At 45.1% G+C, this 72,089-nt stretch overlaps 1 protein-coding gene and 1 non-coding gene across 8 annotated transcripts; both read right to left on the bottom strand.

Annotated features, from left to right (window-relative positions):
- Window positions 1-12,302: 12,302 nt before the first annotated feature.
- On the bottom strand, window positions 12,303-58,592 carry LOC139376689 (myocardin related transcription factor Ab). 7 transcript variants are annotated; one of them, XM_071119545.1, is made up of 18 exons: window positions 58,506-58,592; window positions 56,665-56,731; window positions 50,599-50,784; window positions 25,980-26,045; window positions 24,138-24,193; window positions 23,844-23,919; window positions 23,460-23,627; window positions 21,661-21,818; window positions 21,398-21,526; window positions 21,002-21,252; window positions 20,626-20,794; window positions 18,713-19,996; window positions 18,229-18,441; window positions 15,236-15,352; window positions 14,960-15,115; window positions 14,702-14,791; window positions 14,415-14,475; window positions 12,303-13,732 (listed from the first exon to the last, which is right to left on the bottom strand). In XM_071119545.1, the coding sequence occupies exons 3-18, from the start codon at window positions 50,720-50,722 to the stop codon at window positions 13,215-13,217; spliced, it is 3,636 nt and encodes a 1,211-aa protein (XP_070975646.1). In that variant the 5' UTR covers window positions 50,723-50,784; window positions 56,665-56,731; window positions 58,506-58,592; the 3' UTR covers window positions 12,303-13,214. The 7 variants fall into 7 exon arrangements, with proteins under 7 accessions (XP_070975646.1, XP_070975647.1, XP_070975649.1 ...); XM_071119546.1 differs by lacking the exon at window positions 58,506-58,592 and adding an exon at window positions 58,010-58,348; XM_071119548.1 differs by lacking the exon at window positions 14,702-14,791 and having other exon boundaries at window positions 58,506-58,583.
- An 8,524-nt stretch (window positions 58,593-67,116) lies between these two features.
- trnal-uag (transfer RNA leucine (anticodon UAG)) lies at window positions 67,117-67,198 on the bottom strand. The gene has a single exon. It is a non-coding gene; the product is annotated as a tRNA-Leu (tRNA).
- Window positions 67,199-72,089: the final 4,891 nt, after the last annotated feature.

Here is a 72,089-nt window from a genome sequence, read left to right as displayed (position 1 = left end):
GTCCTCGTTCAGCCATGACTCTGAGGATACTACAGTTTTTCAGGTCCCGTTGATAGGATAGTCTTGAACTGAGCTCTTCCAGTTTGTTCTCCAGTGATGACACGTTCGCCAATAGAACAGAGGGCAATGGCGGTCTATTTGCTCGTGTCACGTCTGCTCCCGCTCTTCCCTTCCCCTGGCGCTTGAGGGTGCCAGATTACCCTGCATCAAGCACTCCTGCCATCCGTCACGCACACCTGCCTTCCCCCATCACTCGCATCAGCGTTATTGGACTCACCTGGACTCACTTATCACATGTTATTTTCCTCCCCTATATTTGTCTGTTCCCTTGCTCTGTTCCCTGCTGCTGCACTGATTGTTTTTTGTCTTAGTTTCTGTTTGCTGACGCTGTACTTGTCTCGTCTATGTCAGTTGTTTATTAAATGTTTACTCCCCGTACCTGCTTCGTCCCTCCAGCATCATTCCGCGTGACAGCTCGCCGACGTAGTCTTGTGAGGCTGCTGGCTCGCATGCCTATTTTTCACAGTGGCTTCCTCTTTCAAATCCCAGGGATAAGGGCCTGGTCCGGAGTAAGCAGAATCATGTGCTGGCAACTCGTTGAAGTAGACATTTTTGTCCAAATTCGGGATTAGTGATCGCTGTTCTGATGTTCAGAGGCTGTTTTCTGTCATAGGAAATGATGGAGGAGACATTATACACAAAAAAAAGTTAAGATAAGCTTAAAAAAAATAGCAGAATTGGTCAGGAGCCCAGAAGACGTCTGCTATCCACTGCAGTGGAGTTTTATGGGTTCAAATAGCACTTTGAATAATGCGATTTTTTAAAATTTTTATTTGCATTACTTATCTGAATTGAGAAAGACTTTAAAATGGAAAATAATAATAAAATAAACATTGCAAGGTATAAAATCTATTTTAAAGTTCAATATGTCCGTGTCCAGGACTTCTTTAAACCAACCAATCATATCTCTTCCTGGCTCCGGTACCAACACATCATACAGTATAACTGTGTGTATCACCTCTCTGCACCAAGGGACATCGAGCCATGTGAAACCAGACTGTTGGGGGAATGGTGAGGTGGACATTGAGGCTCATTTTCCCTTAATTTAAAACTATGTTTTTGTCTGTTTCTAAATGAAGAGTGTATTTTCACGATATATTTCTTATTTTTTTCTTTCCGCTGCTCTTTGTCTTACTCTCCTTAACGTCTTTTCTACTTTCCTTTCCCCCTCCCCCTTTTTCTCTTTCACACCAATGTTTGGAATGAAGTGTGACATTATTTTGTTGTTTGCGTCTAACTTTGTAACGATGAGAACTTGTTGGTAGTCTTTTTGACATTTGCCTAATGTGTGTGTGTGTCTGTCGCAGTCTCTCTGGTTCAAGCGACTTCACACTACCACAGTTTGTGTGTGTGTGTGTGTGTGTGTGTGTGTGTGTGTGTGTGTGTGTGTGTGTGTGTAGCCTACTTATGTGTCTGTTTACTTGTCAGGTTCTTCCATCCTCTTCTCAGTTTCCTCACCGCTACTTAACCCATCTCTAAATAACCGGAATAAGCCTAAATCAAATCTTCCGTCCCTCTTCCTTCCCCCAAAATGAAATCCCTCCTTCCCCATCTAAAAATAATAAAGCCAGGCTTTTGTCTCAGTTGGTTTGATGTCCTAAGAATAATCCGAATAACAAGCATGAGATAGATAACTCAGCATGCAATACCACTTCAAATGTGGGCTGGGAGTAGATAGGAAATGGGAGTCATACTGCAATGAGAACACACAGAAAATCAGTGGTTGCGAACACTGGCGAACACACACGCTCACTCTCACTCTCTCTCTCTCTCTCTCTCTCTCTCTCTCTCTCTCTCGCTCTCTCTCTCTGTCTCTCTCTCTCTCTCTCTCCTCATTCCTCTTTTCTGCATCTGTTGCTTTAATACGCTTAGGTATAAAATTACACATCTACCACAACATGACATGCATAAGGTACCATTTCTATGAACTTCTCGAACTGTACCTCTAACTCACAAAATCAGTGTAGAAGATTTATACAGTTAAGTCATTGATGTCAAGCTTAACACTAATATGCACGCATACGCACGCACGCACCGCACCACACACACACACACACACACACACACACAAACACACACACACACACACACACACACACACACACACACACACACACACACACACACACACACACACACACACACACACACACACACACACACACACACACACACACACACACACACACACACACACACACACACACACACACACACACACACGCGCCTGCTGTGACAATCACAAGTAGAGATTTGGAGTGCCTCCCAGCAACATCAACTCTTGTGAACAGGAAGTTGAACGAGAACTAGTGAACAAGATAAAAATGGGGTAGAGAGAAGAGGGATGGGGAGTGGAGCGGGGGGGGGGGGGGGGGTGTGATAACACAGCAAATGGGTAAAAAAAAGTGAATGGGAGGCAGAACAACAAGTGAGATGTTGAAAGGAGGAGATCATTCAGATACAGTATGAAGTCATTGACCACTAATGATTTGTGTGGGGTATTGACTCCTGCCTAAGCTGTACTGTTTAAGAGCTGTGGCATCATCAGAGAGGCTTTGTGTATTCAGGAGGTTTTACTCTAGAGGTAGAGAGAGGCTTTGTGTATTCAGGAGGTTTTACTCTAGAGGTAGAGAGAGGCTTTGTTTATTCAGGAGGTTTTACTCTAGAGATAGAGAGAGGCTTTGTGTATTCAGGAGGTTTTACTCTAGAGGTAGAGAGAAGCAAGAGGAGGGCACTGAGAGTGGTGATTGTGTTCGGTAGGAGGCATTGTAGAAGACTGGATGTCATAGTGAATTAGGAAGCTCTGTCTCTAGCTCTCTATGTCTTTAAAACACACAAACAAATATGTTTAGTGTGTGTGTGTGTGTGTGCGCGTGTAAAGGTCAGTTGGTCTCTGGCAGTGTGCAGGCTTAATGTGATATGTTTGGGTTGCTGTTTATCTTAGTTTGTGGCACTACTTAGTTTAGGGCACTACTTTTGACCAAAGATACATTGTCTCCTGAATCTGCAATGGTAATCAGAAGTAGTAGACTGACAGCTGGACTGGTTGTTATTACTAGGGAGCATCTCTTTCTGTCAGTCCTGAAGCAATCCTGTTTCCACAGATATAATCACTGTAAAGAGTAGATTCCCACTGTCCTCTACTCAGACTTCTCTAGGACCCCTTCTTCCTTTTCTTCATTTTCGCTCATCTTCTATTTCCTTCTCTTTCTTCTGTCAATGATCTTCCATCTCTGAGGAACGCTGTTTGAATGTCATTAGCTGCTATTTTATGGTAATGCCCAATATCCATTTTCCAAACCTCTCTCTCTAAAATGCTTACACGGTAACCATCTCTTTGTCTCTCTCAGGCTTTTGACGAGTGATGGTTAATGCGCAGTCTATAAAACACACATGCAGGCACAGAGACCTACACACACATACACACACCAGTCTATAAAACACGCATGCAGGCACGGAGACCTACACACACATACACACACCGGGGTGACCGAGAGGCAAGGGATGGTAGTCTGTGTCAGCAGGATGCCCTGTCAGCACACACACACACACGCATGCACACACTCCTCTCTCCTCCCTCCCAGTTTAACATTGCGCTGGAGTACGTGTGCCAGAATGAGCACTGAGCATTAGAACCCTTTTGAGAGGAGTAGGAGGAGAAGAGGAGTAGGAGGGGAAGAGGAGAAGGGGAAGTGGAGTAGGAAGGGAAGAGGAGAAGGAGGGGAAGATGAGTAGGAGGGGAAGAGGAGAAGGGGAAGAGGAGTAGGAGGAGAAGAGGAGTAGGACGGGAAGAGAAGGAGGGGAAAAGGAAGTGGAGTAGGAAGGGAAGGGAAGAGGAGTAGGAGGGGAAATGAGAAGGAGGGGAAGAGGAGTAGGAAGTGAAGAGTAGGAGGGGAAGAGGAGTAGGAGGAGAAGAAGAGTAGGAGAGGAAGAGGAGTAGGAGGTGGAGAGTAGGATGGGGGAGGGGAGGAGCATTAGAACCCGTTTGTCTCTCTCTCTCTCTCTCTCTCTCTCTCTCTCTCTCTCTCTCTCTCTCTCTCTCTCTCTCTCTCTCTCTCTCTCTCACACACTCACACACACACACACACACACACACACACACACACACACACACACACACACACACACACACACACACACACACACACACACACACACACACACACGGGGAAAGTTAGTTTAATACCAGACAGCCACAGTGAGAGAGAAGGCAAACTCCGCTGAGATGGGGATGAAGGGGCAGAGTGAGAGAGAGACAGACAGAAATAGACAAGAGGAGAGATTGAACCCCTGCAGGAACAGTAAGGACAGATGAAACCAGCAGGAGGACCTGGAGAAGAACACATCTATACTCATCTAAAGAGGACAGGAAGAGGAGCAGGAGGAGAAGAGGACTAGGACGGGAAGAGGAGGAGGGGAAGAAGAGTAGGAGGGGAAGAGGAGTAGGAGGGGAGGAGGGGAAGAGGAGGAGGAGGAGGATTAGGAGGAGAAGAAGAGTAGGACAGGAAGAGGAGTAGGAGGGGAAGAGGAGGAGGAGGAGAAGGAGGGGAAGAGTAGTATGTAGGGAAGGGGTGGGAGGGGAAGAGGAGAAGGGGAAGAGGACTAGGAAGGGAAGTGAAGTAGTAGGGAAAGATGAGAATGAAGGGAAGAGGAGTAGGAGGGAAAGTAGAGAATGAAGAGGAGTAGGAGGGGAAAAGGAGAAGGGGAAGTGGAGTAGGAAGGGAAGAGGAGAAGGAAGGGAAGAGTAGGAGGGGAAGAGGAGAAGGAGTGGAAGAGGAGTAGGAAGGGAAGAGTAGGAGGGGAAGAGGAGTAGGAGAGGAAGAGGAGTAGGAGGAGAAGATGAGTAGGAGGGGAAGAAGAGTAGGAGAGGGAGAGGAGTAGGAGGTGGAGAGTAGGATGGGAAGAGGAGGAGGAGGGGAGGAGGAGGAGGAGGTGAAGAGGAGTAGGAGGAGAAGAGGAGTAGGAGGGGAAGACTAGGAGGGAAAGAGGAGTAGGAGGAGAAGAGGAGTAGCAGGGTAAGAGGAGTAGGAGGGGAAGAGCAGTAGGAGGGGAAGACTAGGAGGGGAATAGGAGTAGGAGGGGAAGAGGAGTAGGAGTAGAAGAGGAGAGGAGTAGGAGGAGAAGAGGAGTAGAGGGGAAAGGAGAAGGGGAAGTGGAGAGTGAGGGGAAGATGAGGAGTAGGAGGGGAAGACTAGGAGGGGAGTAGGAGGGGAAGAGGAGTAGGAGGAGGAGAGGAGTAGGAGGAGAAGAGGAGTAGGAGGGGAAGAGGAGAAGGGGAAGTGGAGTAGGAAGGGAAGAGGAGAAGGAGGGGAAGAGGAGTAGGAAGGGAAGAGTAGGAGGAGTAGGAGGGGAAGAGGAGAAGGGAAAGTGGAGTAGGAAGGGAAGAGGATAAGGAGGGGAAATGAGTAGGGGGGGAAGAGGAGAAGGGGAAGAGGAGTAGGAGGAGAAGAGGAGTAGGACGGGAAGAGAAGGAGGGGAAAAGGAAGTGGAGTAGGAAGGGAAGAGGATTAGGAGGGGAAAGGAGAAGGAGGGGAAGAGGAGTAGGAAGTGAAGAGTAGGAGGGGAAGAGGAGTAGGAGGAGAAGAAGAGTAGGAGAGGAAGAGGAGTAGGAGGTGGAGAGTAGGGTGGGGAGGGGAGGAGGAGGAGGAGGTGAAGAGGAGTAGGAGGGGAAGACGAGGAGGGAAAGGAGTAGGATGAGACGAGAAGTAGGAGGAGAAGAGGAATAGGAGGGGAAGAGGAGTAGGAGCAGAAGAGTAGGAGGGGAAGAGGAGTAGGAGGGGAAGATGAATAGGAGGAGAAGGGGAGTAGGAGGGGAAGAGGAGTAGGAGGGGAAGACTAGGAGGGGAATATGAGTAAGAGGAGTAGGAGGGGAAGACTAGGAGGGGAAGAGGAGTAGCAGGATAAGTGGAGTAGGAGCGGAAGACTAGGAGGAGAAGAAGAGTAGGAGGAGAAGAGGAGTAGGAGGGGAAGAGGAGTAGGAGGGGAAGACTAGGAGGGGAATGGGAGTAGGAGGAGAAGAGGAGTAGGAGGGGAAGACTAGGAGAGGAAGAGGAGTAGGAGGGGGAAGAGGAGTAGCAGGATAAGTGGAGTAGGAGGGGAAGAGGAGTAGGAGGAGAAGAGGAGGAGGAGGGGAAGAGGAGAAGGGGAAGTAGAGTAGGAAGGGAAGAGGAGTAGGAGGAGAAGAGGAATAGCCCTGTAAGTACATCACCTTAAGTGTGCATTTGGGAGTGGAGAGAGGAGCAAAGAAATATCCCCAAATATGACCAAGAACATCATCTTAAGCTTCTCCCATCCAATCACCAACTCCCTCAGCCCCACCAGACCTTAACATGCTTTGATAATGAGGACAATAACGAACGATCGCAGCTTTGAGAAAAACGTCAAAACCAGAGTCAAAGCAAAGAAGAGACTCAGGGTTCGTGTTGTCTGTGCTGAAGTGGTGGTGATGGAGTTAGTAGTTGTTAGTGGAGGATGGGAATTACTGTAACTATAGAGGAAAATACATTCCCATTTTCAGGTGTTGGAGATCAATGAATATGACCAGCAAAATGTAAAGACTCAGCCTCCTGCAGTCTTTACCACCATGTGTGCTTTTTTGGCAGCAGTTCAACCCTACATATTGTTTAACCACAGATGATTTCTCTCCTGGTTCAAGCCCATGGACATCGTTGTGATCCTGTAGGATCCCAATCAATTAATAGTTAGTAATTCCCATAATTGATTCACAAAATCTTCCCAATTACATCTCCACCTTGTCCCATTGTGTTAGGGTTGGAGCCCAGGAGCGTTATGCCAATGACACAAGAGTCAATTAACTGATATTAAAATCATGACACCTTCCTTCTTAACCCAAATCTCACCATGGCCTTTCTAAATGAAGGTTCCAAATGATGCATTGATTCTAGATTAATTACCATGAGAGTGAATTACAATAATGAGAATTCACCGTAAGGGTGATGCAATAATTTTGGGTTGTGGGTAGGGATGTGTTTTGAATTGTGATTATGTAATTCGGTAATGAACGGATACTGCTTTTTAACCCTAGCCTCGGCTTCCAGACGTTCTCGTTTGTTCTGAACCCTAACGCTAACTTCATGTCCACACCCCGGTTTAACCCTAACCCTAGTCATAACCCTAACTTTAACCCTAACCCTAGTCATAACCCTAACCCTAGTCATAACCCTAACTTTAACCCTAACCCTGGTCATAACCCTAACCCTAGTCATAACCCTAACCCTAGTCATAACCCTAACTTTAACCCTAACCCTGGTCATAACCCTAACTTTAACCCTAACCCTAGTCATAACCCTAACTTTAACCCTAACCCTAGTCAAACCCTAACCCTAGTCATAACCCTACCTTTAACCCTAATCCTAGTCATAACCCTAACCCTATCATAACCCTAACTTTAACCCTAACCCTAGTCATAACCCTAACTTTAACCCTAACCCTAGTCATAACCCTAACCCTAGTCATAACCCTAACTTTAACCCTAACCCTAGTCATAACCCTAACTTTAACCCTAACCCTAGTCATAACCCTAACCCTATCATAACCCTAACTTTAACCCTAACCCTAGTCATAACCCTAACTTTAACCCTAACCCTAGTCATAACCCTAACCCTAGTCATAACCCTAACTTTAACCCTAACCCTAGTCATAACCCTAACCCTAGTCATAACCCTAACTTTAACCCTAACCCTGGTCATAACCCTAACTTTAACCTTAACCCTAGTCATAACCCTAACTTTAACCCTAACCCTAGTCATAACCCTAACCCTAGTCATAACCCTAACTTTAACCCTAACCCTAGTCATAACCCTAACTTTAACCCTAACCCTAGTCATAACCCTAACTCAGGTGACAGAGCAGCATACAGATAGATGTACACCAACAATGTGCAAACAGACAAAAACAGACAATTAACTGTGCAAGGGTGCCTATCTACCCTCTACATGTCTATACAGTATCGTAGACTATACCTAGCTGTCAGTCTACCTGCCGGTTAGTTTACTATCGTTCTCCCATATGCTCATGGATATTCATAGATGTACCATGGTGACGCTACAGTAGTGTAACTCTGCAGTCATTGTCAGCAGAATGCAACACACTACTCCCCTCTCATTCCATCACAGCAGCCCAGAATTACAATTTACCTCTGTGCGTATGTATGCGCAAGTGTCTCGTCACCCCCCTCACTCCCTCCCCACCCCCCTCACTCCCTCCACACCCCCTCACTCCCTCCCCACCCCCTCCTCACCCCCCTCACTCCCTCCCCACCCCCCTCACTCCCTCCCCACCCCCCTCACTCCCTCCCCACCCCCCTCACTCCCTCCCCACCCCCCTCACTCCCTCCCCACATTCTCTTCTCTCTCTCACACACACACAGAGAACTAAATGAAAATAATCTAAATCTGGCTTAAGTCAGAGCATTGCGTAACTCATACAGTTTAGCTGTCCAGAGGTCACATTGATAAAGACATACTTGCTTAACTGGTCATTTCTTGGCAGAGCCAACTCACTAAATTGACGACCGGGTTGGAGTACTTTTTGAACCTTTACAAACTCTGGTTTTAAGCTACACCATCCAAAACCTCAGTCAACACAGTGGAGGTGTTTGACTGATTAATCCTTTGAGGAAATGGATATCGTTTTTGTCATTACTAATCCATTCGATATGACATTAAAAGTACACCAATGCAGTATGTCCAAAATTCATAGCATTATTTTAACTGCTGTGAATATGCAACTATCATACTGAATAAGATCATGAGAAAAATGTCAAGATTGGGCAGCCTGTGGGGCAGCCCCTGTCTATCTCCCTCCCCTTATTGTCAATTTCCAGCACATCCCAGGACTCAGGTGATTCAGACCAGACTCCCTGAGGCTTTATGAGCTAAAAAGCCCCAGGATCAAAACACAGCGAGTGTGAACTCAGAGGGAGGGGTGGTGTGTGTTTTCAGGACTCAAAGCTGTCCCCTGAAACAGGGTTTCCCTAAGAGAGCGGACAGCGTAAGTATGTGCAGAGGGAGAAATTGGGAGTATTAGTTGAAATTCAGCAATGTGGATAATACAGTATCTGCATGAAGTAATAGGGGGGTGGGGAAAATGTGTGTTTGTGTGTTGGGGAGGTCCAAAAATGTCCTATGCTTAGACGTTGCTGACGCCTGACAGGCCTTACATAGGCTGGATAGGCATTTTAAGTATCAGCTAACCCCGTTGGTCAGTCGATGACACACAACGCAACCATTGGTTGTTGTGTCACCTCGCCTTAGCTATGGAACCCACCCTTCATGTTTTAGCTACCGGACCAATTACATCCTGACCTGCTGATTCTGTTGCGGAGTAAAAGAAGTCTCTCTCTCAAGTGCTTTAATATTTCTGGTAATTTGTCGCGAAAAAAATGCACATACAAAACAGATGGCTGATGGAATGTATTAGCAATGTCTGCACCATGTGTGTGTGTGTAGAAGAGGGTCTAGAATGCACGCCGGAACCCCATGATAAGCCCTGTAAAGGAGAAGAAAAAGGTTCAATGACAAAATGGTATGAGGTGCCCCCAAACTAACCGTCTGAAGAGATTAGAGGGAGATGTATTTAATTAGAAGCGAGTGAAGGACCCTGGGTGTGACCTGGGCTACATCTCAAATGGCACGAGGGTAGACAAATCCCGAGAATAAATCATTTTCCTCCCGGGTAACCCGGTATTCCCCGCCAAAGCCGTTAGTGTCATTCAAAAGCATTATACAGTATATCAATAGGCCTATGTATGGATTTGATTAAAGCTTTGATATGTACATATACAATGCATTAGCAAAGTATTCAGACCCCTTCCCTTTTTCCACTTTATGTTTCAGCTTTATTCTAAAATGGATGAAAATGTATTTAATACTAAAAACTGAAATATCACATTTACATAAGTATTCAGACCCTTTACTCAGTACTTTGTTGAAGCACCTTTGATAGCGTTTACAGCCTTGAATTTTCATCCAAACTGACATTACAAGCTTGGCACACCTGTATTAGGGGAGTTTCTCCAATTCTTCTCAAGCTCTGTCAGGTTGGATAGGGAGCGTTGCTGCACAGCTATTTTAGGTTTCTCTAAAGATGTTCAATCGGGTTCAAGTCCGGGCTCTGGCTGGGACACTCAAGGACATTCAGACTTGTCCCGAAGCCACTCCTGCGTTATCTTGGCTGTGTGCTTAGGGTCATTGTACTGTTGGAAGGTGAACCTTCGCCCCAGTCTGAGCAGGTATTCATCAAGGATCTCTCTGTACTTTGCTTAATCTTTCCCTTGATCCTGACTAGTCTCCCAGTCCCTGCTGCTGAAAAACATCCCCACAGCATGATGCTGCCGCCACCATGCTTCACCGTAGGGATGGTGTCAGGTTTCCTCCAGACTTGACGCTTGGCATTCCGGCCAAAGAGTTCAATCAAACCAAGGCCCTTCTCCACCAATTGCTCAGTTTGGCCTGGCGGCCAGCTCTAGGAAGAGTCTTGGTAGTTCCAAACTTCTTCCATTTAAGAATGATGGAGGCCACGGTCACGATCTGTGCCTCGACACATAACTGTCTCGGAGCTCTATGGTTATTCCTTCGACCTCATGGCTTGGTTTTTGCTCTGACATGCACTGTCAACTGCGGGACCGTTATGTAGACAGGTGTGTGCCTTTCCAAATCATGTCCAATCAATTTACCTTACCACAGTTGGACCCCAATCAAGTTGTAGAAACAACTCAAGGATGATCAATTGAAATAAGGATGCAGCTGAGCTCAATTTCATGTCTCGTAGAAAAAGGTCTGAATACTTATGTAAATAAGGTATTTCTGTTTTTTAAATTTGCTAACATTTCTAAAAACATGTTCGCTTTGTCATTATGGGGTATTGTATGTATATTGATGAGGGGAGGGAAATTCTATAATCCATTTTAGAATAAGGCTGTAATGTAACAAAATGTGGAAAAGGGGAAGGGGTCTGAATACTTTCCGAATGCACTGTATAGGGCTATATATATATCAAACTAGAACAGTATTATCTATTTTGGATGCAGAGAGAAAGGCTGCAAGAGTGCTTGTGCATGCACTGCTGTAAAGTAACGATATTAACGTTACAGGCTGTTTTAAAACTCTGTAGCTGAAATTTAAAAAAAGTAAAATCTTTACAACTAAAAGATACCAGGTGCAAATTATATTACTGTAGCATAGACTATGCTGCAGCAAATGCAGGCCTACCTGTCACAAGAAAACAAATGATTAGATTAGTCTACATTGTGTATTGTGAACTGCGCTCCATACTGAGATGGGCTGTCTGTCCCCACCGTGAGCATTGATTTGATTAGATTAGTCTACATTGTGCATTGTGAACTGCGCTCCATACTGAGATGGGCTGTCTGTCCCCACCCTGAGCATTGATTTATCATGCAGAGAAGACAGATTTAGGCATTGTATATAATTTAAGTTCCCATTTCACATCTTGCTGTTCTTAGAAATAATTGACTGTTTTTTCTGTTTATCCAGGGAAAAGGGAATGGTTTTGGGTGGTAAATCCTCATACATCTCAGTAACCAGGTTCCCACCATTTAACCCTAAAGGCACCCTATTCCCTATATAGTGCATGACTTCTGACCTGGGCCTATTCGACTCTGGTCAAAAGTAGTGCACTGTATAGTGTTATGGAATATGTTAGACTGCAGACTACCACTTCCACTCAATTCCCCCAGGGGGCAGCAGCAACCGTGTCCAAGTGCTGAGCCTGATTGATAAGCACACAAGAGCTGCCAATTAATGTGATGTTCAGTCAGTGTCCCAGTTGATAAGCCGTGAGGCTGCTGGGTTAGTTTAGGCCTGTTTGTAGTTTTCCTTTTTTTAATCAGTTTTTTTCTGTCACCATCTGAACATAATAATCAACTTGGGCTTGCCGACCCAATGTAATCAAGACAATGCTGGACCTAAGATAAGGTTGCCATCTCTCTGGGCACATCTGCATCCAAAGCAGTCCTCAAATGCTGATTTCTCACATAAATGTACACATTAATTTAGGTTAAAGACCAGTTAACTTGGCCTAAAAACAAAAAGTGCAGTTGATCTGTGATGGGTACTCTCAAGCAGTATTTTGTCAATGATAATGTCGCCCTCCAGTGGCTATGTCCAGTGCCACAAAAACTGTACCAAGGTATAGACAGTCACCAAATCAGTGTGCATTTACAAAAGGTTATGTATGGTATAATAAAAACAACACACATATTTTCAAGTTTATTGAATTTTTTTATATATATATTTTTCATATAAAATGACAAGGTCCAAGTTGTTTGGAAACCAAGCCATGACCACTTTATTCCCCACCTGCTATTCTATGCAACTGGGAAGAAAAATATGGACAATCAATAATACACCCCCCACATACAGAAATGCATAGTGGTCTAGCAAACACCTCCAGTAACTGCCTCCTCCAATGAGGTTCATTTCACCAATTGGGGTGCGTTCAATTCAATACAACGTTTGCTACGTTGCGTGGCGGACACGCTTCCCCAAAATGGCGTGTACCGTTCAACAGCCTTTGCCGTACATTTGCTTCTGTTTGGATAGTGCAGCGAGGTGTGGTTGGTGTGACCATTTGAAAATCGTATTAACTCGTGCAGCACACACAACCTCCCTCTGGGCCACCATAATCAACCCGCTTTTCCACTGGTCGTTCAGTGCAGTTTCCGTTGAGCTAAACATTAAATACCATTGTAAACGCTCCTCTGGTTTGCACCAATGAGGTTCGATTCATTCTTTTTCCACCAATGAGGTTTGTTCATTACAGCTTTCCACCAATCAGTGCAGGCACCACTGACACTTTGGGTCTGCCCTCCACGTGTATTACCCTTTGTCACCATAAGGGTGTGTCATAGACCAAGCTCCACTAATGCAGTACCACCTCTCACCCACTGCCTCTGATCTAAAGTCAGTTTTGCTCTTCAGCCTGTCCAACTAGAGTGAATGCAGGGCAAGGCCCCCGGTCTCAGTGAATGTGGCTGGGCCAGGTAACCTCCAGAGTGGTGGACCTGCTTATCGAGTAAGAGTGTTTGCGTGAGAGAGATAAGAGCCTGTACGCAGTATGCGTGAGCGTGTGTCTTTGTGTGTGAGTCTTTACCACTCCTCACTCCGTAGAAGCTACAAACAGGAGTCCCAGTGCAGAGTGAGGTCCGAGCTGTCCAGAAAGTCTACTGAGAACACACTAGGGAGCGTGTGGGGGCCCAGAGGGGCAAGACTCGTTCCCCCTCCACCTCCCATGGAGATGTCTAGCCAGTCCATGCTGTCCAGGGCTGGGTCCCCGAAGTCAAGCCCTGCTGGGTGGGGGGAGAAGCCCAGGTCACTGGTGTCCATGTCCATCGGGGAGGGGGGATGGTCCAGGATGCTGGAGGTGCTCAGCATTTGGCTGTGGAGGTCGTCAATTAAAGTCAGGCCACCGTCAGGCTCCACTCCCAGGAGGGGCGTGCCGGTGGTGCTCTCCAGGAAATCCTCCAGACGACTACTTCCTGGGCAGGGCAATGGCTGCTGGGAGGGCAGGGCGGGTAGGGAGGGCTCCGGAGGGGGTGTGGGGGGCGACAGGTGGAGAGGGGACGAGGGAGGGGTGGGGGGGTTGGAGTGGAGGAGGGCCAGGGAAGGGTCTGCTCGGAATCCAGAGATTTCTGGGTGGGGAAGAGAAAGAAAAAGCATAAATATTAACAATTATCAAACAAATGGGTTGGCGCTCATGTATTGGCAGTAACACCGTACCCAAACCGGCCACACGCATCGGCCATCGTACGCAAATTGATTTTGTCCCCCCACACCAAACGCGATCATGACAAGCAGGTTGAAATATATTTATTTGGGTACAGGTTGAAAATCATTAAACATTTATGAAAATTTAGCTAGCTAGCCTGCTGTTGCTAGCTAATTTGTCCTGGGATATAAACCTTGAGTTGTTATCTTACCTGAAATGCACAAGGTCCTCTACTCTGACAATTAATCCACACATAAAACGGTCAACCGAATTGTTTCAAGTCATCTCTCCTCCTTCCAGGCCTTTTCTTGTTTGGACTTTATATGGCGATTGGCATCTAACTTTCATAGTTACCATGACAACCGACCAAACTCAGTTAATCTTTCAATCACCCACGCGGGTATCTGCTTCTATAAACCAAATGAGGAGATGGGAGAAGCAGGACTTGCACCTTGTTCAGCGTCACAAAGAGAACCGACCTCTATTTTAGGGCTTGGCAACGCAGTCTCTCATTGGCACACACGACGCGAGCGGTGTGGTCAGCATGTAAGACATTATGAAGATATTTGTGTGAGTGCTGTGTGTACACTGCTCTGTTCGATTACCTCCACTCTTCAAAAGGATGTCAAACAGGTCGTCCATCTGTTGACTGCTCAGGCCGTTCTCCTGGGGGCAGAGAAGACATTTAGTACAGTTTACAGTACTCATGGCTGTTTAACAAAACCGGCAATGATGTACAGTACTATAAAATCAACAACATACTGAGCAAATTTGAGATAAGACCAATGCTAACAGATGGACAGAGAAAATGAAAGATGGAAGAGAAAAATAATGAACAGGAAAGACATGGATAGACATGTGCAGAGGGACATGGCAGGAGTGAAGGACATACTTTGAGGCGTTGAGTGGAGGAGAAAGAGGTCTGTTTAGGAGAGGGAGGGGTGAACAATGTGTGCCGGTCAAAGGTCGGACACACTTCTCTCTGACAGGGTGGAAGGAAAGAATAAAGAAAGGTTGAGGGAAGGGGAAAGGAAATAGGCTACAAAGAAAGAATAACTGCAAGTAAAAAATATAGATGCAGATGAATGAAAAGCCAAATATGAGATGATAGTGGACATGCCATGAATGATCATTGCAGAATTGGTCTTACCTTGAGGAAGGGGGAAGCTGTGCTTGGGCTTTCAGACGAGTTGGACACCTCGTCAAAGAAAGGATGGAGATTGGGCGGAGCGGAGCCAGACTGACTTGGCTCTGTTACTCCATTGGTCATGCCATTGGTCTCCAGATGTAGAACCGCCTTCTGTTCCTGAAGGAGAGAAAAAAGACAATGATGATTTTAAGAGTATTGCCAGACAGTGACAGCTAAAATTGTGTGTGTGTGAGAGCAGACTTTTGTATTTGCCTTGATTAGTTGTAATTCTCATACCTTTTTGATAGGCTGGTTGACAGGGCCTGGTTGTAACTGTTGTTTTGATTGAGTGTCAGAGCTGAGTATCTCAGCTGGGGATTGGCTGGGGAGTTTGCCTGGAGTTGACTGCAATCGCTAGAGGACAAAATAGGGAGATGGAATTCACCATTAAACATGGATGGATTTTGATTAAGCTGGCCCGGGTGAAAAAGGATTGCATTTGTTTTGGACCGGGCTGCATCCCTGGTGTGAGTCCCGCTCTGGCCGACGTTGAAATGGGCAGAAAAAAACTAAAGTGACGTAGGTTAAGCATGTGGAGTAATGAGTAGGATTTCACATGCAAAAGTGATGGCTTTTGATAAAAACGCTTTATGTGCCTTCCCAATGAAAACTAACATATTTTATGGAAAAGGGAAATGGTACGTTTTTGAACGATACATAAGGCTGCCTTGTTGACAACATGACTGGGAGAGTCAAAATCACTGAGTCAAAATGCAAGCAGAGATCTCCCGCTCAGACAAAAAAAGAAAAAGAATACATGACTTGAAAAACATAAGCCTACGCAACATTAACCAATTAAAAATACTTCTGTAGTAATGAGGTTTGTGCAGTAGGCTATAGGCCCAATACATTATCACTGCACATTGGCAATGCTTGAATTGCCTTTCCAAATGTTGTTCTTCTCAGACCACTTTGAACCTCCCTGTACATGGCTGGAAGACAAAACTTGATGGAAGATTGGTGCAGGAAGCTCATCCATGGCTATAGGAAGCACTTAATTGCAGTTATTTTGACCAAAGTCTAGGGTGTCAATTTTGTCAATGCCATTTCTGTTAATTTTCTGATTGAAATTACTATATTGAGTTCTGAATCAAAAACAAAAGGTTCTGTATTTGTTGAGTCTCTCTCTAGCCATGGTTTTCAAAGTTTTGAAATCTCACATGATCAACATTGCTGTGCGTACATAGCTTCTTTATACAGTTTATGTTGCGAGGAAACTGCAGACACTGATCTGAGCTATCTGATTGGCCAGCAGTAGGCCTATAGATGCACTTGATTTGCTCTCTGGACCTGGTGGGTAGGAAGAGTTCTACCTTCAGACATGAAATGGTTCAAAATTGAAACACTTTGCATTCCCGGCGCTAGGGCTGTTGAATCAAGGGCACCTGCTTTCAACAGTGTGAAACGAATAACAAAAAATAGGCTTTATCGTTGTTTTTTTTTACAGAAATGTTTGGTGATCGACTACGAATGGCTTGGAGATTGACCAGTCAATCGAGTTGGTGACCACTGTACTAAGCTATATGGAATTGTTTTAAGAAGGTCATTTAGCTATTTGATTTACTGCTATTAGCCCATACAAAAGCATCGAATAACGGATTCTGATGCAAAAAAAACATTTCTCTAGCTTAAACAGACAGAGTTTATTGTGGATTTTTGTATTATGCTAACTAGATTTCCACGAGGCCACGGACATACCATATTTCACAATAATTTTATCTCTTAAACTTCTTTGGGATAGGGGGCAGTATTTATCACGTCCGGATGAAAAGCGTGCCCAGAGTAAACTGCCTGCTACTCAGGCCCAGAAGCTAGGGTATGCATATTATTATTAGATTTGGATAGAAAACACTCTGAAGTTAACTGTTTGAATGATGTCTGTGAGTATAACATAACTCATATGGCAGGCGAAAACCTGAGAAAAATCCAACCAGGAAGTGGGAAATCTGAGGTTTGCAGTTTTTCAAGTGATTGCCTATCCAATATACAGTGTAAATGGGGTCAGACTGCACTTCCTAAGGCTTCCACTAGATGTCAACAGTCTTTAGAAAGTTGTTTCAGGCTTCTATTGTGAAAGGGGAGCGAATAAGACCACTCACAGTAGATGGCTCAGCTGAAAGCTATGAGTTGTTTATCGCGCGCGGCCGTGAGCACAAGCTCCGTTCCCTTTCCTTTTTAATGACAAAGGAATTGTCCGGTTGGAATATTATTGAAGATTTATGATAAAAACATCCTAAAGATTGATTATATACATCGTTTGACATGTTTCTACGAACTGTAATGGAACTTTTTTTAACTTTTCGTCTGGACTTCGTGCCCGCGCCTTGTGCATTTGGATTGGTGAACTAAGCGCGCGAACAAAAAGGAGGTATTTGGACATAAATATGGACTTTATCGAACAAAACAAACATTTATTGTGGAACTGGGATTCCTGGGAGTGCATCCCGATGAAGATCAAAGGTAAGTGAATATTTATAACGCTATTTCTGACTTCTGTTGACTCCACAACTTGGCGGGTATCTGTATGGCTTATTTGTGGGGCTCAGCACTGTCCTCAGATAATCGCATGGTGTGCTTTCACCGTAAAGCTTTTTTGAAATCTGAAACAGCGGTTGCATTAAGGAGAAGTTTCTCTCGAAACCTATGTATAACACTTGTATCTTTCATCAACGTTTATGATGAGTATTTCTGTAAATTGATGTGGCTCTCTGCAAAATCACCGGATGTTTTGGAAGCAAAACATTACTGAACATAACGCGCCAATGTAAACTGAGATTTTTGGATATAAATATGAACTTTATCGAACAACACACACATGTAATTGTGTAAAATAAAGTCCTATGAGTGCCATCTGATGAAGATCAAAGGTTAGTGATTCATTCTCTCTCTATTTCTGCTTTTTGTGACTCCTCTCATTGGCTGGAAAATGGCTGTATGTTTTTTGTGACTAGGTGCTGTCCTCAGATAATTGCATGGTATGCTTTCAACGTGAAGCCTTTTTGAAATCACACTGTGGTTGGATTAACAAGAAGTTGGTGTATAACAAAAAATGGTGTATAATAATTGTATGTTCGAGGAATTTTAACTATGAGATTTCTGTTGTTTGAATTTGGCGCCCTGCACTTTCACTGAATGTTGGTCAGGTGGGACGGTAGCGTTACACCTAGCCTAGAGAGGTTTTAACATAGAAACCTGTAACACTTATTAGCAGATTTCCAGCGTAACTGTACCTGTAGTGTGATGCGTTGTGATCCACTAGTTTTGCCCAATGAAGTCATGCCGTTCTGGACCTCTGCATTGTGATTGGTCAGTGCTATCAGGTAGTGGTTGCCGTTGCCGTCGGTGACAAGGGTGGGTGTGGTGCCCGACTTGAGGAGGTCCAATGAGAAGGTCTGGGCGGGGACCTGGGTGCCATTCTGTTGGCCGATGAAGACTGGAGTGACCTGGAGAGAATAGAGTAGAGTAGAGAACAGACATATTCAAACCAACAGCCCAACAGAGATGGGGAAGAGACAGACCCAGGTCTTTGCCCGCTGAGGTCAAGAATGGTCTTCGGGTTTCAGACAAATTTATTCCATTAAAAATGCATGTATGGTTTCAGACAAGGTTATTCTGTTAAATATGTACCTGATGTGCGGTGACCGTCTGCAGTGTGTATACCTATACCGTAGATCTATAGACTGTACGATATAGATCTGTAATGACTGAATGTACCTGTTGTGTGGTGACGGTTTGACTCAGTTGTTTGTTCTGCTGCTGTCTCTGGGCCTGTCGCTGCTGCTTCCTGTGCTGGGCCTGCAGCTGTTTGTGCTGCAGCTGGAGCTGTTTCTGCTGGGTCTGCTGGATGATCAGCTGCTGCAGCTGCTGCTGTTGCTGGAGTAGCATCTGGGCTGATGTCTTCTGCTGCTGCATCTGCTGTGTCTGTTGTTGCTGTTTTTGTTGCTGGAGCTGTTGGGACTGCTGTTGTTGTGTCTGCTGTTGTTGTTGTGTCTGAAGTAGTTGTTGTGTCTGTTGTTGAACCTGTATCCGGTGGATCTGCTGCAGTTTGAGCAGAGTCTGCTGGGAGCACTGTGTCGGCTGAGGCTGTCCCTTAGGCTGAGCTTCGTCCAACCCCTCCATCTCTTCTTGCGTCTCTACCTCCTTCTTGACCCTCACCATCTCTCCGTTGGTGAGAGTGGGATAGAGAATGGTTGAGGCTCTGATGGAGGTGGTTTTGGTTTGGGCCTCCTGGGCATAACCGTTTATCACCACACCCTGCATCTCTTTCAATCCTGTCTGTTTCCCGTGCTCCAGTTGCGAGCGCAGGGTCTCCACCAGCCTCTGTTTCTGCCTCAGCATGCGTGTCAGCTCCTCGATCTGCTTGTCCTTCTCCTGGAGCAACTGGTCCTTGTCCAAGGGGGAGGCCTCCATGGCTGCCCCAGGGGCTCCTGAGGGCTCCTGAGGTGGGGTGGCAGGCTGAGGCGCAGTGGGTGAAAGCCGAGACTGGGAGAGGCTGCAGGTGGGTAAGTGACCCTGGTTCTCCTCTTTGATGGAGGCTGGGGAAGGGTGCAGGCTGAGCTGGGTCAGGGGAGAGCTCACCATCTCCCCAAATAAGTCTCCATTACAGCTGGTCTCATCGGGGCTCATTACCGCCAGAGACCGTTCTGACGGGGTGGGAGACACAGGAGGGGAGGAGTTTGTACTCCCAAACCTCATAATACGGGCTGGAGCAGCACTCTGAGCCAATGAGAAAGCGGGTATCTTCCCGCCTGCCTCTCCTGATTGGTGGGTGAGGGTATTGGTCCCGGCATGGGGGGGGGCAGAGATGGTGAAGCCAGCAGGTTGGGTTGAGGCGTGCTGTGGGGTTGGTAGGCTGGGTTTAGGGGTTACAGTCGCAGTGACACCAGCTCCACCTCCACCATTCTGCTCCTGGTAGTTTCTCAGCCTCTCGATAAGGTCCATCTTAGTGCCAGATACGGTCAAACTCCGCAGTTTCAGCTCCTGTTTCAGCTCAGCAACCTGGAGGGGAGAAGAAGAGTTATGATTCTGATCCTTACCCCCTTGTTAAGTCCACTATATATATATATACAAAAGTATGTGCACACTCCATTCAAATTAGTGGACTCGGCTATTTCAGCAACACCCGTTAGTGACAGGTGTATGAAATCGAGCACACAGCCATACAATCTCCATAGACAAACATTGACAGTAGAATGGCCTTACTGAAGAGCTCAGTGACTTTCAACGCGGCACCGTCATAAGATGCCACCTTTCCAAAAAGTCAGTTCGTCAAATTTCTGCCCTGCTAGAGCTGCCCTGGTCAACTGTAAGTGCTGTTATTGTGAAGTGGAAACGTCTAGGAGAGACAACGGCTCAGCTGCGAAGTGGTAGGTCACACAAGCTCACAGAACAGCACCGCTGAGTGCTGACTTCGTTTGCATCACTCACTACCAAGTTCCAAACTGCCTCTGGAAGCAAGGTCAGCACTAGAACTGCTCATCGGCAGCCACACGCAAGCCTAAGATCACAATGCGCAATGCCAAGTGTCCGTTTGAGTGGTGTAAAGCTTGCCGCCATTGGACTCTGGAGCAGTGGAAATGCATTCTCTCGAGTGATGAATCACGCTTCACCATCTGGCATCTACTCACTTTGAAGTCATCCAGGTTGGCTGGTAGCGTCAAAGGTTTGGCCCCTCCCACAGGGGTTTGGCTCTGACGACTTGGCCCATGCTGATTGGAAGGGGCCGGGGTCGTCGGGGGAACACTGCGTGAAGGGGAGGGGCCAGGGTTTGTTGAAGTTGGCTGCTCTGCAGGTGGTCTGAGGAGAAACAAGAAACAGAGAAGTGAGTCCACAAGCACACAACCATGCACACAGGGTGGCACAGTCGCTTTAACACACAAAACCACATGCCATTAAACAGCATGAGTGAATTTTGTGATGCCTCTTATTTTCAAACACACATTGCCAATTCCAATCCCAACACACACACACACACACACACACACCTTTCCCTCACACACTCACTTGGGTGGTGCTGGGAGGATGGTGTGGTAGTTGTAGTGCTGCTGCTGCTGTTGGTTGAGGATCTGCAGCTGGAGGAAGAGTTGCTGCTGGTGGAGGATCTTGGCGTAGGTGGAGTCCAACTGAGGGGGAGGCTCCCGGTCAGCCTTCTGGTCCGGAGGGATGTACTGGTGGTACTTCAGCTTCTTCACCTTGGGCTTCACGTCTTTTGACTTCTTAGGCCTCTGGGAGAGGCGCTCCAAGCTGGGCTTGGACTGGAACAGAGTTACAGGGAGAGAGGGAGGGATCGATAGAGTGAGCGAGCGAGATCAAGGGAGGGAGGGTAAGAGTAAGTAAGATATGATTGTATACAGAAAGTATTACATTCCAATCTTCATAGCAAGATATTCAGACTATCACCTTGGTTTGACCACTGACAGGGCGGGAAGCAACTGGCGTCACTGTCCCATTGGTCAGCTTCTGTCGTTGCAAGGAGTCATGGTCATTCAGCAACAGCGGAGGAGGGGGAGGAGGGACCTGGGTAAGGAACTAAGAAAACATCTGATTGGTCAGTTGAAGCGCCAATAATGGGACAACTCACGCGATTACTCGTCTATGTAATCTCCATTCTGTGGCTATAAGTACTGTACAAAAATAAAACATATTTTTAGAATGATCTGTACCTGTGAGGGGGACATGTCCCCGTTCTGAGTGAGCATGTCAGAGGGTGACAGCTGGGAGACAGCACCCAGTGGAGAGTCGTGATTGGCTAGAGTGTCCGGAGAAAATGCATCACTGCTGTCCTCGTCCAATGAAGACTCTCCTGCACCCTTTGGAGAATCTGTGTGTGGTAGAGAGTAGAGGTCGACCGATTAATCAGAATTGCCAATTTCAAGTTTTCATAACAATCGGAAATCGGTATTTTTGGGTGCAGAGTTGCCGATTTTTTAAAATATATATTTTTTTATATCTTTATTTAACTAGGCAAGTCGGTTAAGAACACATTGTTATTTTCAATGACGGCCTAGGAACGGTGGGTTAACTGCCTTATTCAGGGGCAGAACGACAGATTTTCACCTTGTCAATCTTGCAACCTTACAGTTAACTAGTCCAACCCAATAACGACCTGCCTCTCTCTCGCAGGAGACTGCTTGTTACGCAAATGCAGTAAACCAAGGTAAACTGCTAGCTAGCATTAAACTTATCTTATAAAAAACAATCAATCAATCATAATCACTAGTTAACCACACATGGTTGATGATATTACTAGATTTTATCTAGCGTGTCCTGCGTTGCATATAATATGACTAAGCATACAAGTATCTAAGTATCTGACTGAGTGGTGGATGGCAGAAGCAGGCGCGTAAACATTCATTCAAACAGCACTTTTGTGCGTTTTGCCAGCAGCTCTTCGTTGTGCGTCAAGCATTGCGCTGTTTATGACTTCAAACCTATCAACTCCCGAGATGAGGCTGGTGTAACCGAAGTGAAATGGCTGGCTAGTTAGAGCGCGCTAATAGCGTTTCAAACGTCACTTGCTCTGAGTCTTCTAGTAGTTGTTCCCCTTGCTCTGCATGGGCAACGCTGCTTCAATGGTGGCTGTTGTCGTTGTGTTGCTGGTTCGAGCCCAGGGAGGAGCGAGGAGAGGGACGGAAGCTATACTGTTACACTGGCAATACTAAAGTGCCTATAAGAACATCCAATAGTCAAAGGTTAATGAAATACAAATGGTATAGAGGGAAATAGTCCTATAATTCCTATAATAACTACAACCTAAAACTTCTTACCTGGGAATATTGAAGACTCATGTTAAAAGGAACCACCAGCTTTCACATGTTCTCATGGTCTGAGCAAGGAACTGAAACGTTAGCTTTCTGACAGAGCACATATTGCACTTTTACTTTCATCTCCAACACTTTGTTTTTGCATTATTTAAACCAAATTGAACATGTTTCATTATTTATTTGAGGCTAAATTGATTTGATTGATGTACTATATTAAGTTAAAATAAGTGTTCATTCAGTATTGTTGTAATTGTCATTATTACAAATTAATTAATTTATTTTAAAAAAAATCGGCCGATTAATCGGCATCAGCGGTTTTGATCCCCCAATAATCTTTATCGGCGTTGAAAAATCATAATCGGTCGACCTCTAGTAGAGAGATTAATTAAACCTATATTTCACCGTTCTTCTCACCAAACAAATGATCTTCTACAAAAACTAGTTGGTAAGTTGTGAGGTTCAGTATCACTACAACAAACATCTGTATTTCAAACTGTGAGATTAGTAATTGGCAATACACCAAGAGGAGATTGCCAAACCAGAATGACTAATGATGGTCTCAGTCTCCACCATGAGGATTTTGCAATAACAATGTCCTGACACCAGTTCAGTACTGTGACATTGTGATATTGCAATGATAACATTTTGAGGAACATTTGAACTGTATGTGTATTGCAGTAGACAGTGCGTGTCCATACCCAGTAGTGAGTGTTGCAGAGGACAGTCCAGGTCTACAGGCAGGATGTTCTTGTGGATAAGCTCTATAGGACCAGGTCTGTGGGAGATCTTATCATTGAGGTCATCAGCCAGCCTGGCCCTCTTCAGCTGCAGCTGCTTGGCCTGCAGAGACGGCTCTGCTGACGTCTCTGTGTGAAGAGAAAAACACACACGGTTTCACAAGGATGTACAGACACCACTCAATTAGGTACACAAAGTCCACAAACAAGTGCATAACTAAACATACTTATGTATATAGAGCAGCACAAACAGACGTGGTATAGTTGGCTCAATGTAACCACGTCGAGAAGTAGCGTGTGACGGTGTAGTTCTGTGGTGATCAGAGAGGGGGCGCTGTGACTCACCCTCCAGTATGTGCATCCTGACCAGCTCTGAGCGCTCAGGACGACTCCTGATCTTCCTCTTCAGATAGTCCTCAGTCTGCAAGGGAGGAGAGGGGGGTGGGAGAAGAGATAGTGCGAAGGGAGAGATGAAATAAGTATGGGAGAGGAGAAGGGTGGAAAAGGAGAGAGAGAGAGAGAGAGAGAGAGAGAGAAAGAGAGAGAGAGAGATGAGTGTTGTCTCAGAGAGAGGACGCAGTTCAACAAAGAGTGCACATATTGAACTACAGAAAGAAAGGCCGACGTGGAGAGACTCACCCTGGCTCTCTCCAGACTCCTCCGCTGCTCGTGGAAGGCTGCCGGACTCTTCAGTGCTGTGGACAGTGAGGGAAAGAGGGAGAAACGACGAAGGAAGAGAGAATGAACGAAGGAGTACAGACTGCTGTGAGCTCTTCACCACCACTGGAGGTTGACAGTGTGAGAACACACTCAAAGCACAACTCTATATGAACAGGTCAAAGGAGATATAACCACCAAACAGTAAGAGAAAATAGGAGTGTGTTTTTGTATTGACTGGTGCCTGACCCGTTTCAGCAGAACAGTGAAGGAGGAACAGCCTGCTATAGTATGAGAGAGGTGTACGTCTGAGAACAATCAATAAAGATCTGAATAACAGACAGACAGGATCTTTAAGGAGGGGTGGACAGATGAGAGAGAGGAGTGATGGAACGACTTTCTGAGAGGGGGACTTTCTACATTCATCACTCTTCAACTGTATTGGTCCTCAGCATGTCCCTGTCTGTGTGTGTGTGTGTGTGTGTGTGTGTGTGTGTCACTAAGCATCTCACCCCAGCAGCCCCCATCAAAACACAAATGTAGACATACACGTAAGCACACAAACATACACACCAAAACAAGTACAAGACACACACAGTGGAAAGTTGAAGAGGATGATGAGGGACACTGGAGATTTCATCATCACATCACCTGTGTGTGTGTGTGTGTGTATGTGTGTGTGTCCGTCCATTGTGGGACGTAATGCTGGCTTACAGGAAGGGGTCAAGCCAGAGGTTAGGGGTTCAACCTGGGGGATGGGGTCACAGACTAGCAGGCCTAAATATTGGCCTAACCACTCATATCAAGTCAACATTTGTCTCCAAATACATGCAAATGGATCATGGAGGATCCTGTCTACTCTGTAATTCACTCTTATTTATATATCCAACTCTACCTTGACTGTAAATCCATGACATGAGCACTACCGTCAACAGACAACGGTTTTACCGTCAAGGCCCTGTATTCTGCTATAGCCTTGGGCCTTAGTCATAACAAGTGACTTATAAAGGTTGGGTTGTAATGCCTCCCCCACAGGAAGACAACCTGATCCTCAGTAATCTGGACTAATCTGGAATAAAGTCCTGTATGTATGTCTGTCTGTGCAGGGTAACTGTATAGATACACAGTAGATACACAGTTCCCCTGGCCTGTTGTTGTTGTGTAATAAGAGTGGGAGCACAGAGGAGAGGCCCATCTTAGGGCCAGGTTAGCCACTTTGTGACCCATCGTAACTAGCCTAGCACAACCATCCGGAGCTCTCGCAAGCTTACATACTGTTGAAGTGAAGCGAAACAAGAGTGACGCGGTCAGGATGGTCTTGGATCAGGCTAGGTCATAACAGAAGCAAATCCTGAATTGAAAATCGAACAGACCCCAACCGGGGTGCAGACTGAGTGCACTTGTCAAGGAGAGTCAGTGACAACGCTGTCACTGACAGTGACAATTGCGGCCTTGTTAGGGTCCTTCTGAAGGGTGCAGGTTAGGGAGTTAGTCAGCTTCTCTCTCCAGTAAGAACCGAGAGATAGCCCATGCACTTCCTCCTTCCTACAGCTGAACACTGAGTCTTTTCAGCTACTGAACAGAGCACAGAACAGGAAGTGGACACAGAAGGGGAAGCTGGCTGGCCCACTTGATAACACAACAACGCAAAACACAAGACAACACAATGCAAATGACAACGCTAACACAACACAACACAACAGGCCTGTCTGTCCAATGGAACCGGAGCAGAAACTGTGCTGGTCAAGCATGCAGAGTGATATTCTATTATATTTGCTGCTCTAGACAATAGAGATAAGGATAAAGAGTTTGGGCACTACTTACGTGGCATGATCCCTTGGCTGACCAGTTCCTCCCGGGTGCGTCTCTGCTGTAGTTTGAGCTGGAGGACTGCATGAGGACAGTGAGAGAGAGGTAGAGGAGAGTCAGCAACTGCCAGCATGGAAACAACAACAACAACAACCTCTTCAAACCAAGAGTTTCAGGTCTAGACTGCCATCCTACACTGAAGAATCCATCTGCAGGGCAGAGAGGGTATCCTTATGTCAACAAACACACGAGCAGACGGATAGAGCAGGACTCAATGGACAGAACCCTCACTCTTTTTTACTTCCTCCCTCGCTCTTTTTTTTTTTTTTTTGCTGTTGCAAAGGAGGGCGGAGTACAATGACATTATTACACACTTCCTGTTTCTAAACTCAAAGTGCGCTTATAAAAACACAGAAGAATGTGTGTTTGAGACAGACTCCTTGTTGCATGTACGCCTGACACATCGTTATTTCAAAACAGGAAACATCTCTTACATAACGACTCAGAGATACAGTCAGTAATACAATCACACAGTCAGTCTTGTCTGTCAGCAGACTGTTTTCTCACTGTTTAACCACTTAGCATGACCTATTGATTAATTCCTCACAGTAGCCTGTATTATCAAGCCAGCTATGGTATACTTCCTTTAATTGTTGAAAGATTTGCAGTACAAACTATTATGTACTGCAAATCTTGCAACAATTAAAGGAAGTAAGTAGACCCTTATCAGTCTTCCAATCAGAACAACTGACCACCTAAATGACTGTGTTTATGAGTCACACTGGTGACAGGTAGCTTAAAAGTTAGAGCTTTGAGCCAGTAACCTAAAGGTCAGAATCCCCAAGCCGACAAAGTTAAAAATCTGTCAACGTGCCCTTGAGCAAGCCACTTAACCCTTTTCTCCAGGGTCGCGGTTGATAATGGCTGACCCTGGCCATGACCCCACTCTCTGAGGGTGTCTCTGTGGAATTGGGATTAGCAAAAATCACATTTCCAATTCATATAGGCCAAATATAAGCACCCACCTATTTATTATTATAATAGATACACATCTCTCTATCCTGCTACTGTGTCAGTAACTTGTTGTGACCTTTTTGTTAACCAGGCTTTCTGGGAAACTCACCCCTGGTTTAATTATTGTATGCACTCAGGAGAGTCCCAAGCCACTGCTGCATTTCTAGGAGTGGACTATTTCTTGGTCCTCAGTTCCCGTCTCTATGTAGTAGGCTAGTCTCTGTGGAGCGGTCACATGCAGAGCGTATATATATGTGTGTGTGTGTGTGTCTTTCTCTCTCGCCGGGTCCTTTAAGGGCAGGAGAACCTGTTAGGGAGGGCTGATACCATGACATCATCAGAAGTGCCAGGCAGTCTGAGTCTAGTCAGCTGTTCGTTTTATTTTATTCCTTTTATTTCACCTTTATTTAACCAGGTAGGCCAGTTGAGGACAAGTTCTCATTTGCAACTGCGACCCGGCCAAGATAAAGCAAAGCAGTGCGACAAAAACAACAGAGTTACACATATCGTCAATAACACAATATAAAAAATCTATATACAGTGTGTGCAAATGTAGGAGAGTAGGGAGGTAAGGCAATAAATAGGCCATAGAGGCGAAAGAATTACAATTTAGCATTAACACTGGAGTGCTAGACGTGCAGATGATGATGTGCAAAAGAGCAAGAGGATAAATAACAATATGGGGATGAAGTAGTTGGGTATGCTATTTACAGATCGGCTGCGTAAAGGTACAATGATCAGTAAGCTGCTCTGACAGCTGATGGTTAAAGTTAGAGGGAAATATAGGACTCCAGCTTCAGTGATTTTTGCAATTCGTTCCAGTCACTGGCAGTAGAGAACTGGAAGGAAAGGCGGCCAAAGGAAGTGTTGGCTTTGGGGATGACCGGTGAAATATACCTGCTGGAGCGTGTGCGTGTTGCTATGGTGACCAGTGAGCTGAGATAAGGCAGTGCTTTACCTAGCAAAGACTTAGATGACCTGGAGCCAGTGGGTTTGGCGACGAATATGTAGCGAGGGCCAGCCGACGAGAGCATACAGGTCGCAGTGGTGGGTAGTATATGGGGCTTTATTGACAAAATAGATGGCACTGTGTTAGATTACATCCAGTTTGCTAAGTAGAGTGTTGGAGTCTATTTTGTAAATGACATTTCCGAAGTCAAGGATCGGTAGGGTAGTCAGTTTTACGAGGGTATGTTTGGCAGCATGAGTGAAGGAGGCTTTGTTTGCGAAATAGGAAGCCGATTCTAGATTTAATTTTAGATTGGAGATGCTTAATGTGAGTCTGGGAAGGAGAGTTTACAGTCTAGCCAGACACCTAGGTATTTGTAGTTGTCCACATATTCTAAATCAGAACCGTCCAGAGTAGTGATGCCAGTCGCGGGTGCGGGCAGCAATCGGTTGAAGAGCATGCACTTAGTTTTACTAGCATTTGAAAGCAGTTGGAGGCCACGGAAGGAGTGTTGTATGGCATTGAAGCTTGTTTGGAGGTTTGTTAACACAGTGGCCAAAGAAAGGCCAGATGTATGCAGAATGGTGTCGCCTGCGTAGAGGTGGATCAGAGAACCACCAGCAGCAAGTGCAACATCATTGATATATATACACAGAGAAAAGAGTCGGCCCGAGAATTGAACCCTGTGGCACCCACATAGAGACTGCCAGAGGTCCGGACAACAGGCCCTCCGATTTGACACACTGAACTCTGTCTGAGAAGTAGTTGGTGAACCAGGCGAGGCAGTCATTTGAGAAACCAAGGCTGTTGAGTCTGCCGATAAGAATGTGGTGATTGACAGTTGAAAGCCTTGGCTAGGTCGATGAATATGGCTGCACAGTATTGTCTTTTATCGATGGCGGTTATAACATCGTTTAGGACCTTGAGCGTGGCTGAGGTGCACCCATGACCAGCTTGGAAACCAGATTGCATAGCGGAGAAGGTACGGTGGGATTCGAAATGGTCGGTGATCTGTTTGTTAACTTGGCTTTCGAAGACCTTAGAAAGGCAGGGCAGGATGGATATAGGTCTAACAGTTTGGATCTAGAGTATCTCCCCCTTTGAAGAGGGGGATGACAGCGGCAGCTTTCCAATCTTTGGGGATCTCAGACGATACGAAAGAAAGGTTGAACAGGCTAGCAATAGGGGTTGCAAAAATTTCTGCAAAACATTTTAGAATGAAAGGGTCCAGATTGTCTAGCCCAACGGATATGTGGGATCCAAATTTTGCAGCTCTTCCAGAACATCAGCTGTCCGGATTTTGGTGAAGGAGAAGCGCGAGGGGGGGGGGGGCTTGGGCAAGTTGCTGCAAGTGGTTTGTTGGCCCGGGGTAGGGGTAGCCAGGTGAAATGATCGATTATCGTAGATTTATCGGTGGTGACAGTGTTTCCTAGCCTCAGTGCAGTGGGCAGCTGGGAGGATGTGCTCTTATTCTCCATGGACTTTACAGTGTCCCAAAACTTTAGCTAGCCTTAGCTTTCCTAAATGACTGAGTATATTGGTTCCTGACTTCCCTGAAAAGTTGCATATCGTGGGGGATATTCGATGCTAATGCAGAACGCCATAGGATGTTTTTGTGCTGGTCAAGGGCAGTCAAGTCTGGGGTGAACCAAGGGCTATATCTGTTCTTAGTTCTACATTTTTTGAATGGGGCATGCTTATTTAAGATGGTGAGGAAAGCACTTTTAAAGAGCAACCAGGCATCCCCTACTGACGGGATGAGGTCAATATCCTTCCAGCATACCCGGGCCAGGTCGATTAGAAAGGCCTGCTTGCTGAAGTGTTTTAGGGAGCATTTGACAGTGATGAGGGGGTGGTCATTTGACTGCGGACCCATTACACATGCAGGCAATGAGGCAGTGATCGCTGAGATCCTGGTTGAAGAAGGCAGAGGTGTCTTTAGAGGGCAAGTTGGTCAGGATGATATCTAAGTGGGTGCCCATGGTTACGGATTTAGGGTTGTACCTGGTAGGTTTCTTGATCATTTGTGTGAGATTGAGGGCATCTAGCTTAGATTGTAGGATGGCCGGGGTATTAAGCATGTCCCAGTTTAGGTCACCTAACAGTACGAACTCTGAAGATAGATGGGGGGCAATCAATTCACATATGGTGTCCAGGGCACAGCTGGGGGCTGAATGGGGTCTGTAACAAGTGGCAACGATGAGAGATTTGTTTTTGGAAAGGTGGATTTTTAAAAGTAGAAGCTCGAATTGTTTGGGCACAGACCTGTTCTGAGTCTGGTCACAGCATATCAGGGATTCTGAGTCCCTGCTGTAAGCAACGGAATTCATTTCTCTCTCTGCTCTTGCTGACACACACACAAACGCACTCGAGACTCACGTGTATGTAACATAAACACACTGTTACACACATACACTTGACTCACGTGACTATGCAGGCAGACAAGCACACAGACAATAACACAAACATGTGGAACGTGCCAGCCCAGGGCATGCCACACCACTTGGCACCCACGGGAAGTAAAGAGAAGAGAAGGATCTATTCTGGGAGAGAGTCCCCATCACTTCCTCACATCTCTCCCCCTTTACCCTCTCTCCTAACCTTGCTTCTTTCTTTCTTTCACAGGCTCCCTGAGGCAGGTCATTCTCAATTATTTCTCTCTTCCTCTTTCCCTGGGGAACTTCACATTTAGTATCTCACTATAACCTTACCTCATTCTCTCTCTCGTCATTGCCTTGCCACCCACTCCAAGCCTCCCCCTGCACTATTTCTATCCACAGAACAAGAGATCAGAAACACTATCTGACTGATACCTCACACATCTGATACTCACTGACAGTATTGGTGTTAAGATGACACTGTAAAACGACCCTTGTTTATGGTAAATGTACCTATAAAGCCCATGTGCCTATTAAGTCTACTTCCGTCTGGATTCAAACACAAAATAAATACATGTAATGTTGCAACCAGTGAATCTGGTTGTTATATCCATAACAGTTTTTATTCTAAGCCAATCAAATGTTTTTATTATTCAGTTGACAGTTGTGTAAGTTCAAAGCTGCAGAAAAACATTGGTGTTGAGGCGACCCTCAGATAAACACATTTTCAATATTTTTAGTACCTTCTCAGATAAGTGATCATGCTTTATGTAAAATGATGAGACTAATGTGCTGATATATGCACACGATAGCATATTACTATTTCTTGCCATTTTAAAATATGTATTTTTCATGCTAGCAGTCATGCCTGCTTGTCACAGTCAAACAGTAGCAACATAACTTGGTGAACAACAAGATAGATAGATTACAGGCATTCACAGCTTTTTATGATTGTTTTTCTTATTTTACTGTTAAATGAGCCTTGAATTGTTTTAGATAAGTCAAATTGATAAAAATTGCATTTTTGTTCCTGTTCAAGAAAGCTAATGTAACTGAGCTAAACGACTATCATCCCGAGGCACTCACTTCCGTCATCATGAAGTGCTTTGAGAGACTAGTCAAGGACCATATCACCTCCACCCTACCTGACACCCTAGACCCACTCCAATAGGTCCACAGACGATGCAATCACAAGCACACTGCCCTATCCCTTCTGGACAAGAGGAATACCTATGTAAGAAGGTTGTTCATCGATTACAGCTCAGAATTTAACACCATAGTACCCTCCAAACTCGTCATTAAGCCCTGGGTCTCGACCCCGGCCTGTGCAACTGGGTCCTGGACTTTGACGGGACGCCCCCAGGTGGTGAGGGTAGGAAACAACATCTCCACCCCACTGATCCTCAACACTGGGGCCCCACAAGGGTGCATTCTTCGCCCTCTCCTGTACTCCCTGTTCACCCATGACTGTGTGGCCATTCACGCCTCCAACTCAATCATCAAGTTTGCAGACGACACTACAGTGTGGTAGGCTTGATTACCAACAACGACGAGACGGCCTATAGGGAGGAGGTGAGGGCCCTCGAAGTGTGGCGTCAGGAAAATAACTTCACACTCAACGTCAACAAAACAAAGGAGATGATTGTGGACTTCAGGAAACAGCAGAGGGAGCACCTCCCTATCCACATTGATGGGACAGTCTTGGAGCAGGTGGAGAGATTTAAGTTCCTCGGCGTACACATCAAGGTGTGGTCCACCCACACAGACAGCGTGGTGAAGGCGCAACAGCGCCTCTTCAACCTCAGGAAGCTGAAGAAATTTTTACAGATACACAATTGAGAGCATCCTGTTGGGCTGTATCACCGCCTGGTACGGCAACTGCTCCGCCCACAACCGTAAGGCTCTCCAGAGGGTAGTGAGATCTGCACAACGCATCAGTGGGGGCAAACTGCCTGCCCTCCAGGACACCTACACCACCCGATGTCACAGGAAGGCCAAAAAGATCATCAAGGACAACAACCACCCGAGCCAATGCCTGTTCACCCCGCTATCATCCAGAAGGCAAGGTCAGTACAGGTGCATCAAAGCTGGGACCGAGAGACTGAAAAACAGCTTCCATCTCAAGGCCATCAGACTGTTAAACAGCCATCACTAACATTGAGTGGCTGCTGCCAACATACGGACTCATCTCTAGCCACATTAGTTATAAAACCAATTGATGTAATAAATGTATCACCAGTCATTTTAAACAATGCCACTTTATATAATGTTAACATACCCTACATTACTCATCTCATATGTATATACTGTACACTATACCATCTACTGCATCTTGCCTATGCCGTTCGGCCATCGCTCATCCATATATTTATATGTACATATTCTTATTCCTTTACACTTGTGTGTATAAGGTAGTTGTGAAATTGTTTAGATTACTTGTTAGATATTACTGCATGGTCGGAACTAGAAGCACAAGCATTTCACTCGCATTAACATCTGCTAACCATGTGTATGTGACCAATAACATTTGATTTATCTCAGGTGGGCTTATAGGGTGAAGTAGCACAAAAAGCACTCCCTCTATATAGAATGGAATTGGAAATAAATAAAGTGGTCAATATGATCAATACTAACTATGTATAATATTGGAGTCTATAGTGAATATTTATACCCCAAAACCATTGGTTTCCAAATATTGTATGAGTAGATATTGCTAGTTGGTCCATTTCAACATAAATCACTGTTGTTCCAATTCAGCCCAGTGTGCTTTGAAACACATGGGATAGTGAGTTGATATCCCCAATAGTCAATGAACATGAGGAACTAATTAACAAATTAAGAAGAATAGCAGTACAGCAAATGTGAATCAGCTTTCAGATAATTGGTTCAAAGTTGTGTTATGTTATTTGTGCAAGGCTTCATATCAACAGAATGGCTGCAGTCGTTTTGTTCTTACCCAGCAACAACACACCTGATTCAACTAATCATGTCGTGATTGAAGTGTGATTCGTTGAAATAAAAGGTGTGTACTGGTTGACAAGAACAAAAGCCTAACTTTCACAATGAATAGTAATTATCAGTTTATGTTAATAACTTTGGGGGATATTAATATAATTCTACATAAGAAATGTCAGTTTGTACGTTTTGAAATTCATTCAAATGTATTATTTAATGTATTACTATTTGGAACACCCATGGGCTTAAAAAGGTACATTTGGAACCGATTATTCCCAGTCCGGAAACATTTGATCAAATATTGTTATGCCTTATTAATAAATGCTGTAAATAAAGTCATACAACTTCACAAGATTAAGCTTTCATTTTATCTCCACTCTTCTTACAAAAATTTGGGCAGTATATGTTAGAAAAGTCTAAACTTAGATTTTGGTGACAAACTGGCATAGATAACAGTACCCTTCAGTTCAGACCTACACCGATCCAAATACTAGCCCACATCTTTCCATGTCTTCATGACCACTGAAAGTAACAGACACAGTTACAACTTCCACCATGTAACCTTCACCAACAAGATCCCTCTGGATCTGCAGCGGTCATATAGGAAGTAGGGCTATTTATTAGAATATTGGGACAAAGCCCAACTCTGGAGAGCGAGAGAAAAACAGAGTGCAGAGAGAAGATAGAACGCAGAGAGAGAAAAGAAGCGGGAGGTGGGCCAACTGCTGGCCAACTTGGGCTAATCCCAGTGTGCTCATGTGTCATTAGGTCTAATAAATATGTCTGCTGACTGCCACTGTCCCCAAAGGGCCCCAGACCTGGCACAGTACCGCCCACACCTGCTGTGCACACACACACGTCAACCTACAAGTCTCCCTTATAAACTCGCAGGCGCACACAGCAGCCTAACACTTGGCATGGCCTTTGGAACACGTCTATTTGCAAAGCACGCGGTAATGATCCAGTGAGCTCATCATTTGGACGTTAGCTTAACCATTACATAATACAACCAGGGAGTTTCAGACAAACAGACATGAGGAATGACCAATGAACAGCTTATTACAGTTCATCAAATGCATCAATAAGAACGGAGCAGGAAGAGGACGTATCAAAAGCTTGACAGAAGTCCTGTCACCATACAGAATCAAACCCAAAGTTGGCTAGACCATAAACTAGTAAATTATAAAATCGAGGGCTAGGCTCCATCTAAAACACAAATCAGATCAGTTTTTCCCCTCTCCACTGGGTGTCTTCTAACCCCACCCACCTTCTTTGAGGCTGTGATAGGCATGTCTCTCATAATCCATCAAGTCCTGCTTGTCCAGCTCTTCCCCCATTGGAGGAGAGTCCAAGGGGGCGAGATCAAAGGACAGGAAGTGGTTGGTGTCCAGCATGATCATTTAGACTTGCTATTAATTATCTTTGTAAAAAAATATATTTTCATATAGCGGTGTCGTCGTTCAAGTCTTGAATAGATGCTGATATAGCGGTGGCCAAACTACGGAGTGGGAGGCAGTCGATGGGTCTCTAAAAAGAGGTCTCGCCTGCAATAGACGACATCCAAGAACGTATTGGTTTTCCTCTCACTAAGGTCGAGGCAGGGAGAAGATGTTAGTCTTATTCATTGCGTGTCCAGATGACTTCTGACTGTGCTTGTCAAAGGTTGATTAAGAAAAAGTAGCTTGAAATTCCTTTCAAAAGAGGGGATGTGATTTGACTCAAGAAAACTTGCCGTCTTCTGTCTTCCTGGTCAGAAAATCTATTTTCTTCTCTTTCTCTCTGTCCTTCCCTCGTTTTCTCTTGTCGTGACAGTCAGATAGGAACGATAGAGCTGCTCTACTAAGGTGTCCAATGAGATGGTGGAAATCCACAGGGTAAAGCCAAAGATGAAAAAGAGAGAGGGAGGAGAGAAAAAGGAGGGCAGCAGCAGGGACGAGAGCCCAGAGAGAGTGAGAGACTGCTCTGGTTGGAGCTCCACACACACACATACACACACACACACACGGTGGGGTTGGTGATAGAGTTCTCCTGCTCAGCTGTTGCCATTCATTCATGTCTCTGCCCACATACCTTCCCGCTCCACAGCTCAACCTACAGACCCAGCCTCCCCCCAGAGAAAAGGGATTTGTTGATAAACAACAAAAAACATTTAACTCCACACATGTTATACTGATGACATACTTGAGACACATTTAAAGAAAACATTGGTAATTGTGTCAACGGTTTTGATAAGTCATCATTCATGGTTAAATGCAGGAAACGTTATCAGTGACGGCAATAACAATGACCTCGAAGTACAACCGGTTTTAGATTTCTCTCAGTACTGTACTTGTTATTCTTTAATGGAACATATTGATACACTGAGTATCTATGGCCCTTCAGGAGATTTGCAACCTTTATCTAGTAGAACAACTGCAATAGAATACATCATGCAACTCTAGTGAGCAGCGGCAGGCAACTCCTCTAGTGAGCAGCGGCAGGCAACTCCTCTAGTGAGCAGCGGCAGGCAACTCCTCTAGTGAGCAGCGGCAGGCAACTCCTCTAGTGAGCAGCGGGCAGGCAACTCCTCTAGTGAGCAGCGGCAGGCAACTCCTCTAGTGAGCAGCGGCAGGCAACTCCTCTAGTGAGCAGCGGGCAGGCAACTCCTCTAGTGAGCAGCGGGCAGGCAACTCCTCTAGTGAGCAGCGGGCAGGCAACTCCTCTAGTGAGCAGCGGCAGGCAACTCCTCTAGTGAGCAGCGGGCAGGCAACTCCTCTAGTGAGCAGCGGGCAGGCAACTCCTCTAGTGAGCAGCGGGCAGGCAACTCCTCTAGTGAGCAGCGGGCAGGCAACTCCTCTAGTGAGCAGCGGGCAGGCAACTCCTCTAGTGAGCAGCGGCAGGCAACTCCTCTAGTGAGCAGCGGGCAGGCAACTCCTCTAGTGAGCAGCGGGCAGGCAACTCCTCTAGTGAGCAGCGGGCAGGCAACTCCTCTAGTGAGCTGCGGGCAGGCAACTCCTCTAGTGAGCAGCGGGCAGGCAACTCCTCTAGTGAGCAGCGGCAGGCAACTCCTCTAGTGAGCTGCGGGCAGGCAACTCCTCTAGTGAGCAGCGGGCAGGCAACTCCTCTAGTGAGCAGCGGGCAGGCAACTCCTCTAGTGAGCAGCGGGCAGGCAACTCCTCTAGTGAGCAGCGGGCAGGCAACTCCTCTAGTGAGCTGCGGGCAGGCAACTCCTCTAGTGAGCAGCGGGCAGGCAACTCCTCTAGTGAGCAGCGGCAGGCAACTCCTCTAGTGAGCAGCGGGCAGGCAACTCCTCTAGTGAGCAGCGGGCAGGCAACTCCTCTAGTGAGCAGCGGGCAGGCAACTCCTCTAGTGAGCAGCGGCAGGCAACTCCTCTAGTGAGCAGCGGGCAGGCAACTCCTCTAGTGAGCAGCGGGCAGGCAACTCCTCTAGTGAGCAGCGGCAGGCAACTCCTCTAGTGAGCAGCGGGCAGGCAACTCCTCTAGTGAGCAGCGGGCAGGCAACTCCTCTAGTGAGCAGCGGGCAGGCAACTCCTCTAGTGAGCAGCGGGCAGGCAACTCCTCTAGTGAGCAGCGGGCAGGCAACTCCTCTAGTGAGCAGCGGGCAGGCAACTCCTCTAGTGAGCAGCGGCAGGCAACTCCTCTAGTGAGCAGCGGCAGGCAACTCCTCTAGTGAGCAGCGGGCAGGCAACTCCTCTAGTGAGCAGCGGGCAGGCAACTCCTCTAGTGAGCAGCGGGCAGGCAACTCCTCTAGTGAGCAGCGGCAGGCAACTCCTCTAGTGAGCAGCGGCAGGCAACTCCTCTAGTGAGCAGCGGCAGGCAACTCCTCTAGTGAGCAGCGGGCAGGCAACTCCTCTAGTGAGCAGCGGGCAGGCAACTCCTCTAGTGAGCAGCGGGCAGGCAACTCCTCTAGTGAGCAGCGGGCAGGCAACTCCTCTAGTGAGCAGCGGGCAGGCAACTCCTCTAGTGAGCAGCGGGCAGGCAACTCCTCTAGTGAGCAGCGGCAGGCAACTCCTCTAGTGAGCAGCGGGCAGGCAACTCCTCTAGTGAGCAGCGGGCAGGCAACTCCTCTAGTGAGCAGCGGGCAGGCAACTCCTCTAGTGAGCAGCGGGCAGGCAACTCCTCTAGTGAGCAGCGGCAGGCAACTCCTCTAGTGAGCAGCGGGCAGGCAACTCCTCTAGTGAGCAGCGGGCAGGCAACTCCTCTAGTGAGCAGCGGGCAGGCAACTCCTCTAGTGAGCAGCGGGCAGGCAACTACTCTAGTGAGCAGCGGGCAGGCAACTCCTCTAGTGAGCAGCGGGCAGGCAACTCCTCTAGTGAGCAGCGGGCAGGCAACTCCTCTAGTGAGCAGCGGGCAGGCAACTCCTCTAGTGAGCAGCGGGCAGGCAACTCCTCTAGTGAGCAGCGGGCAGGCAACTCCTCTAGTGAGCAGCGGGCAGGCAACTCCTCTAGTGAGCAGCGGCAGGCAACTCCTCTAGTGAGCAGCGGCAGGCAACTCCTCTAGTGAGCAGCGGGCAGGCAACTCCTCTAGTGAGCAGCGGGCAGGCAACTCCTCTAGTGAGCAGCGGGCAGGCAACTCCTCTAGTGAGCTGCGGGCAGGCAACTCCTCTAGTGAGCAGCGGGCAGGCAACTCCTCTAGTGAGCAGCGGGCAGGCAACTCCTCTAGTGAGCAGCGGGCAGGCAACTCCTCTAGTGAGCAGCGGGCAGGCAACTCCTCTAGTGAGCAGCGGGCAGGCAACTCCTCTAGTGAGCAGCGGGCAGGCAACTCCTCTAGTGAGCTGCAGGCAGGCAACTCCTCTAGTGAGCAGCGGCAGGCAACTCCTCTAGTGAGCAGCGGCAGGCAACTCCTCTAGTGAGCAGCGGGCAGGCAACTCCTCTAGTGAGCAGCGGCAGGCAACTCCTCTAGTGAGCTGCGGGCAGGCAACTCCTCTAGTGAGCTGCGGGCAGGCAACTCCTCTAGTGAGCAGCGGCAGGCAACTCCTCTAGTGAGCTGCGGCAGGCAACTCTTCTAGTGAGCAGCGGCAGGCAACTCCTCTAGTGAGCAGCGGCAGGCAACCCCTCTAGTGAGCTGCGGCAGGCAACCCCTTTAGTGAGCCGCGGCAGGCAACTCCTACATCACATGCTGTAACACAGTGACAGAGATTATCACAGAATCTACCTTTCAATCTTGACAATGCAGGTTACAGTCAAAGCTACTGCATTTGGGGCGACACGTTCTGTTCACAACCTGAACGCATGCAAAGCTTTTCTGTCCTGTCTGTGGCTGCTCCAGAATGTTGCCGAGATCCCCCCAACACTCCAACCCCCCCCCCCCCCCCCCTTCTCCCCCGCTCTCTGTGTTTTAAATAGTAGGGACAGCTGGCCATAGGGGGCTATATTCAGCTCAGTATCACCTGTGTGGCTGCTGGGTAGAGTTACTTACAGACACCCACACACTAACACACAATCATTTCAACTTCCAAGGCCGGTGGGTTTATCCAGCGTGTACCCATAGGTTCGCCCCTCGCTGACTAACAGTTCTCATTCAAATACATGGACAGACTTGGATTCATTTTTAGGCTGCTGACGTCTTTGTGTGTAGGTCTTATGATCAGGCCCCGGTGGACAGACTGTCCATAGAGAACAGAGCACCACCTTGACCAAACACACTTCACAGGAAGCAGTGTGAAAAACGGGACCAAAGTCCACCTAGCTTTAGCCTACAACTTCACAGTATGGAAGAGAGAAAAAAATCATTATAAATTATATATATATATAAATAATATATTTATTTAACCAGGCAAATTCGTATTTACAACGATGGCCTACCTTCGAGAGATAGGACTGACAGACTCCTCCAAAGACACTGAGTAATACATGATCTGTCCTGACTATCGTTATCACCATTATCACTGTACTGTTATTATCACAGCTATCTCCTCAGAGACGAAAGGTAGTGTTGTAGTAAAGGTTTATGGTTTTAGGAGCAGCCCAGCCAAATGTGTGGGTGGTGACAGCAGGGCTGTTGCCCAAGGTTTTATGGTACCTGGGTTTGAGGGTTAGGTTAGATTTTTAGGGTTAGATTGTCTGAGGCGTTCACAGTCATTCTGCCATCAACTTCCATTCAGTTCATTAGAAGCCAACTGAGATATAGTCTTGAGAGTCGTAGTTTGAAGCCTCACACTAGGGCCGATTGAAGAGATTCCATAAGGCCTAGTGTTTCCCACCTTCTCCTACCATAATATTAGGCAGGGCGGGGCCCCCCGCTAAGCATATTTTAGCCATTAAGAATGCGATCATATCCAGCGCATTCAACTAAGGCAGGCAAAAAATATAAAAATAAAACACATAACACCATCATCGCAAGTGAAACCCTTTTCCGTGTTGATACAGCAGAATACAGTATTCTTATGGAGTTCTAATTCAATGCTCAGAGACATCCAGGGTAAGTCGGTCTACCCAGGCACTGACTCCTCCACACGAAGGTCACCTTGCTGGGTCGCCCTGCCCCAGTCCTGGAGAGAAGGCTGTAACGCCTGGGTAGACACACAGCCAGACTGATAACCTCCCACAACCCAGCCTCCTTTCCCTCCTTACACTTCTCTGCGTGTGTGTGTGTGTGTGTGCCAGCTCTAGTATGGGTGGGATAGCTAGAACCATGTCAGGCGGTACAGGCAAGTTAGCTGAAAACAAACTATAGTTCTCTCTGTTCACTCCCTCAGTCAGTCAGTCTCTTTATCCTTCACTAAACGGACTGGATCTCAAAAACACTGTGGCTGAAGCACTGGAGACGATATCTACCAGGTGTATAGTAAAAATCCAGTCCCATGTGAGCAACAACAACACACATCTTAAATTAGGGTAGTAAACCAACCACAGATCGGCCAAAGCACAGAGGCACGCCCAGTCCCATTGATTTCAGTCCTAACAGATGAGGGGGATTGTATGTGGTTAGGCAGGCCTGACAGACTCAAACAAAGACCCTGGCTGTGGGTTCATTCCCTGTTAGGGGGGTAAGGTGGTATTATATCTGAGGAAGTCTGTTCACCCGAGTGGTAACAGAAACAGTGGGCTATTTCACAAGGTAGGCAAAGTATGTAAATAGAAGGGTTTGATTGTGTGATAGTAAGCAGACATTAAAAAAGTGTCAACACTGTTTACTCCTCAACACAACACGCCTCACTATTCAGCAGAGTGGGTAAGAGAGGAAAGGACACAAGACAGCAGGGTAGACAGACACACAGACACTCAGGCAGTGGGGTAGACAGACAGAGACAAACACTGAGGGGGAGACAAAGAAAGTCAGCAGGAAAAAAAGAGGGAGAAGGACATTTTATTTAACGTTTATTGAACTAGGCAAGAACAAATTCTTATTTCTTATACAACGACGCTGGGCCAATTGTGTGCCGCCCTATGGGACTCCCAATCCCGGCAGGATGTGATACAGCCTGGAATCGAACCAGGGTCTGTAGTGACGCCTCTAGCACTGAGATGCAGGGCCTTAGACCGCTGCGCCACTCGGGAGCCCCCTAAACAGCTACAGAAGGTAAGGTTACCCAATTCAGGGCTGCTGTTAGCATTTGTTAATATGGTGCAGCAGAGCACGAGGGAGGGAGGGACGGAGGGGAGGCAAGAGAGAAAGAAAGGGAGAGTAGAGTGAGAGGGAGGGAGGGAGTTCCTTTTCCAGGCACTACATTTCTGGATGAACATCTGAGATTACTTTACTCTGCAGCCCATAACTCCCTAGTTCACTTCACAGAAAACAGATTCCATATCCTTCCCCTCATGGAAACAGTCCACCCCCTAAAGCACCAGCAGGCGTGCAGTCTGGAACATGGAACTTGTTACATGTGGCGTAGAAGAGACAAGAATAGTTTGATTCATTCAGAAAGAAAAGGAGGATTCGTGTGAAAAGAAAACTGCTGTGTCAAACAGAGAACAGCAAAGTGAGATTCATTTTGTGGTGGTTACTTCAAAATTTTGGATCAAATTACTCAACTGCAAGAGTTATTTATGTCTCTTTTAAGTCATGTCTTCCTCAAAATATGCCCATCCCCTCTGTGGTTAAACAGATGGATTCTTCCTCACCTCCTTTCCTTGTAGCAGAGGCCCCTCTGTGTTGGTCCAGCAACAATGGGAAGACTTTACACACTGTGATTGATGTCAGTGGAGGCTGCTGAGGGGAGGATGGCTCATAATAAAGGCTGAAACAGATAGCATCCAACACAAGCCCGTTCTCCCCAACATATAAAGCTAAATTGACCTTAACCTATCAGTGCGATGGGGAAACAATCTAACTGATATACAGGAGACCTAACCTCATTCCTCCAATGTGTTCAGTGCACCAGACAAGGCAAAGTACCAACCTTACAGGCTCACCAACAATAGATCCCACTAACTGTATATCAAGCTAACACAACACATAAGAGCCTACAATAATAAACCAGTAAGTTAAACTTGTGGCAACGGCCAAGTTATCATAAAGGTCTGTATCCAGTTACATCATCAGAACCAACCTGAAGTGCAAACAGGCGTGTCAGTCAGTTTTTAATGGTGAGAGATTGTGCACATTGATCATGTGAAAGCAGTGACAGACTAACAGATAAGATACAACTACTTTTTAGTAGAATGAAAGTCTACAGAGGACAGGCCCTGGTACGGTTTACACCTCTCGGTTATCAGCACAATTCATTTCCTTCAGGATGACTCATAATAACAAACCAATGTCCACAATGACCTCTCAGTCAGAGATTAATGAACTAGAACGTTTAGGACAGTGTTTACTATGAATCACTAGGTAAAGTCTATTCTATACAGACAGACACATCATTTGTGTAAAGATAATAGGAGTGTGAGAAATCAAAGAGTTTCCAAGTGAAAATAGACACTGCATTGTATGTGTGATATGTTTATAAATGTGTGAATATTTATGAATGTGTATGCTGAAAGTTGATCTACAGTACCAGTCAATGTGGGAAGTCCTTCAAGACTGTTGTAAAATCATTCCAGGTGAAGTTGGTTGAGAGAATGCCAACAGTTTGCAAAGCTGTCATCAAGGCAAAAGGTGGCTACTTTGAAGAATCTCAAGTATAAAATATTTTGATTTGTTTAACACTTTCTTGGTTACTACATGATTCCATGTGTTATTTCATCATTTTGATGTCTTCACTATTATTCCACAATGTAGAAAATAGTAAAAATAAAGAAAACGCCTGGAATGAGGACTGTATGTATGTGTACATTGTAATGTGTGTTTGTGCATCTTTCCACTGTTGTTCCACAGCTGTTGCAAAGAGCAACAGGCTGCGGAGATTGTTCAGTTATGCTCAGAGTTTTTATTACTGAATGACTATTGGATAACAAATAGAAGCTGTAATTACGTAACTGCACTGTGTGATGGTGATGGCACTGTGATATGTGCCATCAGTCAGTGCATGTGAGTTCCTGTCTATTTCTCAACAGTAACAAGCCTTGTGTTGGCTTGGTGTGTGCGTGCGTGTGAGTATTTTGTAAGAGTATGTACAGTGTATTCGGGAAGTATTCAGGCCCCTTCCCTTTTTCCACTTTGTTACGTTACAGCCTTGTTCTAAAATGGATGAAATATTTTTGTCCCCTTATCAATCTACACAAAATACCCCATAATGACAAAGCAAAAATGTGTAGTTTGTTTGACATGTTATTTTTTTTAAAGAAAAAAACAGAAATACCTTATTTTCATAAGTACTCAGACCCTTTGCTATGAGACTCGATATTGAGCTGAGGTGCATCCTGTTTCCATTGATCATCTTTGAGATGTTTCTACAACTTGATTGGAGTCCACCTGTGTTAAATTAAATTGATGATTGGACATGATTTGGAAAGGCACACACCTGTCTATATAAGGTCCCACAGTTGACAGTGCAAAAACCAAGCTTTGAGGTTGAACAAATTGTCAATAGAGCTCCGAGACGGGATTGTGTCGAGGCACAGATCTGGGGAAGGGTACCAAAAGATGTCTGCAGCATTGAAGGTCCAAGAACACATTGGCCTCCATTCTTAAATGGTAGAAGTTTGGAACCCCTAAGACTCTTCCTAGTGCTGGCCGTCCGGCCAAACTGAGCAATCGGGGGAGAAGGGCCTTGGTTAGGGAGGTGACTAAGAACCAGATGGTCACTCTGACAGAGCTCTAGAGGTCCTCTGTGGATATGGGCGAATCTTCCAGAAGGACAACCATCTCTGCAGCACTCCACCAATCAGGCCTTTATGGTTGAGTGGCCAGACGGAAGCAACTCCTCAGAAAAAGGCACATGACAGCCTGCTTGGAATTTACCAAAAGGCACCTAAAGGAATCTCAGAACATGAGAAACAAGATTCTCTGGTCTGATGAAACCAAGATTGAACTCATTGGCCTGAATGGCAAGCGTCCCATCTGGAGGAAACCTGGCACCATCCCTACGGCGAAGCATGATGATGGTAGGATCATGCTGTGAGGATTTTTCAGCGGCAGGATGAAGTCCTGAGCACTCTGGAGCAGGTTTTCAGACTTTGGTGAAGGTTCACACAGCCAAGACAACGCATTAGTGGCTTCGGAACAAGTCTCTGAATGTCCTTGAGTGGCCCAGCCAGAGCCCGGACTTGAACCTGATCGAACATCTCTGGAGAGACTTGAAAATAGATGTGAAGCGACACTCACCATCCAACCTGACAGAGCTTCAGAGGATCTGCAGAGAAGAATGGGAGAAACACCCCAAATACAGTTGTGCCAAGATTGTAGCGTCATACCCAAGAAGACTAAGGGCTGTAATCGCTGCCAAAGGAGCTTCAACAAAGTACTGAGTAAAGGGGCTGAATACATTTTTTTCTCCTTTTTTCCTCCCCTAAAAACCTGTTTTAGCTTTGTCATTATGGGGTATTGTGTGTAGATTGATGAGGGGAAAAAACTATTTAATCAATTTTAGAATAAGGCTGTAACGTAACGAAATGTGGAAAAAGGGAAGGGGTCTGAATACTTCCCGAATGCACTGTATATGTGTTTTGACTGCATTGTATTTATGTAAATGAGCCAATAAGAGAGCCAAAAATACAATCGCTACAAGGACGGAGAGATCCGAGACAAACAGAGGGAAAGGGGGGAGGGAAGAGGGAAAAGAGGGGGGCAAATAGAAGTGTGTGTGCTGCTGTAACTGAGTGAATGTCACAGACAGCTGTGTGTCTCACCCACATTAGCTAAGCAGGGACAGGGAGGCCCCTTTAGCCCCTTTTTCCTCTCCTCCTTCCTCAACCTTTTCCAGCTCTCCTGTCCCCGTTTTGTTCTTCTCTCCTCCTTTCCCCTCTCCCTCTGCTCAGGGCCAGTGAGAGCGTGCTGGAGCCTCTACAGTATGCTGGGCTGGCTGACTGCTGGCACTCTTCCCTCCCTGTTACATAAACTCAACCACACAGCTCCTCTACAGCCTACCACTGCTGCTAGAAAGCGCCACAGCTTACAGGCCGCCTCCGCTCACACTGTACCCACACTAAGGGCAGCAGGAGAGGGGGACAGAATATGGGAGTGGGACATCTAGGGTACTTTCCAAGTTTCCATACAATGTGTGGTTTTGTGTACATTTACGTCATTATTTATGTAGCCGGAATGCTACTAATGAAAACTTAACTTTTTCCTATGTAAAGGAATATTCTAAATCGGCAGGCAGGCTAAGGATCTATATTCTTCAAATAAATATTGTACCTCTAACCATGAAAAATCACTAGGTTTGTACTGCATGGGGAGAAGAGGTGTTGATTTGACAGAATGTATTCCGAATGAACACATGACTATTTCCCCCATTGGCTCCAGGCTCTCTGTCATTGCTCTAGTAGTCTAGTTTAGACAAATCAGAGCCACATCTTTAGCCATGCATTAACATACCCCACCGTGCTTTGTTGCCAGGTGTGGGGGTTGGTGGTGGTCTGGGAAGTAGCAGAGGTGAAGTCTCAAGTCTCTCCTATTCCTTACTGACAGACAGATAGACATGACTGATGACCAGCCCTGCCAACACTGGAGCCAGCCTGTTTAACATGACAAGCACTCAGCTGGGCTGGGCTCCACAACACAACACCCAGGACAATCACAGCGAGTCAATCAACCTCTCTGGGGGTTGCAGGTCTAGCGCTGTGCTTTGCTCCAAACAGCTGATCTGAGAGCAACTCTTCCAATCCCCCCAAAAAGCTGAGAAAACAGGACAGTGTCCCAAATCTCTCTTGATGGAGTGGGAGTCATAACAGCCAAGCCAGCTGCTTTCAATGAGGCGCTGTCGTCTCAGAGAGAACAGTCAAAGTCATCACCCCCACCAACCTTCCACCCCAGCTCACCCCACCCCAGCCTTCCCTGTTAGCAGGAATACCCTCCAGGGCACCCCAGCCTTCCCATATCTGCCACTGAGCCAAGAATTAAAATAATACAAAAAAGAGCCACTACTTTTACAGCGTGATCTTTCAACGGGGGGAGACAGTTGTTAGGTAACTTGCAGGCACACATGACAGAGTTTCATTAATTTATTCACAGCCCTTTCATTCCCACAGAAACAGAAATAAATGTAATGAATATACATCATAATAATCGTATAATAGCTTCAGAATATGTTTTAAAACCATGCTAATGCTGGCGGGCTGGGAATGACAGAATGATTAGTTATTTTTCTTTGTTCAATTGGCCTTGAGATTAAAGAGCGGCTGTGAAACCTGAACACAGAGCAATAAGTACTTCACAAGGCGGAGAGCCTGGCCATTGAACAATAACACTCTTTTAAAGTTACACTGCCGCTATGACATTACACACACACGTACACTTGACCTACTGGTACAGATATACTGACAGCTGAGCGACAACACCCACAGCTGAAATAAACAAATACTCGTCAAAAAGACACTTTACCTGAGTGTATGGCCATATCCCTATTCACTAGAAGGATAAAGTACAACCTTCCTCCAAGTTTAGCGATCCATACTCATAAGAGAACAGCAGGAGAGGCTACTGGCAGAGTTGCGTTTCCAAGACCAAAAAAGTTTTCCACGGCAGTCCCGGCACCCCTCCCTGTAGAATAAATTCTCCACGAGAACTACAAACAACACGGCGTGTTTGTGAGTGTGTGTGTAGCCCACTTCTTCTAACACTGGCTACAGCCAATCCCTGCCTGCTCAATCCCTGCCTGTTGTACCTGTCTGCGAGTGTGTGCACGCCCTGACAGAAAGGGTGTGTGTTTGAGGCAGTCAGTTTTTCTTCTTCTTCCTCATTGCTCCTTGGATTCCATCCAAGTCCAGGCCCAAGTTCCTAACCTCTCTGGGGCGACACCTACTTTTTCCCCACTAGGTGCCATTTTTTTTCTCTTTAGAAAGGCAGGCAAGCTGCAGGCAGAATGTCACTGCTGTTGTTGCTCGGGCAGAATAAGTAAAAGTCCAGGAGAAAACATGGGGGAAACACTGGTGCCTGCCGATCTGCATTCCAGATCACCTTTTGGCCTCAAATATTATCACTACTGCCCTCCATTCTCTCGCTCTTCCTGTTTTCCTCTGTCTGCATCGTTCCTTCCTTCTCTATATCCTACAGAATTATGCAATTTCGTCTTTCGGATGACTTCCCCCTTTTCCTCCCCCACTCTCTTCCTCCAATATTTATACATCCCCCCTCTATTGAAAACCACCCTACACCTCCAAGTTGTAAATGACCTCAAAAGGCATTATTGCACCATGTTCTCATACTCTCTCCACAAAGTTCTAGTGGATTAGAAAACGTCGCTATCGCCCTTCTCACTCAGGGCCACGTTATCATAAAGAAAAGGGCTAATGTTAATCAACATTTGCCCTTTTTTTCTATCTTTCCTCCTTTCTCTGACAAATAGGCATGCCTACACACACACACACACACACACACACACACACGTTGAACGCTGACCCCCGACTCAACCCTGACATGAAAGCCTGTAAATATTCACTTGAAAAACCTTCAGCAGCCCTCCTCTCTAAAGCAAGGTACTGTGGAATGAGAGATTGCATAACTCTACCCTGGAAGAAGACAGATAGAGAGAGAGAGAGTACCAACCTATTTCCCATTTAGTGCACTGCTTGGGCTACTTATCGGTCCTAGTCAAAAAAAAGAGTGCACTGTGAATATAGTGCCATTTGGGACACAACCCATAGCTACCATGCAGAGGCCATTAAGATGGTTGTAGACTAGATAGATGTAATGGACTGATAGCCTTGCTAACATTCCTGTGTCTCGCTTACACCATGTTGTGTCAGATAAGAGACTGGGAAGGTCCTGCTACAACATGTCTGCTACTGGCAGCCAGCCTGTATGAAGCGTTAGTAGCCATGGTAGGCAGTGTTTAAAACGAGGAGTGGTGCCCTTGGGCTGGGGGAGTGGGGGTTAAACACTAAAACTCAACCTTTTATCCTTGTAATTCCCTTTGCAGGGAGGGTCTATTCATCCTGGCCTTGACTGAGACTCCCATCTGGCTCTTAAGCAAATCTTGTTAAGCAAACTCGCTGCACCTTCAGTTTCACTCTCCGTACATTAAGGTGATCATGTCTCATTGAGATACAATCTAGGCATATTTTAGAAGAAGGACCTGTTCAAGATAACAGCAGTTCCACATAAATACATCAACTCCATTATCATGAACAGTATTACTGTCTCAGCATCAGCAATGATCCTTCACTCCCCCCTCCTCTATGACATTCTACATCTCCTTCACCCTCATCTGACCCCCTAATCGCCATCTCTCTGAACCCTCTCCTGTGGAGACATAAACTGGCCACTGTATATGGCTGGGAGAGCTGTACAGACCTCATACCGAACTCTTGCTTTTCATGCTAGTGATGCACCGATATGACATTTTTGGCCGATACCGATATCTGATATTTTCCTTGCCAAAAAAAGACGATACCGATATTTACAATTTGAGCGGCCTTTTAAGCATTCTAGTACAGTTAAATAGTTAACACACACGCACAAACGGACGCAGCGGTCTAAGGCACTGCATCTCAGTGCAAGAGGCGTAACAACAGTCCCTGGTTCGAATCCAGGCTGTATCACATCCAGCCGTGATTGGGAGTCCCATAGGGCGGCGTACAATTGGCCCAGGGTCGTCCAGGCCGTCATTGTAAATAAGAATTTGTTCTTAACTGACTTGTCTAGTTAAAGAAAAGGTTACCCACACCACAATGACCAAAAAGTTATTTTGTTGGCATTTACGCATGTCCCCATTACCAGTAAAACATAATCAAAACCTATTTATTTTACTAACTTGCTGTGCTGTTTCGTTGTTCATTTGTTCAGTCGTTTCATTCTCAACCAGGATTTCTATGGAATGCCATTTGTGTCTTCGCGTGTCAAAAAACCCCACTATTTAAGCTTGTTGACCAATCAGGACCTGCATATGACTGCACGTCACATAATAATTTAACGCGTTCATAACTTTTTTACATAGTTATTACACATTGATTACACTATCACTCGTATTTCCTATGTCACAATGATTCATTGATAAGTATGCTATGATGCTGGTAAAGTTGTCTCGCGCACCTACAGTGCTGGTCATAAAAAAAAAGCTAGCTAGCTCATGGATGCAAACAATGTTCTTCCCCAAAAACGCAGCAAAACAACAATCTGTTTCAGTAGCTATAGTTAGCTAGCTAACTATACAGCTAGGTGTCATTAAAATACCCCTAATTTATAAGACAGTTCTTATTTGATTAATGGTGGTCGGACCCATCTGTGTGAAGCTAGCCACAATAAGGATTAGCCACAATAGTAGAATGCATCACTGTCAATGACATACTTTTATTTTGAAGGCAAATCGCAAATTAGACTATTATGCTAATCCTTATTGTGGCTAGCTTCACAACACATAACCCGGTCCGGTCAAGCCTCACCAGCCAGATGAAGCTAGCTGGCTGCTTATAACGTTAGCTTTGGGCAACAGGATTAAGTAGCTGGCTAGCTATTTATTTTCATGAAGTTCAATTTCATTAGGTGAACAACAAGTGGCTACCTAGCTAATACTTACTCACAAGGACTCCTAAATCATTGCTAAGAATAATGAAAATGACTGCAGTTTCTACTGGTCATTGTTTTCAGGCTGGTTGTATTGGCGCTAGCTAGGTACCAAGCTAAAGCTAGCTACCCCAGAAGTTGCGGTCGAAGAAATAATGCTTTATTACCAACGCGGTATTGTAAACACATCGTGTCCGGGGTTTGCTTGTTTGCAGACTTTTTCTACAGCTTTGACAGTGCAACTGTATCTTTTTTGACACGCAAAGACCCAAACGGCATTCCATAGCATGTATGTCATGAAGCTAATAGCAGTGAAGCTATTACTGTGTAACTCCGGTAGGGCAACATCTAAAAAAATAGCGCACTTGGTAGTGTGTACGGGTGCTCGACCAGTCGGTGAAAGCCAACATCACCCACCACAGAGAACGGTTGATTGTCAAGGGCAATGAATTTCATTATCTTGGCTTTAATGGATTTCGCCTTTTGAGTTGTCTCGCTGAAATTTTCTTACCCTTTCAAATGACTGCTCGACTTGACTGCTCGAGTCACACAGCAGACATTGTGTGGGCTAGGTTAAGAATGCTGTGTTACACGTGTAGCGCAAAATTTTACGTGGCATCATTACATCATGTACCTACTTTATATAGGTATGCACGGTATGCTTTGACATCGGTTTTGCACATCGCCGTTAAACTAGACATCGGCCGATACTGATGTTGGCATTTTTATCTAATATCGTCCGATTCCGATATGTTCACCGATATATCGTGCATCCATAATTTCAGCATTTAAAAAAATATATATAGATTTGCAAACATTTCTAAAAACCAGTTTTTGCTTTGTCATTATAGATTGATTGAGAGAGAGAAAAAAAAAAACTTAATCCATTTTAGAATAGGGGTATAACGTAACAACGTGGAAAACGTCAAGGTGTCTGAATACTTTCCAAATGCTCTGTCGGTGAACTATTCTACCCTGGGGTTGTCTGATATTGTTTTAATAACAACATTACATGGCAAAAACAGTAGCACTGGAAAGTTATCACATCCGGAGTGATAAAGTATAGGCTTTGAATTACTTTGCTAGCAGCTACAGTAGGCTACACACGGTTGAGTTGAGCGACACGGTGGTGTGCATTATAGGCCGTTTAATTCCTCTCATCTGAAATCTGAGTATTAGCAACAATCATGCATGTTAGTTCAGTGCACACAGCGTAACAGAAAGTACAATATTCAAGATTTAATTTATTTGACCTTGATACGGTATGGTATGTCTGATAGTTGATGAAAGAGGAGGATCATACGGGGGATCCTCGTACGGGGGATCCATACGGGGGATCCTCGACACCAACTCACCGTTCTTCCTGTCTCGCACAGGCATGTCGTTGGAGATGGGCTGCAGAGTCAACTCCTGAAGCTCATTGGTCACTGCTTCGCTCTGTGGGCTGGAGGATGAGCCGGGTGCCACGGCAACCACCATGATGCCAGGACTTAGCTCCGCCCCACCCTGTGGCCCCAGCGTCGCCAGGGTGACAGAGATACCTGTGAGGTATACAATTATTTTTAAAAAGAAAAGAAAAACAATGTCAGTCTGGTTTGCAAATTGTCGCATGCAGAAAATATGGTTTCAACAGGGGTGGGGTCCAAGAGAAATGGTGCATAGGCTTTTAATCCACCCCTGCAATAACACACTTGATTCTAGGCTTGGGCAGTATACCGGGGTATTTGGAAATTGCCACGGAATGGTTTTTCAATACACTCAATACCATTGAAATGTTTTAAAATACATTTTTATATTTGTAGCTACTTTTACAGTAAACACCTGCAGTCAACTTGCGCAATAAGTTAGTAAGTAAAGAAGAACGCGTTCTTCATTTTACCTGTCACAACTTTCATTATGAAGCTTAACGATAGTTCCCAGTCACATTGTGTTTGTTTACAAGCACACAACTACGAGACCGTAGCCTTGTGAGTCACTCACTGTTGTGCAGCACCCGCCAGGTGATCTACTTACAGTATAGAATTCACAACTAAATATTTGCCAGCTAGGTATCTTATAACTATTAAGTTAAATTTGCATTTGTTTAGCTAATTTAGTAGCTAGTTAGCTATCTAGCAAAGTGGTTAGCTTTTCCAAAATCAAGCTTTGCTTGGTAAAAGCAGTGAATCCCCGCCTGGATCAAGAGCCTTGCTGTCTATTATCTGTTTTGTGCCAAACGGAGTAGCATTTTTGAGTAACTTGGATGACTTTATGAACTAGGATATCCTTCTTGCATATAGTTTAGGTCAGAGATTGTATAAAATGTTCGCAATGCACTCATTAGCATTTAGTTAGCATTCTCTATGAGATTTGACATGTACTTGTTAACATTGCTAACTTTCGGATTACAAAGGCTGGGTGGGGTTTTGTGATCAGTGCCGGTATCTCAAATATCCCGGTATGGCACAAGGTCGGTATGAAGGTATGACAATCTGGATGCCGCCCAAGCCTACTGGATTAAGCTTATCAGCTAATAATGGATTTCAATATAAACCACTTAGTTTAAATCAGGTGTGTATTACAGCGGGGCTAGAACAAAACTCAGAGGCTGTCCAGGACAAATGTTGCACACACTCCTTTATCGTGACCCGGTCTATAGAAACTTGCAACCAGAACCGTGACTCAATATCTGAAGTCGTCCTTCAACTGACAGCTCTGCATAAACTAGACACTCAATTCCCCTGAGGCCTGTTCTTTGCTAACCACTGACGCAGACACAGTGGCAGAGTGTTAGGGTAGATAGATGTGGCCTACTCTCCCTCTCGGTTGCTCAGGGCTGGGAGGTAGAACATGGAACAGGCTGGAACACGCTAATGGAACACTGAGCATCTCTTGTGAAACTTTGGAATTCAGACGCAGACAGAACACAATTTAGGAATGCATATCTGCAGGCTAAGGATTATAGTGTCAACTATCTGGAGGAATAGGCATTTTGTGTTTTCCTTCACCGGAATCTTCAGTAATTTTGGTAATTAACAGAAAATCTATGGCAATGCATAATAACTTTAGTCATTTATACCTGAATATTTTTTTTATATTGTTATAGTGTGTTAATTTTTTTGTGTCCATGAGTTTCTAGTATATGGAACATATGGTTGAAGAGAAAAATAGCCTAATTAACTATGCAACCCTATCTAACTATTGACATTTTTCACAACTGCCACCAGTTTTACGGCAAAACTCTGACAACAAATAAATACTGACGTAGTAAAATGAAGAAGTGGTAAAAGTCTGAAATTATATTGCAGAAACCCTTATATTAAACCACCAACAGTATTCACTAAATTGACGGTCTGTTTTATTTTCTATTTTGTTTGTGCAATTTAGCATGGTAAAGGCCCAAGGGCCACATCCGCTCAAGCAATACCATGCCAATTGGCCACATGGTTGTTCTAAAACAAGCGATTGAACATGCTAACTTTGTAAGGTCATCCCCTGCACCCCGTGTGACCCAAAGTCACCCCTGCACCCCATGTGACCCAAAGTCATGAACCCCGGCCATGCTGCTTTAATTCTGTTTGTTTTCTCTACCCATGGAGTGCAGCAGGAAATGCCATTACAACAGAGCAGGCCAACAATAAGGCTGTGTTGTCTAAGGATCTCTCCCAATCTCATTCTTGCCCTCACACCATTCATTTCACTATCAATCTCTCCAATTCTGTGTTCAGCTCAGGCTATTGCTGATATGTTTTTGGTCTGTCTCACTACCTAGCCTACATCTCAACCTACTATCTGTCTGTCTCCCATACCTAGCCGTCTCCCTCTATCCATCTCTCTCCATGACTGTCTAGGTGTGGCAGCATACAGTACTCTCTGGTTCTCAGCTAAGTGTTGATGTGGCCGTAAGGAGCGATTCCCTGGCACTGGCTCTAGAAAAACCATAATACTCATGCGGGCAGAGAGGATTTCTGTGGTGGTTCTGAGTGTTCCAGCAGCCAGAGGATGTCCAGTCTCCTCTCGGACGACACACCCCAACTGAAAAACCTGGACCGAAAAACATAGTCTGATCAATCTCAACAGGGTTTCTACAGAGAAACACTCAGTTTCATTCTCCAGATCCGTCACACCACAAGCCATTTCCACCGAATTTACCACAACAAAATGTAATCGACCTTTATGATTTATTACAGCACATTAAGTCTGATCTAATCATCCAATCTCCTGTTGCATAACTGTAGACCCCTACCCTCATCTTATCACGACATCAGCGGCAGCCTCACCCTGTCTTTTCCCCACTGATCTAATTGAGGCTATCATGAAGGAGACCTCTGACAGGCAGAAACAGCTTCAAAAAGTCAGTAAAACAGGTCAACTTAGGAGAGAATTAAGTTATGTGGGAGAACAAGACAGGTCATTGAAAGATTCATTGTAGGCCACACTTTAGTGCAGGTGGTGATGTCACAATACAGTAGAGTGTGAGTCATAATTCAGTAGTATAACCCAACTAGGCTAACATGGTGTGTGTCACAAAGCTATTCATCACAATGTAAACAATGTAAATTAATATATATATATATATATATATATATATATATATATTTGACTGGTACTGTATATGGAAAAATGAGTTTAAACCAATCAAATAACAGATGACTTTCGGTCAACCAAGATTTTTTTTTGTCGGGGACAGCCCTAGAATAAATGATGGTTAATAAGTGACAAGCAGTGAATGGGCAATCACTACCATTGTGGGACTTTTAAAAATTCTGTATTGTTACAGCATTCAACCCACATAATGCATAGTGCATTTAAATGTAAAATAAAAATATGGAAAACCGTTACTATTTTTTAAATAATCGAAACGACATCCAAAAGCACTAAACGGTCAGCACTAGTGGTCAGAAACGAGATAGCGGTGCTCCTATTTGACCCATATTCATCACTGAAAAAGAGAAACTGTGGAATGTTATTATTTCAAAGCTTACAAACATGGTTGTGAAAGTATTCTATGATTTATTCATTTATTTTTAAAAATGCACAAATGTTATAGCTTAGAACCTATTTGACATAATCTGAGGTGTTTGTTTTTTTTACTAATGCTCTCAGCTGTAAGGACTTTTTGTTTGGCGACTTTGGGTCTTGAGCATCATAACGCTGTATAGGCCACCAAAGCACTGCCCCACTTCATTTACTGATTTCTCTGAACTATTGGCCATTGCCCTTGAGAACTATACTGAACAAAAACATAAAACGCAACATACACCAATAAAGACTTTACTCAGTTACAATTCAAAGACGGAAATCAATAGAATAATTCAATAAATTCATTGGGCCATAATCTTCGGATTTCACATGACGGTAGAAAGGCCCAGCCAATCAGAATGAGTTTTTCCCCCACAAAAGGGGGGAATCTCCTATTAGACAGAAATACTCCTTAGAACCCCCCCAGACGTACTGTCAAATTCTCTAAAATGACATTGGAGGCAGCATATGCAGAGAAATGAACATTCAGTTACGTTGGACATTCCTGCCAATTGCATGCTCGCTTAAAACTTGAGACATCTGTGGCATTGTGTGACAAAACTGCACATTTTAGTGGCCTTTAATTGTCCCCAGCACAAGGTGCACCTGTGTTAATCGTGCTGTTTAATCAGCTTCTTGATATGCCACACCTGTCAGGTGGATGGATTGTGGATGGATGGATGACCCGCCAAACCATACTCCTTAACACCCAACCGCACCAATGATAATAAATAAAAAAATTACAACTAAAAACAAGAATAATACCTAGGTGTTAGTTTGAATTCTGAACTCGATTAATCACACATTAGGAATGTGACCAATATAGCTTTTTACTACCTGAGGAATATTGTCAAGGTGCGGACGTTTTTCTCTCAGGCAGATACAGAGACACATCCATGCTTTTATTACAAGCAGGCTTGACTACTGTAATGGTTTCCTGTCTGGTCCATCTAGGAAAGCCATTGGTCAACTGCAAAACATACAGAATGCAGCAGCACAGGTACTGACTAAGGCCAGATGGAGAGCACCAGTTTTAAGGTCTTTGCACTGGCTGCCTATGAGTTTAAGAATTCGTTTTAAGATTATTCTATTGGTTTTTAAATCAATCCACAATTGTGCACCTCAATACATGTCAGACATGGTTTAAAGTTATGTACCCAGTAGGTCCCTCAGATCTTCTGGCACTGGCCTTTAACTCTCCCAAAGCCTGGGAAAAAGAGGCATGGAGAGGCAGCCGATAGTTATTATTCCACCAGCCTCTGGAATAGCCTGCCAGAGAACCCGAGGGGGGCCAAAACTGTGGACATATTTAAAATAAATCTTAAAAACACACCTTTTTAGCTTTGCTTTTCCTTTGGGTGCTTTTTAGTCATTCAGTTTTGTTTATTTATCCTCTGTTTGTTGTGTAGTAAATATTTCTGTTTTTAATTTGTTTTTGTTTTCCCGTGAAGCACATTTTGTTGCATTCCATGTCTGAAATGTGCTGTATAAATAAAGCTTGATTTGTGCCCATCATCGGTTGAGACGTCGCATACTCTTGAATACAGGGTAGGCGTCACTTCAATCATAGAAATAGAACTTATAGAATGGACCTATCCCTTCAGAACACTGCAATTAAGCTGCTAAACCAATTAAATGTACTTTTAATTAACTTCCAACTTCCAGAAAGATGGCCGCTTGTCCCCCCACTGTCAAATGTCAACTTGAATGGGAATGTATGTTGTAACGGCAGGGTTGTGGGTTCGATCTCCACAGGGGACCAGTACAAGAAAACAAGAAAATGTATGCACTGGATAAGAGCGTCTGCTAAATGACTCAAATGTAAATATGATCTATATATTTCTATGATTTCAATACTTTTCCTATGGAGGATAAATTGTTTCATTTATAACAATGAATATGGAGTTGTCATAATAACAACGCATTATTAGAACAGTCACATTTTGGAGGTGAAGGCAATGTCACGATGTAGTTGATGACAATCCTTGAGCAGCCAAGTTATTCCTTCCCAGCACCTCTCCTGTATGAGGGTGTTGAAACATGTAGTGCATTGTGCTGACATAATAGCATGGGGAGGGACAGTGAGTTCACTGGCATTCCTCCCACTGCACGTCTACACTAGTCTGTGCAGATGTGCTCTGAACACGTTCACAAAGCAACACAGCAGGAAACCTCCCCCCTGGCTGTAATGTGGGTTTTGCATCTTAGAAGTGAAAAACAGCTACACTTGATTGTTAGCAACACCACTCATCTGTCATCAGCTTGTCACAGAGGACAAATGCACAGTGATGACGTATGACATGATAAATCTATAAGTTACAGTCATCAATGGAAGGTAAATGGAGATCTAGCTAAGCTATATTGTGACAACAAGAGATGAGTGATGGACTGGATGTTGTAACGAGAAATATGAACTTAACCGTTCCGCTAAATCCTTGAAAACAAATGGGATGGTTTTTCCATTTCAGCACACAGCTAGGAAAAGTGCTGAAAAAGAAGAAGGGAAAGAGATTTTCATTAGTCCAAGCACATTGCTACAAATAGGCCTAGCAACTATCCATCAATCATTGTATGCAAACTCACCACGGCATGATGCAGATCATTCATGACATGAATACAAACTAGCTAACTATTTAGGTAGCTATGCATGTAGCTGTATGGTGCAACATGATGAAGAGATACTCTCGTTTGGCCCAATAGCTGTTAACATGTCGATATCAAGGGCAATGTGTATGATTAGATAGCGTAATAGCCAACTGTGGATTTGGCTAACCACAGATGTCACGACAGCTGTCATTGGCTCATATGGCTGATAGCTAACAGCTTGTTACACAATACCCTTTGACAACAATACAATATCTACCCAGCAAACATGACCCCATGTGAGTATTTGGTAGACACGGGCTAACCCACAACAAGCCCAACCTACAACAAGCCCAACACGGGCTAACCCACAACAAGCCCAACCCACAACAAGCCCAACATGGCTTTCCCACACCAGTCCAACACAGGTTAGCCCACACCAAGCCCAGCTTCTTCATAAATGTAGAGGTGGGGGCTCATTAGAATTGTTAGTGGTGTGGTTTGCAAATATGTTAAAGTGAAGAGAAAAAAATATTGCAGACACCATTCAAACCAATGAGTGTTTGGAACTTAAGACAATTATCTAGGAATCATTTATTTTTCAGATAGAACCTTATAGCTCTATATTTATTTTTGTGCAATCTTACTAGTGAATTTTTAAAAGAAAAAAAGACCTTGTACATTGTCAATGACGAAGATGAAGACCGTAAAAAAAAGAAGTTCAATAAGTGCATGAGATATGACAACTAAGTTTCTCTGATAATGATATATATATATGATGACAACCTTGTTGTCTTTCTGATACAATGTAACAGGCAGCCGATCAAAGAGGGTGGGCTCGTTTCAGGAAAAGTGAGGGCTGCCCTTGGGGCCAATGTGGAGCCTATGAGCAAAGGCGCATCGGCTCAATGTGGGCAGCCTACATGGGTTTAACCCGATTTGGGACCACATCCTGCCAACGTGGGCACATTTTCAAGGCAAAGTGAGGGCTACCCTCACCCCCACACTGACCCAATGTCTTTGGGGCAAATGTGGAGCCGATGAGCGAAGGCACATCGGCCCAATGTGGAAAGCCTACATGTGGCCAATATTTTAGCCCGCATTGGGCCCATATTGTCATTGTGCCAATGTGGACATATTGGCTCGGTATCTAGGCTAGTTAACTACGCAGTGGGCGCTCACCTGAAAATTGTCCAACGCAGAACTATTGAATAACGAAATCCAATACCTCCACAACAGCAAGAGAAAAGTGGTTTAAGCGAATCTATCAACAGTAAAACTAGTCCACCTCCCGGCTCCAGACAGCTAATGTTAGCTACAAGAAATAGCTAGCTTAGCATCTGATGCTAGCAGCTACCTGTCAGTCTAGTCACGCGGTGGTAATATCGAGGTATCTTGCTCTTTGTCGTGATGTTAAAGATTTAATTAATGCGTTCTCTCATTAGCTACTCATCACTGTCGCTATTATTGTTTTTAACGAGGTTAAAAGCCTTTGGCTTTAGTGGTGCACCACTTCCGACTCACAACGGAAACTTTGACCGGAAAACCCTCCTCTCAGCTAAAAAGACAAATCGTTACTTCCATATAGCAACAACTTGATGACCAATATCAAATATATACTCACATCTAACCACACGATAGCAACAACGTGATGACCAGTTATCAAATATATACTCACATCTAACCACACGACTGAATGAGATGTCAACTGCTTTGGGAATAATGTAGCTATGGCATGGATGTTTTTCCAGTCTTGCCTTGCATTGAAGAGAAGTTGAATCATGGCAATAAACTCTTTCTGTGTTGTGGGCTTGTGGAGTGAAATGCATGGTCTGTGGCGCCACCTACTGGTTATTTCTGATTCCTTTCCAATACTCAGGCCTGCCAGTCATCTGAGTAGATTAGATGATGGGTGAGTTTTAGCAAGCAGATGGAGTTGCATAACAATACCTTATGAAGATCTGACTTTTGAGAAAGTGCTCATCATTATGATCAGATTATTTTACAAGTCTTATATGATCTTTCACTGTTCAAAGCTCTGGCCGAACAATAATACAAGTATGTGAAACAGTCTAATAAACATTCTGCATTGAAGTGCATGAGACGCACACACTGCATAATACATTAATGTGAAACTGTGATCTGATTCCACTGACATGGCCCTGTTTGAATAATTTTTTAACCAACCGTGCTATTTTGTTTGTTTTCTCGCATTGTTTGTAACTTATTTTGTACATAATGTTGCTGCTACCATGTCTTATAACCGAAAATAGCTTCTGGACATCAGAACAGCGATTACTCACCTTGAATTGGACAAATCATTTTTCATTAATGGAGTCGGACGGGAGGGATTTACTCCAGACACCCGAACAAGCCCTCATCCCCGTCATTCACAGGAGAAACAGACTGAGATTTCACGGAAGGAGATTGGGGTGCCTTGGGAGGATCAGGCGACAAGTGGCTAATCTGCCTTTGCCATCCATACTGTTAGGCAATGTACAATCACTGGAAAATAAATGGGACGAACTAAAAGCACGAACTATATGCTACCAACAGGACATTAAAAACTGTAATATCTTATGTTTCACAGAGTAGTAGCTGAACAACAACATTAATAACATACAGCTGGCAGGTTATACACTGTATCGGCAGATTAGAACAGCAGCCTCTGATAAGACAAGGGGTGGCGGTCTATGTATATTTGTAAACAACAGCTGGCGCACGATATCTAAAGAAGTCTCAAGGTTTTTCTCGCCTGAGGTAGTGTGGTCTACAGCTTATCATGAGATACTCTATCTACCTAGAGAGTTTTCATCTGTATTTTTCGTAGCTGTCTACATACCACCACAGACCGATTAAGACCACAGATCATTAAGACCGCACTCAATGAGCTGTACACCGACATAAGCAAACAGGAAAACACTCATCCAGAGGTGGCGCTCCTAAAGGCCGGGGACTTTAATGCAGGGAAACCTCATTTCTATCAGCATGTTAAATGTGCAACCAGAGGGGGGAAGCTATTCTAGACCACCTTTACTCCCCACGCACAGACTCGTACAAACCTCTCCTTCACTCTCCATTTGGCAAATCTGACCATAATACTATCCTCCTGATTCCTGCTTATAAGCAAAAACTTGGTCAATAAAATTGGTCAGATGAAGGAGATGCTAAACTACAGGACTGTTTTGCTAGCACAGACTGGAATATGTTCCGGGATTCTTCCGATGGCATTGAGGAGTACACCACATCAGTCGCTGATTTATCAATAAGTTTATCAATAAGTGATCCCCACAGTGACTGTACGTATATAACCCAACCAGAAGCCCTGGATTACAGGCAACATCCGCACTGAGCTAAAGGGTAGAGCTGCCGCTTTCAAGGAGTGGGACTCTAACCTGGAAGCTGATAAGAAATCCTGCTATGCCCTCCAACAAACCATCAAACAGGCAAAGCTTCAATACAGGACTAAGATCGAATCGTACTACACTGGCTCGTCAGATGTGACAGGGCTTGCAAACTATTACAGACTACAAAGGGAAGCACAGCTGAGAGCTGCCCAGTGACACAATACTACCAGACGAGCTAAATAACTTATATGCTTGCTTTGAGGCAAATAACACTGAAACATGCATGAGAGCGTCAGATGTTCCGGACGACTGTGTGATCACGCTCTCCACAGCCGATGTGAGTAAGACCTTTAAACAGGTCAACATTCACAAGGCCAGACGGATTACCAGGACGTGTACTGCGAGCATGCACTCGCAGTACACGTCCATGTCAGTACATGTCTTCACTGACCTTTTCAACCTCTCCCTGTCTGAGTCTGTAATACCAACATGTTTCAAGCAGACCACCATAGTCCCTGTGGCCAAGAACAAGAAGGTAACCTGCCTAAATGACTACCGACCCATAGCACTCATGTTTGTAGCCATGAAATGCTTTGAAAGGCTGGCCATGGCTGACATCAACACTATTATCCCAGAAACCCTAGATCCACTCCATTTTATTACGTTTGCAATCGCAACAAAATAATCTGCTCAGACCCCAAGGAGCATCAAAAGTCGTAATATAAATTCACAGACAACACAAAGATTCCTTGATGCCCTTCCAGACTCCCTCTGCCTACCCAAGGATGTAAGAGGACAACATTCAGTTAACTACCTAACTGAGGAACTCAATTTAACCTTGCACAATACAGATGCAGTTGCACCCCTAAAAACTAAAAACATTTGCCATAAGAAACTAGCTCCCTGGTATACAGAAAATACCCGAGCTCTGAAGCTAGCTTCCAGAAAATTGGAACGGAAATGGCACCACACCAAACTGGAAGTCTTCCGACTAGCTTGGAAGAGCACTCACTGCTACGCGATCATCCTATTTTTCCAACTTAATTGAGGAAAATAAGAACAATCCCAAATGTATTTTTGATACTGTCACAAAGCTAACTAAAAAGCAGCATTCCCCAAGTGAGGATGGCTTTCACTTCAGCAGTAATAAATTCATGAACTTCTTTGAGGAAAAGATCATGATCATTAGAAAGCAAATTACGGACTCCTCTTTAAATCTGCGTATTCCTCCAAAGCTCAGTTGTCCTGAGTCTGCACAACTCTGCCAGGACCTAGGATCAAGAGAGACCCTCAAGTGTTTTAGTACTATATCTCTTGACACAATGATGAAAATAATCATGGCCTCTAAACCTTCAAGCTGCATACTGGACCCTATTCCAACTAAACTACTGAAAGAGCTGCTTCCTGTGCTTTGCCCTCCTATGTTGAACATAAATAACGGCTCTCTATCGGATTTGTACCAAACTTATAAAACTATCGGCCTATATCGAATCTTCCATTCCTCTCAAAAATGTTAGAAAAAGCTGTTGCACAGTAACTCACTGCCTTCCTGAAGACAAACAATGTATACGAAATGCTTCAGTCTGGTTTTAGACCCCATCATAGCACTGAGACTGCACTTGTGAAGGTGGTAAATTACCTTTTAATGGTGTCAGACCGAAGCTCTGCATCTGTCCTTGTGCTCCTAGACCTTAGTGCTGCTTTTGATACCATCGATCACCACATTCTTTTGGTGAGATTGGAAACCCAAATTGGTCTACACGGATAAGTTCTGGGCTGGTTTAGATCTTATCTGTCGGAAAGATATCAATTTGTCTCTGTGAATGGTTTGTCCTCTGACAAATCAACTGTAAATTTCGGTGTTCCTCAAGGTTCCATTTTAGGACCACTATTGTTTTCACTATATATTTTACCTCTTGGGGATGTCATTCGAAAACATAATGTTAACTTTCACTGCTATGTGGATGACACACAGCTGTACATTTCAATGAAACATGGTGAAGCCCCAAAATTGCCCTCGCTAGAAGCCTGTGTTTCAGATGGCTGCAAACTTTCTACTTTTAAACTCGGACAAAACAGAGATGCTTGTTCTAGGTCCAAAGAAACAAAGAGATCTTCTGTTGAATCTGACAATTAATCTTGATGGTTGTACAGTCGTCTCAAATAAAACTGTGAAGGACCTCGGCGTTACTCTGGACCCTGATCTCTTTTTTGACGAACATATCAAGACTGTTTCAAGGACAGCTTTTTTCCATCTACGTAACATTGCAAAAATCTGAAACTTTCTGTCCAAAAATTATGCAGAAAAATGTATCCATGCTTTTGTTACTTCTAGGTTAGACTACTGCAATGCTCTACTTTCCGGCTACCCGGATAAAGCACTTAATAAACTTCAGTTAGTGCTAAATACGCTACAGTCACAAGACGCAGGCCTCCTAATTGTCCCTAGAATTTCTAAGCAAACAGCTGGAGGCAGGGCTTTCTCCTATAGAGCTCCATTTTTATGGAATAGTCTGCCTACCCATGTGAGAGACGCAGACTCTGTCTCAACCTTTAAGTCTTTTCTTTAAGACTCATCTCTTCAGTGGGTCATATGATTGAGTGTAGTCTGGCCCAGGAGTGTGAAGGTGAACGGAAAGGCTCTGGAGCAACGAACCACCCTTGCTGTCTCTGCCTGGCCGGTTCCCCTCTCTCCACTGGGATTCTCTGCCTCTAACCCTATTACAGGGGCTGAGTCACTGGCTTACTGGTGCTCTTTCATGCCGTCCATAGGAGGGGTGTGTCACTTGAGTGTGTTGAGTCACTGACATGAGCTTCCTGTCCGGGTTGGCGCCCCCCCTTGGGTTGTGCCGTGGCGGAGATCTTTGTGGGCTATACTCGGCCTTGTCTCAGGATGGTAAGTTGGTGGTTGAAGATATCCCTCTAGTGGTGTGGGGTCTTTGCTTTGGCAAAGTGGGTGGGGTTATAGCCTTCCTGTTTGGCCCTGTCCGGGGGCATCATCGGATGGGGCCACAGTGTCTCCTGACCCCTCCTGTCTCAGCCTCCAGTATTTATGCTGCAGTAGTTTGTGTCGGGGGGCTAGGGTCAGTTTGTTAAATCTGGAGTACTTCTCCTGTCTTATCTGGTGTCCTGTGTGAATTTAAGTATGCTCTCTCTAATTCTCTCTTTCTTTCTCTCTCTCAAGGGACCTGAGCCATAGGACCATGCCTCAGGACTACCTGGCATGATGACTCCTTGCTGTCCCCAGTCCACCTGGCCGTGCTGCTGCTCCATCATTAAATTTGCCGATGACACAACAGAGGTAGGCCTGATCACCGACAAGACAGCCTATAGGGAGGAGGTCAGAGACCTGGATGTGTGGTGCAAGGACAACAACCTCTCCCTCAACGTGATCAAGACAAAGGAGATGATTGTGTACTACAGGAGAAGGACTGAGTAGGTTGAAAGCTTCAAATTCCTTGGTGTCCACATCACCAACAAACTATCATGGTCCAAGCACACCGAGACAGTAGAAGAGGGCACGACAAAACCTATTCCCCCTAAGCAGACTGAAAAGCTTTGGCATGGGTCCTCAAATCGTCAAAAGGTTCTATAGCTGCACCATCGAGAGCATCCTGATGGGTTGCATCACTGCCTGGTATGGCAACTGCTCGGCCTTCGACCACAAGGTACTACAGAGGGTAGTGCGCACGGCCCAGTACATCACCGGGGCCAAGCTTCCTGCCATCCAGCCCATCTATACCAGTGTCAGAGGAAGGCCCTAAAAATAGTAAAATACTCCAGCCACCCAAGTCATAGACTGTTCCCTTGGTACCGCACGGCATGCGGTACCGGAGCGCCAAGTCTTGGTCCAAGAGGCTTCTAAACAGCTTCTACCCCCAAGTCATAAGACTCCTGAACATCTAATCAAATGGCTACCCAGATTATTTGCATTGACCGCCCCACACACTGCTGCTACTCTCTGTTATTGTCCATGCATAATCACTTTAATAACCAGTGCCCCTGCACATTGACTCTGTACCAGTACCCCCTGTATATAGCCTCACTATTGTTATTGTTACTGCTGCTCTTTTATTATTTGTTACTTTTGTTTCTGACTTTTTTTGGTATTTTCTTAACTGCATTGTTGGTTAAGGGCTTGTAAGCAAGCATTTCACTGTAAGGTCTGTTGTATTCGGCGCATGTGACAAATAACATTTGATTTGATTGATCGGTTGGAGACCACTGCTCAAGAGCAACAAGTTAATTAATTTAGAGGCAATGCTACCAAATACTAATTAAGTATATGTAAACTTCTGACCCACTGGAAATGTGATGATAGAAATTAAAACTGAAATAAATCATTCTCTCTCTTATTATTCTGACATTTCACATCCTTAAACTAGTGGTGATCCTAACTGACCTAAGACAGGGATTTTTTTACGAGGATTAAATGTCAGGAATTGTGAAAAACTGTGTTTAAATGTATTTGACTAAGGTGTATGTAAACTTCTGACTTCAACTGTAGATGTGACCCAGCCATGGCAAGCTGCAGATTGGGCAGCCATGATCATGGATCTCTTATTTAGAGGGATTCACTGGAAGCCATTTGCGACAAATTTAAATACCACAAAATAATGTTCCAGATACAGACTTATTTCTTAGCAGTAAGCATTCTAACTAATAAATTATGGAATTGTCAACAATGCCCTTGAGTGGACTCCTCTTTGTAATGACTATGCAACACCACAAGATGGCAGTAAAGTAAAGGTCTTTGTCATGGCTATTGTAGTTTCACCACTAGTCACCAGTCTATGCAACAGACATGTTTTATAGTTCACCTGAATTACCAAGATTTTCTAACTCGTAATTAGGGCTGTCAGAGTTCAAATCAAATTGTTTTTGTCACATGGGCCGAATACAACAGGTGGTAGACCTTACCATGAAGTGCTTACTTTACAAGCCCTTAACCAACAATGCAGTTCAAGAAAGAGTTAAGAACGTATTTACTAAATAAACTAAAGTAAAAAGAAGTAACGAGACTGTACACAATAACAAGGCTATATACAGGGGGTACCGGTACCGAGTCATCTCTGTATACCCGTCGCAAGACCCACCGGTTGATGCTTATTTATAAAACCCGCTTCGGCCTCACTCCCCCAATCTGAGATATCTACTGCAGCCCTCATCCTCCACATACAACATCCGTTCTGCCAGTCACATTCTCCCCAGAGCATACACATCCCTGGGTCGCTCGTCTTTTCAGTTCGCTGCAGCTAGTGACTGGAACGAGCTGCAACAAACACTCAAACTGGACAGTTTTTTATCTCAATCTCTTCATTCAAAGACTCAATCATGGACACTCTTAGTGACAGTTGTGGCTGCTTTCCGTGATGTATTGTTGTCTCTACCTTCTTGCTGCTGTCTGCTCCCAATAAATGTTTGTACCATGTTTTGTGCTGCTACCATGTTGTGCTGCTGCCATGTTGTGTTGCTACCATGTTGTTGTCATGTTGTGTTGTTACCATGCTGTGTTGTCTTAGGTCTCTCTTTATGTAGTGTTGTCTCTCTTGTTGTGATGTGTTTTGTCCTATAAAAAAATATATTTTTTAATCCCAGCCCCCGTCCCAGCAGGAGGCCTTTTGGTAGGCCGTCATTGTAAATAATAATTTGTTCTTAACTGACTTGCCTAGTCAAATAAAGGTTACATTTAAAAAATGTGCAGGTGTACAGGTTATTTGAGGTAATTTGTACATGTTGGTAGGGGTAAAGTGACTGCTTAGATAATAAACAGATAGTAGCAGCAATGTAAAAACAAATGGGGAGGGACAGGCTATGACTTGGGTGACTGGAGTCTTTGACAATTTTTTGGGTCTTCCTCCGACCCCGCCTAGTATATAGGTCCTGGATGACAGGAAGCTTGGCCCCAGTGATGTACTGGACCGTACGCACTACCACCTGTAGCGCCTTATGGTCGGATGCTGAGCAGTTGCCATACCAAGCGGTGATGCAACCAAACTTTTTGAGGATCTGGGGACCCATGCCAAATCTTTTCAGTCTCCTGCAAATGTGTTGTCGTACCCTCTTCACAAGTGTCTTGATGTGTTTGGACCATGATAGTTAGTTGGTGATGTGGACACCAAGGAACTTGAAACTCTCAACCTGCTCCACTACAGCCCCGTCGATGGTAATGGGGTCTGTTCGGCCCTCCTTTTCATATAGTCCACGATCAGCTCCTTTGTCTTGCTCACATTGAGGGAAAGGTTGTTTTTCCTGGCACCACACTGCCTGGTCTCTGACCTCCTCCCTATAGGCTGTCTCGTCATTGTCGGTGATCAGGACTACTACTGTTGTGTCGTCAGGAAACTTAATGATGATGTTGGAGTCGTGTTTGGCCATGCAGTCGTTGGTGAACAGGGAGTACAGGAGGGGACTAAGTACACACCCCTGAGGGGCCACAGTGTTGAGGATTATCGTGGCATATGGGTTGTTGCCTACCCTTACCACCTTGGGGCGCCCCATCAGGAAGTCCAGGATTCAGTTGAAGTGTTTAGTCCCAGGGTCCTTAGCTTAGTGATGAGCTTTGAGGAAACTATGGTGTTGAACACTGAGCTGTAGTCAATTTTAGTGCACTCATTTGTTTTAATCGTATTGTCTGAAAGCGTTCAAAATACACTGAAAGCATCCAAAATACATAAGCGATGAAAACAACAATGCGATGTCAAAACAAGTTGATATTTGGATGTGTGTGCTTTATCAATTTAGACTTCAATATTCTTGTAATGCTTTTTGTATAAAAAAATCTTAATTTACAGTTCAATTTGAGAAAATGAATGTGATTAATCACAGCAAATCCTGCAACTAACTCTTAATTTTTTGTATATTGTTTGACAGCCCTACTCCTAATACATTGTTCTGTGTAGTGTAGAGATAATTAAGACGTGACGTTTAATCAAAAAGATTTGGCAGCGGTGGGATTCGAACCCACGCCATCGAAATGACTGGAGCCTAAATCCAGCGCCTTAGACCACTCGGCCACGCTACCTTCCGAAGACTTACAGCGTACAGAAACGGATTTGAATATTTACAATATTTCATAGGGGGTTCCAAAAGCAATAATATTTTAGTTTTGACTTTACCATGCCAACACAACAGACGGAGACGTCCATAACACCAGTGGTGGTAGGTTTACTTCGCTGGAAGATTGCTAACTTGTTGCCGCCAGGGACCCACCCTTTCATGGGGCTAACTACTGTAGCTAGACTTGGGCTAAAAAGTTTAGCTGCAGAATCATGCATTGCAGTCTTTTGAAATGTTGATAACCTTAGCGAAGAGAACTTCAGGTAAATATTGAGATAACAACCCCTTTCATTTGTGGCTACTTACTTGAGATCTACTTTTAACACTAACAGTTGTTTTTAATTTTGACTTTCACCACGTGGCTCACTAATGCTGCGTTCATAACCAAGATGGAAGGTGGTAATTTACCTGGATAACAGAATTTACGGAAGTTAAATCAGAATCACCTTTATTCGCCAGATACATGTGCATGTAAAGAAATTTGACTGTGAAATGGTGCTACCACAATAAAAAAGAACATGCACACAATAAACAGAATATAGAGACAGGATATATAGACGCAGAATTTACACAAACCACATACAGTATATGTACACAATGAACACCAAGCAAAAAATTAGACTACACTATAAGATACAATATGAATTGTGCATGTATAGATGTACTAATAAAGACATTTACAGGATGATGTGCAAATTGTTCACCTAATACCTTTTTTTGCATTATTGGTTAGGGGCTTGTAAGTAAGTATTTCACTGTTGTAGGTCTACTACACCTGTTGTATTCAGCACACGTGACAAATAGACTTTGATTTGATTTGAAATTGCAATAATCTGTGTGTGTGTGTGGGTGACCTTGTGTGTAAGAGATGGGTGCCTTTTTAGAAGTGTAACTTGGTCCCAAAAAACGCTTGATTTCGCCTAATTTTAACATTCAGAAAAAAAAAGAAAAAAGAACACGTTCCACTTCATAAAAAACATGTTTACCCGTCTCAAGAGATTAAATTTTAAAAAATTAAAATACTATAGTAAGTGCCTGTTAGGTGCCAAATAAAGTCACAGGGTTGAACGTAACAGGGTTGACGATTTCATCTTAAATCAGCCATGAATCCGCTGGTGACGTGGGAATGGAAGCTTGTTATGTGCAACAGGGAGGGGCAATTGAATGCAAGCTTCACAAAAAATAAATACATGTTATATCATTTCTAGCCTGTCTATGGATAAGATGGTCGACTTGTTATGCTTGACCTGCTCAGTTTCCCTCCACAAAACACCAGAAAATGGCCAAATAGAGTAGAACCAGCTGACCTGATATAAAGAATGATAGTAAAAAGCTTTGGAGTACCTTAAATAAAATTTTGGGCAAAAAGGCAAACTCAGCTCCATCATTCATTGAATCAGATGGCTTATTCATCACAAAACCAACTGATATTGACAACTACTTTAATGATTTTTTCATCGGCAAGATTAGCAAACTTAGGCATGACATGCCAGCAACAAATGCTGACATTACCCATCCAAGACTTGCCTAGTTAAATAAAAGTTAAATTAAAATTTAAAAAGTATAACTGACCAAATTATGAAAGACAAGCATTGTAATTTTGGATTCCGAAAAGTGTGTGTGGAAGTGAACAAATTATTGATCCAATACATGTTAGCTGTTGTCTACCAACAATGACAAGCTAAATGGGTCTGGCAACTTGGATGAAAAAATACTGAGGATAATAGTGGACAATATTGCCACTCCTATTTGCCATATCTTCAATCTAAGCCTACAAGAAAGTGTGTGCCCTCAGGCCTGGAGGGAAGAGGCACACAAAGAGGGTTTAGGAAAATTGGCTCAGAACAGGTCAGCACGGCTGGCCCTTAAATGTACACTGAGCGCTAACATTAATAATATGCATGTAAATCTCTCATGGCTCAAAGTAGACGAGAGATTGACTTCATCACTACTTGTTTTTGTAAGAAGTATTGCTTTACAATTCTGGCGAAAACTTGGACAAATTTTGGGATTAAGTGAGTTAAAATCTTCCTAGAAGTCACAGAGGGTACATTGAGGGATGTCAAAATGCTGAATCTTGGCACTTTAGCAAGTATAATTCATATTTAATTCTCCATGTGTTCTATATTAAAGGACACTTCGTTTCATAAAAGAGGCTTTAAATTCAATATTGGTAGGCAATTTCTACTTCAAATATCAAAGGGGCAAAAGGCACTCTTCATGGAATGACCCTCGTGCAGTTGAATGAGTATATAAATAGAACAGCAGTGTCTATTGTGTGTTTATGTAAGCGCGCGCGTGTGTGTGTGTGTGTGTGTGTGTGTGTGTGTGTGTGTGTGTGTGTGTGTGTGTGTGTGTGTGTGTGTGTGTGTGTGTGTGTGTGTGTGTGTGTGTGTGTAAGAGAGATGGATGTGTGGAGAGTCAGTGCAAATAGTCTCTAAGGTGCAGGTCTGAGCTGATAGACAGCTAGGGTTAGGTGTTCAACAGTCTGATGTCTGATTGCCTTGTGGTAGAAGTTGTCTCGGGGGCTGTTGGTCCGAGACCCGATACTCCAATACCGTTTGCCAGATGGTAACAGAGTGGTGATAAATATACTTGTGTATTGTGTACAGTACTTACGGTTTCTACTGGCTCGCTGCCAGCTGCACAAGAAGGGGTGTGGCCAAATTCTATTTGATGTGACTATTGGCCAGAAATACTTTGTGGTTGTCAATGACGGTAAGTAATACGTGCAGGGAGTGCATGTGCATGTTGCCATTCTACTTTTACTATCAGTCTCGTAAAAAGGTTAATCCTGGGTTTTGGTCAGGTTGCTGCTCCCATTACCTCACTGCTAAAGGGGGGCCCGGTGAGCTTGCAGTGGTGGGCTGAGGCGAATAGGGCTTTTAGGCACCTGAATGCTCTGTTTACCTCGGTTCCTGTGTTGGCTCATCCGGATCCCTCTTTGCCATTCATAATGGAGGTGGACGCATTCGAAGCTGGGATAGGAGCAGTGCTCTCTCAGCGCTCAGATGCGCCACTGAAGACTGTGCCCTGTGCCTTCTTTTTGAAGAAGCTCAGCTCGGCGGAGCAAAACTAAGATGTGGGGGACCGGGAGCTGTTAGCTGTCGTAAAAGCCTTGAAGGCGTGGAGACATTGGCTTGAGGGGGCTAAACACCCTTTTCTCATCTGGACTGACCATCGCAATCTGGAGAACATCCAGGAAGCGAGGAGACTGAATCCTCGTCAGGCAAGGTGGGCCATGTTTTTCACTCATTTTGTGTTTACCCTCTCTTACAGACCAGGCTCCCAGAACGTTATGACACAGAGGAGCGGTCCATGGATCCCACTCCCATACTCCCAGCTTCTTGTTTGGTGGTGCCGGTAGTGTGGGAGCTGGACGCGGACATTGAGCGGGCATCACGTGCAGAGCCCTCTCCCCCTCAGTGTCCAGCTGGGCGTCTGTACGTTCCGTCTGCTGTCCGCGACCGACTGATCTATTGGGCCCACACGTCACCCTCCTCTGGTCATCCTGGGATAGGTTGGACAGTGCGCTGTCTTGATGGGAGGTACTGGTGGCCCACTTTAGTTAAGGATGTGAGGATTTACGTTTCCTCCTGCTCAGTGTGCGCCCAGTGCAAGGCTCCTAGACACCTGCACAGAGGTAAGTTACAACCCTTACCCGTTCCACAACGGCCGTGGTCGCACCAGTTGGTGCATTGTTTAACTGATCTTCCACCTTCACAGGGTAACACCACGATCCTGGTCGTTGTGGATCGTTTTTCTAAGTCCTGTCGTCTCCTCCCTTTGCCCGGTCTCCCTACGGCCTTACAAACTGCGGAGGTCCTGTTTACACACGTTTTCCGGCACTATGGGGTGCCTGAGGATATAGTGTCTTATCGGTGTCCTCAGTTCACATCAAGGGTCTGGAAGGCGTTCATGGAACGTCTGGGGTTCTCGGTCAGCCTTACCTCAGGTTTTCACCCCGAGAGTAATGGGCAGGGGGAGAGAGTTAACCAGGATGCCCAGAACTCGCTATGCCACTCCTCCACTAACCTTTATCCCTTTCAATGTGCATTAGGGTATCAGCCGGTTCTGGCTCCTTGGCATCAGAGTCAGACCGAGGCTCCTGCGGTGGACAATTGGTTCCGGCGCGCAGAGAAAACCTGGGAGGCCGCCCACGTCAACCTTCAGCGCACCATACTGCGCCAGAAAGTTGGCTCAGACAGTCACCGCAGTGAGGCCCCGGTGTTCGCACCTGGGGACAGGGTCTGGCTCTCGACCCGAAACCTGCCCCTCCGCCTGCCCTGCCGGAAGCTGGGTCCGCGGTTTGTGGGGCCGTTTAAAGTCCTGAGGAGAGTGAACGAGGTATGTTATAGGTTACATATACCCACTAATTACCGTATTAACCCCTCGTTCCATGTGTCTGTCCTCAGGCTTTTGGTGGCTGGCCCGCTCCAAGAGGCTGAAGTGCGGGATGTTACTCTGCCCCCTCTGGACATTGAGGGGTCCCGACGTACTCCGTTCGATCCATCTTGGATTCGAGACGTCGGGCGAGGGGCCTTCAGTACCTCGTGGACTGGGAGGGGTACGGAGAGATGCTGAGGAGAGATGCTGGGTTCCACCGTCTCCATCCGGATCGCCCTGCAGCTCACCCTCCGGGTTGTTCCCGAGGCCGGTGTCGACGCGCAGCTGGAGCCGCGCTTCAGGGGGGGTACTGTCACGACTTCTACCAAAGTCGAAGCCTTGCCTTGTTCGGGCGGTGCTCGACGGTCGACGTCACCGATCTTCTAGCCATCATTGATCCATTTTTCATTTTCCATTGGTTTTGTCTTGTCTTCCCACACACCAGGTTTCAATCCCATTCATTACATGTT

This window comes from Oncorhynchus clarkii, chromosome 20 (genome assembly GCF_045791955.1).
Source record: "Oncorhynchus clarkii lewisi isolate Uvic-CL-2024 chromosome 20, UVic_Ocla_1.0, whole genome shotgun sequence".
Classification (NCBI taxonomy): Eukaryota; Metazoa; Chordata; class Actinopteri; order Salmoniformes; family Salmonidae; genus Oncorhynchus; species Oncorhynchus clarkii.
The sequence above is the reverse complement of the archived record's forward strand: the minus strand, read 5'-3'. Positions and strand labels throughout refer to the sequence as shown.

Excerpts from the sequence above, each read along its gene's own strand:
- LOC139376689 (XM_071119543.1), bottom strand. The coding sequence starts at position 34,660 with ATGATCATGCTGGACACCAACCACTTCCTGTCCTTTGATCTCGCCCCC. Across the intron at positions 20,795-21,001 it reads ATCCTCCCAGCACCACCCAA|ACCACCTGCAGAGCAGCCAA; the intron begins GTGAGTGTGTGA and ends GTTTCTCCTCAG. Across the intron at positions 18,442-18,712 it reads AAACCGTCACCACACAACAG|GTCACTCCAGTCTTCATCGG; the intron begins GTACATTCAGTC and ends TATTCTCTCCAG.